The sequence below is a fragment of the Solanum stenotomum genome, chromosome 10 (assembly GCF_019186545.1).
Source record: "Solanum stenotomum isolate F172 chromosome 10, ASM1918654v1, whole genome shotgun sequence".
Taxonomy (NCBI): Eukaryota; Viridiplantae; Streptophyta; class Magnoliopsida; order Solanales; family Solanaceae; genus Solanum; species Solanum stenotomum.
The window spans coordinates 13104971-13177059 of NC_064291.1; the positions used below are offsets into that span (position 1 = coordinate 13104971).

The window sequence follows — 72089 nt, forward strand, 5'->3', positions numbered from 1 at the left end:
TCTGGAGTTGTTGAGTTCCAAGTATTGAGTTCTATGCATAGTTATTGTAAACTTTGAATTGAGTCGTTCACGTCCATTATTCGGCATGAACCCTATTTTAAGAAGTTTTTTTACAAACTGTTTTAAAACTTGTTTTAAAGACTTGAGCACTGAGTTGAGAAAGAGTAGAGTTGACTTCATTTTATTTAAAATGATATATGCGAACTAAGTATTCCCAAGAATAAATGTTTTTACATTTAAGATGCGAGGAAACTAAGATTTCCAAAAGAGTTTTGAGCAGTTTGAGTACTACCTCTTTTAAGAAAAAGATGAGTTTTGAGAAGAGTTTCAAAAACATGATTAGTATGACAATCGAGTATGTCATCAATGTTTAAGCATAATGGTATCTAGATATACATTAATCTTTATGCAGTATGACTTCCTGAGTCATCAATGATCATATTAAAATATTATTCGATATGTTTTTGAGAAAGAGTTTTCAAGAGCAGTTACCTCTTTTAAGAGGGTAGTTTGAGCAATTATCTCAAACCAGAGAAAGAGTTATGTTTTTAAAACATACGAGTTGAGTATATTTTGGGAGTAGTATTGAGTATCGATATGGGGACGCGAGTTCATAATAACTCAATTCTCCATAAACCATGTAGCCATTATGGGTAGAAAGGATCATACTTTTTAGATGACTTATTAGTGCTTTTTAGCATAGACTAGTGGATCCACTTAGTTAAGGCGTCCTATATGACGGCAAAGTATAGGGCAGTTCTGGCAGTGTGGGCTAGACGTTGTATCATCACTTAGGCTCATAGTGGTGGTTGTCGGTTAGAGAAACTCCCACAAAGTTATATTGTAGTTTAATATACACACTCAGTATTGTTGTATTTTTCAATACATTGAGTTACTTTCTATAGTTTTACAGCTTTCCATATATATTGCATCTTTTACTATTGCTTTATCCTTAAGTGTCTTAAGTTGAGTACCTTCGAGTTGAGTATCTTGAGATGATTTGTGCTTCATTGTGTCGAGTACCTTTGTTGAGGTTCACTGAGTTGAGAACCTTATTACTGAATTGAGTATCGTATCCTTGAATACTTCTGAGTTGAGTAAGTTTTAGTAGTTTTGAGTATTCTTGAATATTCCTTGAGTTGAGTAAGTTTGAAAAGAGGTAAGTATGTTTCATTTTTATCAAGTTCAAGCTTATGTTATGCTTCAGCATTCCCCTTACATGCTCGTACATTGCACGTACTGAGCCATTTGGCCTGCATCCTTTCATGATGCAGATCCAGGTATTCGGGATTATCAACAGAAGTTTCATTGATACCACAAGGAGTTCGAGTTAGCTATGGTTATGGTGAATCTCTTTGCTTCCGGAGGATTTCATTTACTTTTCAGTTTTGTTAGGATGTCGTGGGTCTTGTCCCGACTTACATCTTTGTTATTTAGAGGCTTTATAGATAGATAGTAGAGTTTGAGAAGTCTGTTTCATTTATCTTATTAATTTTATCAAAGACATGAGTTGCCTATTTTGGGGAGATATGAATATATTATATTATTCGGAGTTTTCTTTTGAATTAAAGCTTTGTATTTAAGTTTCATGAATTTTTATTCATTTTTTAAGCTTTTATGCTTGAGTTAGTCTTCCGCTTTTAGTCAGCCAGGATGAGGGTTCGCTTGGGGACCATCAATGGTTCTCGAGTGTCGGCCATGTCCATGGTGTAGGCTCGGGTCGTGACACCAGCAACCCTCATCACCGTATGACTGTGAACAACAACAAATTCCAACACTCAAACCCACCACCACTGCTGCCATAATATCAACCAAACTTTCCAATTGATCCCCACCAATTGTCGATTACGATGGAAACTCCAAACTACATTTGGCGCCATCCGGCATTTCAATACCTTACCAATCCTCTGACCCCCTTCTATCATAACTACATAACCCAGAACACATATCTCTTTTCAGCATTTCCTCAAGCAGTTCAAATCTCTTTTGCAACTATAGAGGGGATAACCAACTTGCCACCAAACCAATTTAATCCGACTCTTCTTCCACCACTAATACAGGAGAGGCTTACTGGAAGCATCATAAGACTAGCTGCAATCCAACTGGAACTCGCTCAAGAACTGACAACTTTGGAGTTCTATCACATTCTCCACCAACTAGCATGACTCTCCAACTTGAACATGCAGCTCCTCCAACTTATACACCAACTCAATTGCTTTGCGAACTACTCCTTACAACTAATTATGGACATGGAGGGAACAACTTACTACAACAACAAGACCACTCTCAACGAGGAAAAAGACAATATGGAGAACTAGGTTTTACCCCAAATGCGGAATCATTATCCCTTGTACATTTAGAATGAATCACTCAACGAAAGAAGAGGAACCAAACATCCCAGGGAAATACATTCAAGCATTGTATCTGAGGAATTCCCTGATAGTAGATTTGCAACAAAATATAGAAAGGAAATTCCTAATCAAAGTCCCTAAGGAAATCACAAAGACATCCTTGAACATATGCTACTACAACTCCCATGCACCACTAAAATTTGTGACACTGATTATTCCAACAAGGAAGGACAAACAACCTTTGAAGGAAATGGAAGCAGAATCGAGTAACTCCAGGGTGAACCTGGAGATGACATTGGCACCAGGAGGGATCCCAACAACATAAGAACAAATATCAATGAAGATACTTCTATGGAACTGTAGAGGCGCCCATAATATAGGTTTTATGTGCGAGCACTTCTAGATTGCAATAATCCTACTATACTAGCTCTTACTGAAACTACAATGGAGGACCAAGATACATTACTTCAGACACTGGAATTCACTGATGTTATTCAAGTCCTAGCAACAAGATATATTCAAGTGGAATTGCTCTCTTTTAGAGGAGCTCAGAGATCACAATTGAACCATACGTTCTAACCGAGCAAGAAATTCACTCAACTATTGAGGTAAACTCCAAGACTAAATTTTACTTTTCTATAATGTACGCAAAAAATAAACATAGTCATAGATATATACTGTGTGTTTTATTTAAAATAATACTTTAGACTGGTTGAAGAGTCGCCACTTAATTTTTAAAGTAAAATTAAGAAAATTGATTTTTTCAAAAGACTAGAACAGAAATCTAATGAAAACTTAAAAGGGGTTCTGGATTCATATTACCATTCCGGAAAGGGTTTGAAAGCACCCGAAATGCCCGCTAACACGCGGTTGTCCAGTAATTAATTACTTGGCAAAAATAATTTAACTTAACTTAAATTGCGAAATTGAACTATTTTAAAAGGGGAAATATTTAAATATTAACTAAGTGAGCTATCTTGCAAAATTATTCCTTTAAGTCTTGTTAAGAGGTGATTGATTTAGTTAATTTTTTAAAGCAAAATGGACGTCTCTCGGGGATTTGAATTGTTGATCTTAAGATTAGTGGCAAAATTTGACAAGCAGACAAACACGATAAAATAAAGAGGGAAGGAGACTCGGGCACAAGTTTGGTTTTTTCTGTTCGCCTGGACCAATAATTGGGCCCATTTTCATTTTGGGATTTTGGCCCATTTGAGTCACCTACACCTGTCCTAGACTAACATAAAAAAAGTTTCCTTTGGACTTTAGGCCCAATTTTTTCACCTGTCCTAAACTTCTAACACGACAATAAAAAATAACAAGGGCTTAGGCCCAAAAATAACAAAATACAACTTTTAGGACCAAATTTTCGATCTGCTGCACATTCTTTCAAGATCCGGGACCTGTTCGTCATTTTTTTTATAACTGGCCGACTCGGAAGATTGGAATTTAAGTCTTTATGGCTCTCTGAAATGCAAAGGGAAGGATGAGCACATAGTGAACTCGAATGAATTTCACATGCAACGAAAGGAAAGGACAAAGGATTAGTATACAGTCTAATATAAATATAGAATAAAAAGCATCCAACTATAAATTATATATGCCTTGACTCGAGGAGACCAACAAATAATCCACTAAAAGAGACCATAACGAGGTACGCTGGAAAACAACAAATTTTGAAGGAGTGACCAAAAGAGGCACTAGCACATCAATGTGACAACTTGGTAGTATACTTATTAATAAGGAAAAAGAGATAATCACACGCGAATGACTAAACAACCAAATAAGTAAAAGATAGTAAGCAGATGCTATTATTTTTTTAGAAAAAAAAAATGCTAACTAAGTCGACGACCTTTAATCAAAATACTGAAAATTTTCGTTAAATAATAACACTAGAGCAAGCTAGCAAGCTACTGCCATAAAAAAATCAATAAATAATAATTTTTTTTTATGTTGTCAAAATGCCATGAGAACAAGAATAAGACTAACATATGGTGGTAATATGGTAGTATCAGAATAGACAAATAGATATGGAGAGCAATTTATTTATTCAAGCTTGAAATACCACACGATATGGATCAACCCAGACTAATTAGGGTGAGACATAACCAATTCCGCATTCTGATCCGAGAATACTTAATTAGGCAATAAGGGAGTTAATATCTTAAAATGTCACTAAACTTGTGAGAAATTATCTAATAAAGTCATTGGACTTTGTTTCAAGATAATTTCTCAAAGTTTAATGATCTTTTAAGACATTAACTCGGCAATAAAGCTACCTACACATCAAATCTAGAGAAAACCGGGCAATGTGTATAATCAACTAAAGAGCAGGCAATAATTTACAACTTGAAATAGGCTAGGAAAATCGAGGAGGAAAACAAATGGCAAGAGGCTCAAGCTTTGCACTAACTACGCTACAACCAATAATTCATTTAAGAAAGGTTATCAAGCAAAAAGATGATAAAGATTTGTGTAGGAAATACAAAAATAAGAGCCATCAAACAACAAGGAGTGAAAGAAAGAGAAAACCAAGTATTTTAAATCGAAACTAACTTAGGGACAACTGTTAAAATTCCGTCTTAGCATGATTCACAAGTGAAGGTACTACAGCTATATGAACATAACCTTACCAGAACGGGAGGAGCTTTTTAACAATAAACGCTCAACCCAAACAAAATCAAGTTCAAGTAGCTTGAAATAGATAGCTTATCGACATCATTTTTCACTCACTTTACTTTAAACAAACTCATCAAAAGCTAACCCGACATGAAAGATAATAAAGGTACACGACTGATATTATCATAAGCAAACTATATTCAAAATTTTCTGATTGAAATATGACTCAAAACTAAGCACAAAGGACATCAGCGAGGCAAAGATCTTAACAGCGAGGAAATAACTCAACACCAGACGGGAACAGGAAAACTTCGGACAAACGAAACAACAACATTTTGAATCACAAGCGATTTACAACACTAATTGCAGCCGACACCAAGTCAAAATATTCTCAAAATCCTAACATTCGAATGACTCGCAACGATCAAGAAGTAAGCAGTCCTCAAATCAGTTAAACAGAAGTATTACAACATAAAACCATAAAACTATGCAACTATTAGCTCACTACGAAAGAAACCAAAATTGGAAAATGGAATATTACCTTTTGGGGGCAGCGAACGGGACTATGCAAGCTGGAACGAACGGCGACTTTCACCACCAAAAGAAAAGTCGAACACGAACAATCAAACCAAACTTCGGGCAGAATCTCAGACTCGAATGGATTTGAGAAAAACCGACTCAAAACGAAGTAGAAAACGTGATACTCCGGTCATAACTAAATTCTCCCCGGCCTGAACGTATTTTTATGTTTATATTTCAGCTATTTTTCTACTTAAGCTATGAATGTAGTGTCTGTTTTTGCTCCAAAAATCCAACTAAAAAATTCCCCCCCTCCGAGTGAACAACAAGCAAATATATAGGGGAAATAGGGTTCGGATTTTGGGGGGAATTTCGGTGAAATTAGGTCGGATTCGAAATTCAAAACTTGAAAAATTCTTTTTCCAATTTGGGGGAGACATCCTTTCTCTGCAATTTTGACTCGATCCGAAAGAGAAAAGGGAAATGGGCGATTGGGATCGATCTTCCGTCCTTGGGACTCGACGTGACATCATCTCGCAGCCCCAAGGACGAAAGCATGTTGCCCTTGCTGCTGCTGCCGTTGTACAACGCCTTTGGAATTGTTGTCGTTGGCGTAAAGAAGATGAACAGGGGTGGGGTCTGTTTTAGGTAAATTTTACGCGTCTGTTTTGGGTTTTCTTTAGAATTGGAAAGGTGGGTCGGGTTGAGGGAAAAAGGGATGGGCTGGGTCGATTCAGGGGGTTGGGTTGGCTGGAAATTGGTGGGCTGTGTTGCAAATTCAAATGGGATGTGGGAAAAATGGACAAAGAGGCTGCGCAATGGTATTGGGGTTGTGGGCTACTGAAGATTTGAATGAACGGCCCAACTAATTGCAATTATTGCCAACCAAAGACTAAGGGATAGCCAAATTGATTTAGTTAGTGAATTCGACTAAGATTAAATAAAATAAATTAATATTGATTAATTAACGAGTTTCTTAATCTTAACGAAATAAAATAATTAACTGAATTATATACTAATTAATTTAAAGATATAAACTATTGCTTAAACCAAACTAATTAACAAAATATTTAACTAAAACTAAAATCTTTTTGAGACAATTTCGAATATTCATGAAATATACTAATTATATACATAACTATTTAAGACATATATATTATTTAAAAATTATAAAAAGTGACGAAACCATTTAAAATGACTTGAAAAATATTTTGAATCTTATAAAGTTAATTATTTTAAATCTCTTAGAATTTAAGAAGCTTGATGATTAATATATATTGTGGAGGTTCAAAATTAGGTGTCACTGTCCCTCGTTTGACTTGGATTGATGAAAGAAATTCGAGGCAAATGAAATTGACACATCCAATTTTGACCGATCACATCTTCATCTGTCAGAAAAGAGCTTTTGGTGCAAACTTTATGAATTATGGCCGAACCTCGGAAATGGGTTTCCTACATATCTCAGGTTATATGAGAATTCAGGCCACTTGTAGTTCGATACGCTTGATTTGACGCACGATTTGAAAGAATTCAAAAGTCATCCCAATATCAGATTATGAAGAGATCGGAATGCTCGAGAATAAGATTTAAGAGCGAATGATGGAATACAACTGAGTTTCAACATCGACTTAATCAGTTGAAAAGGAAATCTATTATGCAAGATAACCTTTGGTTCGGGAGAAGCGACAAGGTAAGTCAAGTACAAAAAGGAGGTTTGCAATCTCTTAGTCATGAATGTAGCGCGCTTCACACCCATAATTAAGAACTTACACGGACATAATTTCCAAAGCTCTTGGCGCATTGTCACTTGGATTGGAAAGCTGCTTCCGGTGGAGACCAAAATTTTCGGATGCAAAACTGAAACTGATAAACTTAAAGAGAACCCACATGCCTTTAGATAGGGGTGTGGTTTGATTGTGGCGGAAGTCGCTCCTCAGCTCGTGTCCTAAGAGTTTGGCACCCTTCTTTGGACTATGTTCCAGTTCGCTACTAAGAAAAAGTTCAACGTTGTGCTGCATCCTTTTGATGTCGTCCGCACCTGTGGTTTGCTTTGAGAATTCATCCTCTTGGGATGCTCTCTGGGAGACAGTGTCTTTTATTGTGTTGACACTTAATTGTTTTCCTTGATCTTTTGACGTCAACTCCACCGGGTTTGACGTAAAGCAAATAAAGCTTGTGTCTCATATTTGCAATATAATCTTCAATGTACTCTTCCTTTGATGTCAAAGTAATAAAATAGGCTGATGTAATATGATGATAGTTCTCTTGATGACATTTTTGCAAAGAAAAATGATGCAGTTGATCTTCTCGTGATGGGTAAGTCTTTCTCTTGCGATGCATAACTTTTCTCTCGCGATGCATGACTCTTTTCTCTTGGAATGCATGACTCTTTTCTCTTGCAATGCATGACTCCTTCTATTTGCTATGCATGGTTTTCCTTCTCTCGCAATGCATGACTTCTTTCTCTTGCTATACATGACTTCTCTGCGATGCATGACTTTCTTCTCTTTGCTATGAATGACTCTTTCTCTTCGCAATGCATGATTTCCTTTTCCGCGATGCATGACTTATTTCTCTTGCTATGCATGACTTCTTTCTCTTGCAATGCATGTCTTCTTTCTCTTGCTATGCATGAATCTTTTGATGATGCCTTTCTGATACCGAACGAAGATGATGCTTCACCCAATAACATAGGTGATCTTCTGGGTATCTCTTGGACGGTGATATCGTCTCAATCGACAATATAAATAAAAATGACCCTCGGAGTAGTGGTATCATCTCATTTAACAATACGATATAAATGACTCTCAGGGTAGTGGTATCGTCTCATTCGACAATAAGATATAAATAACTTTCAGGGTAAGAAGATTATCATATTTGATAATATAATGCAGATAAATGTCTTCCAGGTATCTTTAGTTGCTGGAAAACAAATAAAATTTCTTTCTTCAAGGTTTTCATTTGTTCAATTTCCGAACATTATTGCATATTCATTATGGACCTCGCCTTGTTGAGAATTTTGAATGAAATAATGCTATTCATATCCCCCAATTCTTTGGTATGAGAAGCCTAAAATATTTCCTGCATCCACAGAAAAACTATCAATTTTGAGGAGCTCTTCGCCCTTTGACTTCTCGATATTCATTGAATGGAGGAATATGTTGATTTTGAGGTAAACCTATAAACCTGCATCCACAGAAAAATTGTTAGTGTTTTTTTTTAAAATGAACTGATATGTGTCGATCTCTTCGGTTGTCCGTTCCTTGTCTTGCTATCGCTGGTTGATTTCTTCTATCTCCCACCTCTTGAGAGATAAGACAAAATATTTTTATGCAAAATAATTAGAACATAAAGAAAAAGATTTTAAGAAAAATAGATTTTCAAAAGTAATGTTTGGAAAAGGTCATTGCCAAGTGTCATGTCACGTCAAGCTTAATGAACGTCGTTTGGAGGTGTTGTCTCGAGATCTATTTGATTACTTGCTGGAAAGTATTCAAAGTTGCTCTAAATCTGCCGATAAACCTTATTGAAATTTTTGAGGTCATCCTTAAAATTTTTTGTCCCAGTTAACGGCCTTGGTGTATCTTTAACTGTTGATGAACAAACTATGGAATTTTTGAGATCTTCTCAAAAATTCTGTCCCAGTTGCAATTCTCAACGTAATTTCAGTCTCGACTTTGTTGGAGAGAGCTTCTTCTTGAGAACTTTTGAGTCCCTCTCAAAAAAATTGTCCCAGTTTCTATCGTAAAGGAAAAAAAATAGAAATCTTACGGAAGATATGACCGAGCCGTTGTGGCGCCTACGTATCCCGTTGAGCAGTAATCAAGTCAAATGTAGTTACCCCTCTTGAGGATTAACAAAAATAAGAAATTTACAAAGAAACCAACCGAGGCCGACATAGGCCGCCTACGTATCTCATTCTTGAGAATTCAGGTCGACATAGTTCAAATACAAGGGAAAAATATTAAATACTTAGATGATATCATTAGCCCCCAACAATGCAGCTTCATCCATGATAGACGAGCTTTAGACAACACAATAATTGTTCAAGAAGCTATCTATTCCTTCCAAAAATCCAAAGGAAAATTTGGTAAAATGCTTCTCAAAATCGACCTAGAGAAAGCTTTCGACAGATTAGAATTGTATTTCATAAGGCAATCCCTCATTATTCTAAATTTTCCTAATAATATTATCAAATTAATCATGTCTTGCATCTCTACCTCCTCAATATCCATACGTGAATGGCATCCCGACAAAATTCTTCCTTCCATCGAGAGGATTAAGGCAAGGAGACCCGTTATCACCCTATTTATTTATTTTATGTATGGAATCTCTCTCCAGACTCATTCACTTCGCCATTCAAGAAAGCCTATGGCATCCCATTAGAATTGGTAGAATGGAAGTTCCTATATCTCACCTTCTCTTTGCGGACGATATTATCCTCGTTGCTAAAGCCGACACTTTAAATGCATCCTCAATAATCCACATCTTCAACACCTTATCGAAACAATCATGCCAAAAAATAAACTTCAGTAAATCCTCAATTATGTTTTCAACAAATGTTAGCCTTCAAGATAGAAATGACCTTTCCACAATGATGAATATTCGGCAATATGAGAAAATGGAGAAATACCTAGGACTACCTATAACAAATCATCATTCGAAAAGTCTTGATTATCAATACATTATAGACCATATGAATAAGAAGCTTAGTGCATGCATGTAAAACTCGCTTCCTTTCTCTAGCGGGAAGAACCATTCTTATCAAATTCATCCTTTCTACTATTCCCACATATGCAATGCAATGCAACTTACTGCCCCAAACTACTATAAACCATATTGATCGTATCCAACGGAACTTTCTTTGGGGATTAACACCGAAAAAGAGAAAACTTCATTTAATAAATTGGAATGCTTGTACCACCCCTATAGATCAGGGGGGCTTAGGACTCAAAAACACTAATGGGTAAAATATATCCTTACTAGCTAGCTTACATTGGAGATTTCTAAATAACAAACGATCGTCTTTTGGTAAAAGTTATGTCCAAAAAATATATAAATAGAAATAATAGAACTTTCTCAAACAAATACCATACCTACGACTCCTATATTTGGATAAGTATCGTTAAGGCATACCCCTATTTCATAAAGGGATCTCATGGAACGTGGGTGACGTCACAAAAATCCATCTATAGAATGAAAGATGGATCAAAGGGTCATACACTCTTCGTGAAGTTATCCACAACCCGTTAAATAAGACAAATACTAAGCTTGTAGTGTCGGATATAATGAATAACAATATTTGGAACTTAACTTATGTCTCCTTTGAAATACCCCGCGAAATTATTAACTCTATTCAAAATACCTATATCCAAGTCTCTACACCAAAAACTGATGTTTATTACTAGAACCAAAATAGCAATGGGAAATTTAGCACTAACAACGCCTATAAACTCTTCTTAAAAGCAAATAACGACATTCTTACAAGTCTTCCAAATACTAATACTTGGATTTGGAAACTCAGGACTTTAAACAAAATAAAATTCTTTATTTGGCTTCTTCTTCTCAATAAACTCCCTACCTCCTCCTCACTTTTTTTTTTTATAGAAATATCACCAATCACAGAAATTGTATTAGTTGCCCGAATTGAGATGAAACTACTATTCGCATCTTTGCAAACTGCCATGTTGCTACTACAATCTGGAATAAGTTCAACATAAATATAGACAGTAATGACTTTGACAACAATATATATCGCCTATGCCACTCCAAGACCATGTCCAGAACTAGAAACAATCTTAGAATGCCTACAACTGTTCTAACACCAATTATTTTTTGGAATATTCGGAAAACAAGAAATAGTAACGTGTTTAAACCTCACCCTCCAAATAACATTACCAAAATAATTCAAAACATATCTTTTTCAAGCACTTTAATTCCTTCATATTTCTAATCCTTCGAAAACAAATCATCCAAAACAATCGATCCCTATCACATGGTCTAAACCCCCTGATGAATACTTCAAGTTGAACATTGACAGATCTTTTGAGCCTAAAACAATTAATGGAGGTACCGAAGGAGTAATAAGGAACCAAGCAGGAGAGTAGATAACATGGTTTGCTTGTAAAACCAAAGTGGAAAGTGCGTACCATGCAGAACTGTTAGCCTTATTACATGGATTGACTCTTGCTAAAGAAAAAATATAAAGCATTTATTGGTGGAAACAGGTACTACTAAACTTTCTAAATAATGATAATGTTATATACTCACATATCTGTGCTGACTGCAAGTCATTGCTCCAACAACTGGACGAACCATCATTGAATCATATACCGAGGGAGGCTAATGGAGTAACTGACGAACTAGCGGAATACGGAAGGAAGTCAAATGATCCAACTATGACTCTAAATTATGTTTATATTTTTTATGCATCTCCTTCCCTCGTTACGACTTGTCTTGATAGAGATGCTAATGAAAATTTCTCATAAAGAACCGTTCCCTTTTGTATGGATGAACCTTAGTATTAAATAAAATCCCTTCCGTTCCTAAGGAAAAAAAAAGAGTTACTTATTTTGCCACATTAACATTTTATTTTTAGTAGATACATCTTTTGAATTATGCGGGTAGATGACTTCTATCGCATAACATTTTTCAATCATGCCATACAGCAACAAGATTTTAGGGTTTTACATAAACCCTATCAAAATTGGCATCAACACTCTGTTTGGCATTGCCTAAATCCATCAATGGAGGCACTAAACGAATGTACTGCGAATTGGGTTGTGTATTTACATCCATCGAAGGCCAAAAAGGTTGAGGCCGCTGTTTATCGCGAACTCAGCTCTCTTCTTTTCAAAGTAAATCCTTCTCATCGTATTCACTACTCTTTCAAACGCTTGATTGTTGTTTTCAATTTGAAGTTGCAGATTATGAGTTTTGTGCTTCTCTCATTGAATCTATAAGCAAATTTAACAACAATAAAAAAAAGTGATTTTTTTTTTTTGTATGAGAAATTTGGTGAATGCTGCATTCTTACTGTGAAGTTAATTAGTTGATGATGCCTGTTTTAATGAAGTGTTTATCAATCCACTTTTAGGTAATACCCATTTTTCTTGTCAGAACAAGGTTTGTCTAGACCTCCCATGGTGGTGGAGCCAGAATTTTTACCTTTTCAAAATTGAGAGAGGTAAACACACAAACTATCAACATCTACATATAGACATAAAAAATAATTTCAACCATGTATAAATAGTTCCGGGACGAAGCTACGGTATCCCTTCGTCGAAAAATTACACTATATTTGACTTTATATTGGTATATATAATATTTTGGACACCCTTAAATACCAAAGAAACACGTAGTGCAGTTGGCTAGAGCCCTCACATAAGCACACGCTGCCCCGTTTCGACTCCTTGCATGCGAGTTTCCTCTGTTTTCTTTAATTATTGTGGCCTTCTTGAATTTAATAATTTTCTTTAATTATTGTGGCCTTCTTGAATTTAATAATAAAATAAACATGCGGCTTGGTTTCTAATAATAAAATAAACATGCGGCTTGGTGATAAACGGTGTCAAAATTGTGTCGAACGTCCCAAGTTCGAATCTCATTTTTCACCTTTTTGTGGTTTCCTTATTTTTACTCTCATCGTTTTTATTTACCAAAATTTGGACACCCTTGAAATTCCTAGCTATGCCACTGATTAGTTCGAACCCCAGCCATAAGCTGGCTCCTCCCCCGCTTCCCCATATGTGAGCTTTGTGTAGCCGGCTGCGAGCAAGCATTAAAAGAGGAGAGTTGTGGTAGGTTGACTGCTGGGATAAATATAGTCATAATATGATGAATCCTGGTTCTTGTTTAGAAAATAAAGAGATGGCATGCTGGATAATTGCAATTAATGAACTAGAGAATTATATCACTTTCAAGAATGGCATACTAATCTTGAAATTTCTTAAGAAAGGATGTATGGATATTTTCTTGTATACATACTTTGATCTCTTGATAATTTTCTCAGATCAAGATCACCACTAAAATTAATGAACATCAGCTACATCCACAGTAGCATTTGAAAGTTGTTTGTAAATGAAAATGTCTCAACGAAACAGTTAATCATATATATGATTGGAGAACAAATATTTTAATGAATTGTATGAGAAAGGATGAATTACTTACTCTGTCTGCAAAAAGATTCTGCCTATGGCTACAGCTGAAAAGAGGTTGGAGAAACTCTTCCTGCATTGAAGATTAGAAAACATCCACAATTTCACACCCAAATAGCTTGAAATCATTAACTGCTATCTAGAATGAAATAGAGTTGCTTCATAGAACTATCTGAATCTTCAGAAACATATCCAAGGTAAAACATGCTGTTTCTTTTGACATTCAATCTTAGTAAAACAGTATAAAAGATTGTACATTTTGAAGCATGTCAAGATCATAAGGTGCTGGGCTCTAAAACATTAGAGTATACGTGTGGAATTACTATACCGTTGGCCTTTTTAGAAGGACAAAAAGTAGGAAGGGAAACATGCAAAGAACTTGAGAAAAAAATAACTATTTGCTTATCCAAAATTTACTATTGTGAAAATAACTATTTGCTTATCCAAGTCCATTGATGCATTGTTTCGACTGCCAAGTAATTCAATTTTCTTTGTTTCACTGCTTCTTTGTGTTAAAGCTCATGCATACAAACAACTATTTCTTAAATGAGTTCGATACAATGTTTTGCAGTCATATTTGATGGTTTATTACGACGTGTTCAACTATATTAGTGCCCTCAACTGTCAACATCTCTTTCTACACACAAGTTCTTAACTAAGTCTTAACTTTCCGATGAAAATATCTTGTGAATAAGACCATCATCAATTATGGAGCTGCTTAGTTTCTTGTATAGGATATATAAGGCCTCCGCATCATTTACAATAACTGCAACAAAACATCAAAGAACCTAAGATGCTAAATTCCACCTTAAAACAAGTACTTATGGATAGTAACATATAGTAGTAGCTATCAACATCATACAAGTTCCATTTTACTTGTTATTTGCTGGAAGATCACAAAATCAAGAAGACTTCTCACATCAGTTAGGGAATTGCTTGAAGTAGCTAGAATAAATAAAATAATTCACAGTTACTTGAAGGAAGGATAAGATACAAAGTGAGCTCAGGTTACAAGGTCATGAACAGGGCTCCTCTAACCCTCAATTGGCCTTGGAGACAAATCTGGAAAACCAAAATTCCACTCAAGGTGGCATGCTTCACTTGGTTGCTAGCAAAGGAGGCAGTACTAACATATGAGAATCTGAGGAAACGAAACAACATTCTGGTGACACATTGTTGTTTATGTGGGGAGGCAGCTGAGACAGTTAGGCAATTGTTCTTACATTGCAAAATCACTGATCAACTGTGGAAGATTTTCATCAATCTCAGAGGCATTCAATGGACAATGCCTAGCAAGATTGTTGACACTCTCTCAAGTTGGGAGGAAGCAGGAATTGAGGCAAAGAACAGAAGTTATTGGAGGACAATTCCAGCATGCATCTGGTGGACCATTTGGAGAGAAAGGAATGCTAGAAGCTTTGAGGATAGAAGCAGATCCCTACAAATGATCAAAACAGATTGTATTCTGTTATTATGTTTTTGGTGTACAAAGAGTTCCCCTGTAGATGCAGAAGCAATCCTAGAAGTATTAGATTCATGCTAGGCTTGCTGTTTTTGTTCCTAGATTTTCATACGTTTTTGTAAAGGGGCTTTCAGTACTTATGTTTATAATACAACTTGTTAACTTCTCAAAAAAAAAAAAGGTTTCTGAATGCATTTCAAATACAACATAAATGCTTTAAATAACAGCGCGTCACTGTCCAATATAGAATTTAAAGTTGGTTTTCTTTTTGCTTGCATAGTTCCCATGTTGGAAAGGATGTTGTTGAGGTCTTGAGGATATATCCTGCTCTTTTTTTTTTTTGTGAATGTCCGCTATTGAATGAAACATTTTCAGTTGTATGTTCAAACTATCCAATTGGTGAAGTATCTAGATCATTGCACACCTCTCCCCAGAACAAGTGAAGGGGGAAAGAACAGGGGAAAATATCATAAGGACATCAAAACAACAAATTTATTTAACACTAATTTAGATTAATAGAGGCCCAAGTGGCATTCTTAACTCACAACAAGTCTCAGAAGCAAGAGTATCATAGGCCTTAAGCAGATATCTAGTTTTCTTCAAACAAAAGCAGTTCTCTAGAGTATGCATAATCCAGCAGAGGACTTAAAAGGCCACAGGTTGAGATCTTCACCTGTTACAATCCAACAGAAAAGTTAAATACCGATGCCTTCAAAATACTAATGCTTTCCAGAACCCCCTTTTTTTTGGTATAACCACCTGGTATCTGAAGCCCACTGGCCCAACTAATTCGGATTCGTGCTACGTATGGCCCATTAAGGAGGGAAATGCTCCATACTAGGGGTTTCTCTATTCCCGAGCTCAAATCCGAGACCTCTGGTTAATGGGTTGAGGGATCACAACCATCCCACCACATCTGTTGGTGGTGCTATTCATAATCTAAGTATATTAAAACTCAGAAGAAATGATCACAACCTCAGTCTTAGAGAAGGGCCATTCTGATCATTTGTAACACATAACTTAGTGCCTCATGTGTACTAAGGTTCAATTAACCAGTTCTAGTTCCAGGGAAATGCTACTTTAGGTACCTCAGCAGTCAGCGCATCAGAGGTTGGCTTCTAATCCAAAATAAGCAGAAGATATTCTCCATGCAATTCAGGCTAATTGTACATGTGTTCAAGAATTTTAACTGTTACAATAGCATTTAACAGGAAGCTAAGAGACCATGTAACCTGGAATAGTGCAATTTGCTACTTTTTATTTTAGTTTTTTATAACCTCTAAGAAGTATTCGGAACCTACTAGCGATTATTTCAAATTCATGCCGTGTGGACCCATTAATGGGACATGCTCACCTACCTGGATGTACTTCTAAAAGGGTAAGAGGTTGCATTACATCTCTGCAAGTAGTTAGGGATTGAGGTCTGACTGATTATTACATTTTTTGATCAGTTGATGTGTTGTTGAATGATTGATTGTAAATGGATTGTGCAAGCAATTTACTTATTCAGCTTGTTCAATCAATTGGATAGATTATTGAGTATATTTAGGGAGGTATCCGATAGCCGCTGCTGTACTGCCTGTTTTATTTTGGCTTGACTATCCTGCTATTTAAAGCTCCTACTTTTCATGGGTTAATATTTTCCTTCTCTCTTTCTTCTCTTCCCTCCCCCATTATCACTTAGGAATTTGGTGTTTGAGTGTATTTGAACTTCTGCTCCACTTGTTTCTTAGGTACTTTTGTTCATAAGGTTCTTTTCTTTTTACAGGTTTAATGAAGCTTTAGATGGTGTGGTGTTGACTTATGAACCGAAGTTCAGTAGCAATTTGGCTAAAATTCTTCCAGGAATTCACCCTTATTCTGGTGTGAGATTTGAAGCAAAGTTTCTAAATGCTATTAGGTAGTGCTACAACTTAGTTCTTATTTGCGTAATATCATGTGGATTCAAACACATTATGTTTTTTTGGGTTATAGAATTGTACTCTAGGTCAGTTATTTTCCAGGATTTTCCTTTTTGGAGTGAGGTTGGAGTAATGCTAAAGTAATGGCAGTTTTCTTAATTTCACCACTCTCATTGTTCTCCCTTTTTCAGAAACTCAAAGCTCAACTCCCCACCCTGGATATATTAATATATAAATGTTTAAGAGTGTAAGTCAAAGGTATAATATTGTAAATTCTTTTGGGTTGACGTTGTTTCTTTAATCCGTCTTTTGATATTGATCTTTTCAGAAGGTGAGGTCGTTAAAGTTGGCCAACAGTCTATTCACATAATTGTTCTTGGTTTATCTTCTGCCGTCATCGCAGATGAGGACATTCAAGAAGATTTCAAGTATAAAATTGTAAGCACTTTGAATTAATGACCTTCAGTTGAGATATAGATTTTGATACTGATTTGTCTTTGAATATGTTTTTCTTTTCATAGAAACACGGGAAAGAAGTTTTTGTCAGCAGATCTCACAAGAATCACAGGATCAAAGTGGGAACTACTCTACGGTTCGTAGTCAAGAAGTAAGATTATCATTCATATTTCTTTTTTGAGCTGTGGAAATTCTTTTCCTGCATGTACACACTTGGAATTAACTTTCAGCCTTGATTATTTGCGTTCCTCTAAAATAGGGATCGATACATAGAAAATATAATATAAAACAAAAAGGAACAGAAGCATATATGCAGTTGTTTTGGTCCAGTGACAAGTTATATAGGTATATCAGTTTGCTTTCAAGGCAGCACCTTGAATTTGAAAGAAGGTACTTGTCTTTGCGTGGCAGAGTAGTCTTGGTTAATAGTGTTGCTTTTGCCCACTTATGTGATGTCGCTGTTTCCCTTGCCTTGTAAGGTAAGGGACAAAATTGATGCTTTAAGAAGAAAGTTCATCTGGCAAGGTAACCAAGACAAACAGGTTATGCATTTGGTTGATGGGAAGTCTCTGATCACCACTAAATCAAAAGGGGGACTTGAAATTAGGGACTTAAAAGCTCAAAATATTAGTCTACTGCTGAAATGTATATGGAGGTACAGTTTGGAAGAAAATAGCTTATGGAAAAGGGTAATTTGTGGCAAATACGGCCTAGAAGGGATGTTGTGTACTAATTCTGTCAACAGCCCAGACCATATGGTGTAGGGGTATGGAAGTCCACCAGACTTTACGGGGACACCTTCTTATCTAACTCTAAAAACTTCAGGATGGCAATGGAAGAAAGACTTTCTTCTTGACAGACAACTGGAACATGGATGCTTAAAAGAGCTTTTACCTGATTTATACAGCATTACAACTTCCCCAAATGCTAGTTTGAGCACAGTTAAGGGACAAGAGGGGATTGATCAGATGGTAAGCACCCTCCACCTCCAACTCTGAGGTTGTGAGTTCCAGTTACCAGGGGAGCGAAAAAGGTGGAAGCTTGTAGGGACGGGTAATAAAATAAATTTAAAAAGGGAATTTTAGTAGCTCAGTTGGTTGTCTGGATACCTGAACTTTCACCTTGTTTGTGAGGGTTCAATTTCCCACCTTGTAATCCCCCTTCCCCATTTCCCCTTACCCTCAATTTAACCAAAAAAAAAAAAAAGAAAAAACCACAGTTAAGGGGCTGCACGGATGGAATATCAACTTCAGGAGGGTCCTCAATGATTGGGAAATAGAAGGTGCACTGGAGTTATTTTAAGGCTTTGAAGGATTTCCATTGGATATCAGAAGCAGTGGATAAACTTCATTGGAGGTGAAACAAGGATGTGATTTTCAGTCAAATTTGCATGTCTAACAGTCAGCCATTCTGACCAACAGATTGATGATTGACCATGGAAGTAAGAAAACTAATGCTCCTACAAAGGTTCTATGTTTTTCTTGGCTGGTGGCAAGATAGGCTTGTTTGACTCAAGAAAGGTTAAAAAGAATGGGCTTCCAGTTGTGTCCTAGGTGTCTTCTTTGTGGTTCAAACACAGAAACTAATAGTCATTTTGTTTCTTCATTGCTCTTTTACTTATCAGCTGTGGCAACTCTTTCTTAACATTGTGGGATAAAATGGTGTATACCTGCAAACACTGTTGATCTCCTTAAGAGCTGGAATAGTATGGGAGGTATAGTTAGACAGGATAAATGTTGTTGATTCCTGCTTGTATATGGTGGTCAATTTGGAGGAAGAGAGATTCCAGAGTTTTTGAAGATAGGAGCAGTCATTTGCAGATGATTAAGATGGTGTCTATTGTTGTTTCACTTTTGGTGTAAAGAATGTTCAATAGAGGAGGATTCTTCAATAGACTTGGTAGGGCAACTGTAATTAGGTACGCTTTTTGCTGGTTTTGGGGATCTGTCCTCTGTAAATATAGCTTCACTAGTGCTCTTAATATTAATACTAATGTTACCATTATAAAAAAAAGGTTTTTTTCCGCCTTCATTAGCTTCAACCCTTTGGTTCATGAAATTAAAGGTTCTAGCTAATGTAGTACATATAGCAATAGAGGAATATCAGAAGTATATCCTTCACACTACCAGGTTAAAATAACCTGCCCACTCTGAAAATATATAAAAAAACATACATGTAAGAATGTAATACATAAAGCTCTAGTTGGAAAAGGAGATTAGTGAAGGTGCAGGGTAAAAATATCATAATTCTGTTGGGACACATGCAAACCATTGTGTGATATTTTCCAACAACCATATGTTCCAACATAAAAAAATACAATAATAACCATAACCATTAATATATTAGCAGTCCCTAAGATTGTCATATTAGATAATACATTAATATATAAGCAGTCAGTCCATAAGATTTTCATATTAGATAATACATTAATCTATTCAATCGTAACCATAACATTTTCATATGAAGCTATGAAGTTTGATTTTTTAGGTCTACGCAGTCGTGGGTCTTCATTGTTACTAACATAGCCACTCTGAGCCTTTGAAACCCCATAATTCCATAGCACTGAAGCATATCTCATGTGAAGGGATTGAGCAACAATCCTAGAAGGTGGTACTTGTACTCCATCACTTAGAAACTCAGCAACAAAAAGTCCACCATCCCTGCATCATGTATTAAAAAATAATATCACATTTGTAAATGGTAAAAAATAAATAAATGGTAAAAAAAAAGTGATACGTACCGACTATCACTTGCTTGCTAGGCAATGTCAACATAGTAGTTGACTTCAAATGGGTGAGAACTGTTCTTGCCCTTGTAAGATTCAAGCGCTGACCAGTCAGGTCGGTCTTTTTGCTAAAAAAAGTCACTATATTGAAGGTACTTTGGCAACATTGTAGCCTACTTTTGATTCTCACTTGACAATTTTCTACTTCGGTTTCTCCACGACGAGGACATTGAATCATACACATTTATACATCGTCCTTCAATACAACGACCACTAGGACCCAATGAAACTTCCCATCATAATTACCTGGACATAAACCTCATTTGTCAGGTGCCAAGGCAGCCCAATGGCTATACTAAACCTTTTGATAATGTTAACAACATTCTCCTTATAATTAGAAACAACATTGGCCTTGTCGATGTATGTTCTGAAAAAACAATTAACGATGATATATCGATATTGTTGTGATTACTTAACAACTTCAACTTCTTCCATAGATAGATAAAAATTGGGAGAAGGGTCTAAAATACCCTTATAGTATTAGAATTGGTACAAAAATACCCCTCGTTTACCTTTTGGCCTCAAAATACCCTTGGGGTTAACCTTTAGGGACCTATTTTGCCCTTTTGACTAACAGACTACTTAGTAAATATATTTAATTATTTCATTTATTACTGGCATGTTGTAATTGGTTGGAAATTTAATTAATTAAAGCCAAATTTGTTTGACCCAAACCACCCTATCCACCCGGATCCACCCGACCCATCTTCAAAATACCCAACCCATCCAAATAAAACACCCATTACCCATTTCTTTAAACAAAACCCTAAACATTTCCCCCAAACTTCATCCGTCAGTTCTTGAAGCTCTTTTGGAAATCATCTTCTTCATTAGATTTGTTAAATTTTGTGTTGTTTCAATGTTGACATCTTCTTTTGTTTCTTCTCCTCAACAAGTTGAGTCTCATACATGTAAGTGTGGATTGATAGCAAAATATTTTACTGCTATGACCCGTGAGAATGGTGGACGTCGATTCTTCAAATGTTGTCGTCCTGGCTCATTCTCTTGTGGTTATTGGATTGGATCGATAGTAAACTTCCAAGTCATGCGTCATTGATGACTCACAATCAAAAGATTGAATTAGATTCAATTCGGAAGGAAAGAAACCGATTGAAGAAGATCCTAAAGGAAATAGGTGGCATTGAAATTCATAAACCAAACATTGGTTCTAACTTGAATGATATGACTTTTTTTGAAAATTCAAATTTGGAGGATAAAGTTTCAAACTTGGAGTTGGAACATCATATTGAATGTTCTAATTTGAAGAACTTGGATGATAATAAACTGAAGTGGAAATTGAAAGGGTTTCAATTGATAAGCTTGCTTCTGATCTTTTGGGATATTATTGTTGGTTTTGTAGCTGCCAAGTTGATGTAGTGTATTGTAGTTATGTTTGAACTTCTTTTCTTGGATCGTTTGTAATGTGTAGTCGTGAGTAGTTTGGTGTAGCTCTGTTCTAGTAGTGTGTAGTCATTAGTAGTTTGGTGTAGCTTTGTTCTAGTAGTGTGTAGTCGTTAGTAGTTTGGTGTAGCTCTGTTCTAGTAGTGTGTAGTCGTTAGCAGTTTGGTGTAGCTCTGTTCTAGTAATGTGGTGTAGTCGTTAGTATTTTGATGTAATGTTAGCAATCTACCGGTTACAACTGATGTAATGCCATCGTGTTTTGCTTGTTGAAAGTTGTTAGCAATCTTGTTGATCTCTTGATTGTAATGGAAAAGTTAGCAATCTTGTTAATGTTAGCAATCTGCATTTTTACCATTTACAAAATCTGCATTTTTACAGCGATCTGCAAATTTTTACAGCAATCTGCAATCTGTAAATTTTTACAGCAATCTGCAATCTGCAATCTGCAAATTTTTACAGCAATCTACAATCTGCAAATTTTTACAGCATTTTTACAGCAATCTGCAAATTTTTACAGCATCTAAATTATGGATTGCTTTTCAATTTTACACAAATGCAGGTTAACAGTATAATATGCTTTCAGCCATTTTGTCGTCTGTACAACTTAGTAGACAGCTAAAATTAAAGAAACACTCCCAACACTAGAAATTATCAACTCACTCTAGTTCAAAAAAGAAATATCACTGGGGATTCACAACTCACAAGATCTGTTAAGCCTACCATCAAGACATCTTCCCAGATAAAGCGACATACATAATGTAACTGGAAAACAAAAAACAACAACTACATAGATAAGTAGTAATGGCATTGTCATATATTTTGAACCCACAAAAACTTACAGACACTTGTTCAAGACAGATTAATATCAAAAAAGTCAAAATATTAAGTTTCATCATGCCATTACATAACACTGGAAAACAAAAAACCAACTTCATAATGCAACTACTTCTTCCCACCCCTCTTTGCCTTCAATTTGCCAATTCTTTTCTCCTTTTCAACTGTCAACTGATCTGAAGTCGTAGATTCTTTTCCTTTCTTTGCCGTCAATTTGCCAATTCTGGTCTCCTTTTCAACTGTCAACTGATTTGAAGTCATAGTTTCTTTTCCTTTCCATGCCAATTTTCTTGGTGAGTATGGCAGATTAGTTGGAATGCTCACACCATTGTCATCTCCTTTGAAGCCAATCCTCCTGGTACCAGTTGGTTGAATCTGTATCTTTTTAGCTTGAAGCCTAGTCCTGCTTCAGAAATTGCCTTCGGCCTTAGAATTGTCAGCTCGTCTTCACTTTCATGCTCACCTCTATCCTCATCAGCAACTGCACTTGAAGGTGCAACATGTTGCTCATCCTCAGATTCATCAGAAACTATTTTTCTCTTTGACTTTGAAGGTCCAGTAGGTTTCTTTTCAATTTTCTTTGAATTTGAAGGACCAGCAGGTTGGCTACTCTGTTGACTTGAAGAAGCAATAAAGCCATGAGTAGGCATGAAGACACTACCAGATTCTTCTTGACTGGCTTGGGGTGCTGACACTGGCACATCTTGGGCTGGTTGTTTTGATCTTTGAAGCTATAACAATGACAAAATTAGTTAGATGTTGAATTAACTAGTGTAAATATTGACCAAGTAAAGAAAATTACATACCATAGGACATCTTCTTTGGTTGTGACCTGTTGCACTACAATGTCCACATGTCATTTTTAGTCCTTTTCTTGAAGCTGACCACACCCCTTCCCTTTTCCTTGCCTCATCATTTTCTGTCTTTCTCTTAAGTTTTGGCCTGCTTACCAATTTATGTATTTCTGGTGGCTCCATAGCATGAGAAGGATCAACTTTCCAGAACTTCTCACCTCTAACAGGTTGTATTTTATGCATGTATACCAACATGTAAGCTTCTCTGGAATACCACCAACTCAACTGATCCAGTGGTTCTTGTTTGTCATGAAGATATGCTTTAATGGCATGAGGACATGGTATACCAGTCAAGTCCCATGTCCTACATGTACACTTCTTCCTATTAAGATTCACCACATGCCTATCTTCACCCTCAACTACCTCATATCCTTGGTCTCTATTAGATTGAACTTGACAACATTGTGCAATGATATTGAAATCATTATACAACTCCATGGCATATGGACTAAAATCTCCTTTCCAATTTTTACCCTCTTCTTCAAGTTTTTGCAACCTATTCATAATCTATATAACAATACAACAGTAAGATCAACATAACCTATCAATATAACAGTCACATCAAACTATATTCTGCTATTTCTATTAAAACACTAGATCTATCAATGAAAATAAATTTACAGAGAGCACTGCTCTTTAAGGCCTTAATCTCAAATGTAAAATTCAGTTCCTGATAAATTCGTTTTGTAAATACCCAAGAGATTCAAATAAAGAAAAACAAGGCCATAGTTCACAACAAAAAGCAGCAGAATTTGAAAAGAATAAGAAAAATTACAACTTTGTGAGCCGAAAACTCAAAATCACCAAACTGTAAACAACCCAAACTCTAATTTTCAGTATTATCCCACATTAATCTAACCTACATAGAACCTAATAGTTAGATTAAGATAATATAAAAGATGATAATATAAACAGTAACAACTCACCTTGATTCTAATATTTTCTAACATCTTGATTATAGGTTTTGCCCTTCCTTCTAGAATCCATTTGTTGAATGACTCGGTAAAATTATTCTCACATGAGTGATTTTTGCAGATTGTGTCAAAATAAGCCCTGCACCAGTTTTGTGCAGGGTACCATACCAAATCCTTTGCAGCTTGTTTAGACACAGCACCCATGACTTTCAATTGATCATGAAATTCTTCTTCATAGGTGCTCCAGGCAGACCACCACAGTAACTTTCTCATCTGTACACCTTTCCAAGCCTTGCTCCAATTAGCTTCTATGTGCCTTGCACACCATCTATGATGTGCTTTAGGAAACACCTGACTAACAGCATCCAGTAGCCCCTGTAACAATAAAAATCATAACAAGTTAAAGTATTATTTGTATAAGAATTTAACTGAAAATCAGAAACTTATTAAAATCAGAAACAACTACCTTATGCATATCAGACATGAATGTTACTCCTTCACCATCTGCCAGGTCTAGAGAATTTCTCAGCAACTCAATAAACCATTTCCATGTTCTAGATGTCTCTCTGTCCACCACTGCCTAAGCAAGTGGATAGAAGTGTTTCACTGAATCTTGTCCCATTGCAACCAACAAGATTCCCTTGCATTTTCCTTTTAAAAAAGTCCCATCTAGCCATATAAAAGGCCTCAAACCTCCTTTCCAGCCATTTTTAAAAGCTTGAATGCACACATACATTCTTAAGAATCTTCTTTTACCTTGTTCCAAAGCATCTCTAGATATATTTATGATAACATCAGTACCAAGGTTGTTGTCCCTCAATTCTTGAGCATAGCCCTCCAACTTATTGAATTCATCAATGTAGCTACCCTCCAATTTCTCTAACACAAGCCTTTTAACCCTCTTGATCTTGGAATAACTAACGTTCAAATTAAAATTATCATCCAAATCTTGTCTCATATCATTTACACTGTACTTTGGATTATTCTGAAGTTTTTTCTTGAAGTAGTGTGCTAAAACTTCTTGAGTGGCTCTTCTATTCTTAAAAGCATTTTCACCACATGAGTGTTTGGTGTTCAAGGTTTTAATTTTGAATCCCTGATTTTTCCTATCCTTCAGATATCAAACACTCAAATGGACAACCAATATCACACAAGTATCTCAATCTTGTAGAGTCACTTTTTTCAACTTTAAGTGCAACCTTTCTAACAATAGAGTAAAAACTCACAATTCTTTTAGCTTCTTTAAGATCTTTAAAGCACATACCCTTTTCCAACTCTAAGAATCTATCTAGCTTGTCCCTGATCTCTCTGGTTTTTTCCTTTCTAAAGACTTCAAATTCATCACTATTGTAATCACTAGGAATAGGTTCATTCTGATCCTCATCCTCCTCATTTGATTCACAATCAGTTGCTACCTCTACTGGCACAACAGGGTAAGGCTTGTTCAAGTCACAAATATTAGGAATAACAACAGTAGCTTCACCCTCATCTACAACAAATAATTGAAGGACACTAAACTGACACTAAACTGACTAGACAGAGCATATTGTAGAGTCCTAATGCTTGAATCATCCTCAAGCAAATAATATCTACCAGTTGGCCCTGTTACTAACAGTTGTTTCACAACCCTAAACCCATATTTCTCAATGAACTCTGAGCAAATGTCAATATATGACAGCAAATCCACATCATAACCATGCCAGGTTTCATCCAATTTTTTAATGTATACAACTTGAGGAGAAAGGACCCACTTGCCCCCAGTTAAATACTAAATCCACTTTTTCGGTCATTCTTCAAATATTTTACATGGCAGACAAAAAAAGTGAAAAGGAATTGTCAGCCATAAACAAAACAAGTTATAGGAAAACTAACATTATTTAATTTGAAGATAAAGGTAGTAAAGTTATAGGGACCACTAACATTATTTATTTCAACTTCACATAGAATTGTACACTAAAACAAACAAAAAAGTGCACAAATTGGGAACAATAAAGTCATACACATACCAGTCACACACATACCTCACTCGAGAAAACAATCTATAAAGCACGTAAAAGCAATAAAAGGCCCTAACATAAGAAAACAATGTATAATGTCAACACTACACAAACTTCACCACACTATAGTACAATAGACCAAATGCAATCAAAAATCAAATAGAGCTAAACCCTAACTATTTACGAATACATTTAATCGAACAATCATTACACAATATTTATGAAAATTATTAAGAGTAAGTCTTCAGTTCTTACTTTATCGGAGTAGCAAATCGATTTCTTCACTTTTTACTTGAACATCGCGGAAGATCCAACAACTGATGAAGGTGGGGGGAAGTGTTTAGGGTTTTGCTTAAAGAAATGGGTAATGGGTGTTTTATTTGGATGGGTTGGGTATTTTGAAGATGGGTCGGATGGATCCGGGTGGATAGGGTGGTTTGGGTCAAACAAATTAGGCTTTAATTAGTTAAATTTCCAACCAATTACAACATGCCATGTAATAAATGAAATAATTAAATATATTTACTAAGTAGTCTGTTAGTCAAAAGGGCAAAAATAGGTCCCTAAAGGTTAACCCCAAGGGTATTTTGAGGCCAAAAGGTAAACGAGGGGTATTTTTGTACCAAATCTGATACTATAAGGGTATTTTAGACCCTTCTCCCTTAAAAATTACATCCACATGCATAACTTATGTATCAGTTATTTGTATGTATCAGCAGGTGTTAATCAAAAGATAAGTGGACATAGTTATACCTCATCATTCCAACACTTGTTGGGTTGGGACCGAGAGCCAGAAGTATTAAAGGAATGGGCGCATCATGACATCGTAAGATGTCTCGCCCGAATGAATTAGTTGGTACTAGAAATGTTAGAAAAAGTGAACGAAAGGAGTAATAAGAAGTGAAAAGGACAGAGACACTTCCCAACCATTAGGTAGAACCAGTCCTTCGTCTTCAGAGATGCAACTACAAAATCTAGTTGTTCGAATCCAAGACACGAGCATTTAGCTATGTAATGCCCATCCTTGCCTTTTCTGTAATTGTGTAAAGATAATTAATTAATGGACATCAAGAACATTAATAATAGTTGACTGACTTACTTTTATGCATGTTGCTTGTCAAGACCCTCACGTATCCATTCCGAGAACAATGAGATTAGTTGAGTTGGACCCTCGTCGGAAATGTTATAACCTTGAAATGGATATTGTTGCCGCACATCAGAATTCAGAAGTGACTTTCTCCTTTCCTTTTGAGGTTGAGCTAGATAGTGGAGCAGCAGGACTTGATATTTTTCTCTTTTTGATATTAGATGGTGATCTGGAAATAGATTTTTTCAACTTCCTAAACTTCAAATGTTGTGCTATCTTCTTTGATAGAAGGATATTAGATGTCAATTCCTTAATAGTATTTGTCAATTCCTTAACACGAATAAGAGAATAATCATGTTTATATTGGCATCCTTCGCATCGACAGCAAACACATTTGTTGTTAGAGAGGAAGCAGCAAAGATTGAGCATTTGTTGTGCTCATGGTGGACTCTATGGAAAGAAATGAATTCTAGATGTTTTGAGGACAAGAGCAACAACATCGAGAAGATAAGGATGAATGGCCTTAGTCTTTTGTACTTTTGGTGTAAACAGGATATGAGGAGGGATATAAAACTTTTTATTGATTTCATAGGCAATTTGTAATCTCCCTAAGGGTAGGTTTTGTTTTGCTCTGATGAGACTTTTGTGAATACACAGTTACCCTAATCTCAAAAAAAAAATTTGTTTGCTACAGATCCTATTTATTGGTTAAGATTGGTAATCTGTTGCTACAAATGACTCAACTATTCCAACATATATGTAAGTCTCCGTGAAAGATTACCTTACAAACTCATATTTTTTATTATAGGTTGTGCATCCATGGCTTGTCCCAACAGAAAAAGAGTTGCAAATATCATTCCTTGTTACTCAAGCATTTGTTGAGACGCTATTTGATCCTATGGTGGATATAGTTAAAAGGGAATTGGTTGGAGCAACAACCATCAAAAGAGAAAGAGTTGATGCTGGTCAACTTGTTGTTTTTGATGAGGATATGATTAATGCAGCTGTAAGGGCTGGTGTTGGTGCTGAAAAAAGTGGTGGGAAGAAAAATTGTTGGTGTTGGTGGTTCTGAAAGAATGTTGACACCTTTTTCTGGGGCTGAAAAAAGTGTTGGGGCTACCTCTTGTAATAAATGTTTTGGCTTTCAATGTGGTAAGTGGTAAGTGCTAGAGAAAAGATGATGATGTTGTCAAGTGTCTTCAAACATTGACCGAGGCTGTGAAAGAATTGACATCCAAGAGGAGTGTCATTCCATCATGGAAGCTTCAGGATCCATATACTCCACATGCTAAGAGGAGAAAAAAATTGTTTGTCAAGGCAATATCAAATATGGAAAAAAAAGTTATTGGAGAATTGTCAATGACCATAAGAGAGAAGTCGGTGCTTAAGAAGGTGAATATTTACAAGTTCGTGCCTTCAGCTATAAAAGGCTACTTTGTTGGCACTGATGGAAACAAATGATCGCGAATTCTACTCCATGCATTATCTTGATGAAAATGATTTTAAGAACATGACTAGTATGAATTTTTGGTGGGAGGACTTGTTTTCTCCAATAACCTTCAATTTATAATGTTTGTTTTATCTTTTCAACTATTACTAACTAAAATTAATTGTTATTTCAGTAAGTTCTTAGCCTCATGCAGGAGAGGCATATCAGATTCAATGAGCACTATGATTTCACGGATAGAATCATGGATCTCAACTTCTATGGTTACTTCATAGACAAGTTCAAGATAATGAGCGAGGAAACAACAACAGCTGGTGGCAGAACCTTAAAGCAGTTACTTGCTGAGTTTTTATGGCAAGATGATGCCGTTGACTATTTAGAGGGAAGAGACCATATCCTGGTGGCATGGATTGGATAGGGGCAAAGAGGATTCTTGCAGTCATGAACTCAGGGAAAAAACATTTTGACTCTTGAGATCCTCTTGAACGAGGGAGTCAGTAATGTTTATGACTGCAACATTAACAACAACAACAACAACATACCCAGTGAAATCCCACTAGGTGGGGTCTGGGNCTTAATAACTTTAAACTGGTGTAATAATATAGTTAAAAGAGGTGATGTTTTAGTTATATAATTTAGCAGAAAAATAGAAAAAATATGTATTCTATCATTGAGAGTGCTACACTGCCTCTGTTATGACCAGAATTATATAGATAGATATAGATTTTCAATGGTCTGTAGAATCCCCAATTTGTTGGGTTGTCTGCATAAATGATTTTCTGAATTTGCATGTGCCTTAATTATTGCTGTGGTTACATAGTAATTCTTACAGTGTTTCTATTACTGAATTTCAATGCTCTTTTGCTTCTCCTTTCAGTATGCATTTTACATTTTTGGTTTAACTTTAAAGGATGAATTAGACCTGACATCGTGCTTTTTATTTGTAGTTTTGATGAAGAGATACTACACATATGTGGGTCTTTCATTCCAGCTAACACAGGAAATGCTCAATAGTTGGAAACGAAGGCAGAAGAGTCTCAAGCTTACAGGTTTGTGAACTGTGAAATTTCTATTCACTTATTTCAGTCCATCACTTTGCCTCATGCATTTTTCTGATACTGCAGCATTACAGAAAAGAGATTAGGCAGCAATAGGGCTGCTGAATTGCTTGAGCCTGATAACTTAGTACCTTACTGGGAAAAGCTGAAATCTGAAAATCATATTAAGAAATCGAGAAGATCTAAAAGCAAAGACAGCTGAATGTGCTAATTGTATGCATTGCATCACGACATATTTTTGTAAGGTATTCATTTCCTTTTTTTTTTGTTTCCATTTCTTAGTTACTCTGCTCACAGTGAGAAATATATTATTGAAATTGTGTATTTACATTGTTACATTGAGACCTATTTATAAACACTACATTAGACTCCTTTTCCAACTAGGATTACTATTCGTATTCTATTATAATTCCTATTCTAAGTAGGATTGCATGTATTTATTCATATTCTAACACTCCCCCTCAAGCTGGTGCATACAAATCATATGCACCTAGCTTGTTACAGATGTAATTATACGAGCACCAATGAGGGGCTTGGTAAAGATATTCGCAAGTTGATCATTTGACTTCACAAATTTTGTAACAATATTTCCCAAGAGTATCTTTTCTTTGACAAAGTAACAGTCAATCTCAATGTGCTTAGTCCTTTCATGAAACACTGAATTTGATGCGATATGAAGGGCCGCTTGATTATCACACACAAGTTCCATCGGACTGATTTAGTCGAATTTTAGCTCTCCCAGCAACTGTTTGATCCAAACTAGCTCACAAGATGTTGCAGCCATTGCTCGAAATTCTAGTTCTACACTAGATCGAGCAACCACACTCTGTTTCTTACTCTTCCACGACACCACATCTTGGTGGCTCCCGGGTGAATGGAATACCGAGAACTATGGACTTCTGACAAGATCTGTGCTCTCAAGTCATCAACATTAGGAACACACAAACGACCTTGATATCTAAGTACACCATCGAGAAAGCCTCTACGGACTTTCTAAGCACCGCTTCTTTCAATTCCACTAAGGTCGGATCAAGACATTGTTTAGCTTTCACATCCGTCACAAAAGACGATTCTGAACCATTGTGGACCATAACACCACCCTTGGTAGAGTCTACTAACTGAACACCCAATCGGGCCAATCTATGTACATCTCGTACCAATTCTTTCTTATCTTTTTCTATATGGGCAACACTACCCATTGATAATCGGCTAAGAGCATCCTCTACTACATTCGCCTTACCGGGGTGATAGAGAACACTCATATCATAATCCTTAAGCAACTCAAGCCACCTTCTTTGGCAAAGATTCAAATCTTTTTGATTAAACACATATTTCAAACTCTTGTGGTCGGGAAACACATATATGTGAACACAATACAAATAGTGCCTCCAAATCTTTAAGGCAAAAACCACCGCCGCTAATTCAAGATCGTGGGTAGGATAATTCTTCTCATGAACCTTAAGTTACCTTGAAGCATAGGCAATAACTTTTCCATTTTGCATAAGCACACATCCTAACCCAATTCTTGAGGCATCACAATAAACAACAAAACCATTCATCCCTTCCGGTAAAGTCAACACCGGAGCGGAAGTAAGTCTATCTTCCAATTCCTAAAAACTCTTCTCACATAATTCGGACCATATGTACTTGGCCTTCTTTTGAGTCAAAGTTGTCAATGGAGAGACAATCGTAGAAAACCCCTCAACAAATCATCTGTAATAATCAACCGAACCCAGGAACTTCTAATATCCGAAGAGGATAAAGGTCTAAGCCAACTCTTGACCACATCCGTCTTCTTAGGATCTACCTCAATACCTTTACTTGAAACAATGTGACCACCTGGCCCTTGAGAATTTGCAACACAATCCTCAAATGATTGGTGTGATCATCCTCACTTCTCGAATAAATCACTATATCATCAATGAACACAATTACGAACATATCAAGGTATTGTCTAAACACCCTATTCATCAAATCCATAAAAGCCGCCGGAGCATTAGTCAAACCAAACGACATCACCAAAAACTCATAATGACCATACCGGGTTCTAAAAGCCGTTTTCAGAATATCTTCATTTTTCACCCTCAATTGGTGATAACCCGACCTAAGGTCAATCTTAGATAAGTAACTCGCTCCTTGGAATTGGTCAAACAAATCATCTATTCTTGGAAGAGGATACTTATTCTTAATGGTCACCTTATTCAATTGCCGATAGTCAATACACATGCAGAGTGAACCATATTTCTTTTTAACAAACAAAACTAGAGCACTTCATAGAGAGATATTCGATCGGAACCCTTATCCAACAAATCTTTCAATTGTTCCTTTAATTCCTCAAGTTCTATCAGAGTCATTCTATAAGGAGGAATAGAAATAGGTTGTGTATCTGGGAGAAAGTCAATACCAAAATCTATTTCTCTTTTGGGAAGAATATCGGGTAAATCATCTGGGAACACTTTTGGATATTCATTAACAGCGGGGACCGACTCAAGAATAGGGGTTTTGGATATATCACCCTAACTAGATGATACGTGCAACCCTTAGAAATCATCTTTCTAGCTTTAAGACAAGATATAAATCGACCTTTCGGCATAGAATATCCCCCCTTCCACTCTAGGATAGGCTTATTCGGAAACTAAAATCTGACTACACGGGTTCTACAATCAATAGAAGCATAACAAGAGTGCAGCCAATCCATACCAAGGATAACATCAAAATCTAGCACATCAAGCTCTACCAAATCGATAAGAGTAACTCTATGGGACAAGGAAACGGGACACTTTCTATAGACCTTCTTAGAGTCTTTCTTAGCCACAATAGAATCACCAACAGGAGTAGAGAGAGAAAAAGATCTAACAACACATCAAGAAGCACATCAAATATCATAGCCACATATGGCATCACAAAAGACAAGGTAGCATCGGGATCAAGTAAAGCATAAACATCAAGTTGAAAAACTTCCAACATATCGGTAACCACATCGGGAGGACCTTCTTGTTCACCACGAGTCTGAAGAGCACAAAACCTATTTTGCTTGGGAGTATTAGTACCCGAACTACTTGGACCGGATGAAGGATAGGGTTGAGCCCTACGACGACTATCTCCCTCATTCTTAGCAACTGAAGGACAATCCCTTATCTTGTGGTCCATATTACCACAACCAAAACAAGCATTGGAACTCGCTAGACATTTGTCCTCGTGCCTTCTACCACACTTAGCACAATTTGGCAATGAAGACCCACTACCACCTCCTTGAGGTTTAGGGTTAGACAACCTCTCTTTGTTGAACTTAGGAGCATTAGAGGAACCTTGCTCGGAAAACCTTTGTCGATACCTAGGACAACCATGTCCATCGGACCATGCATAAGAGAAATTACCATCACCGGTTCTAGACCTCTCCTTAAGTTTCTCCTCTTCAATTTGTTGGGCATGAACCATGAGACGAGAAATATCCATGGCATGGACAAGCATAGTCGTACGACACTCTTTCACTACTAATTCAAACACACCTGAAACAAACTTGCTCATCCTTGCCCTAGAGTCAGCAACTATAGAAGGAGCATATTTCGACAATTGAGTGAACCTCAAAGCATATTCTTTCACACTCATGTTCCCTTGTCGGAGATTAATGAACTCAAGCACTTTTTCATCCCTCGTCTCAAGAGGAAAGAACCTATCAAGAAAAGCGGACTTAAACCTTTTACATTCTAGGTGACCCGCATCTACCGGTATTGCTTCCTTCCATTGGTTGAGCCAAATTTGAGCAACACCCTTAAAGTTGATAAGCAGCCAATTCCGCCTTTTCCACCGGAGTCACTCCCATAATAGTCAAGACCTTGTAAACCTCATCAATGAACTCTTGAGGATCTTCCTCAACCTTAGAACCATAGAATTTCGGAGGATTCATCCTAGTGAAGTCCCACACTCTAGATGCTACCCTACCCACATTTGGGTTCACGGGGTTCACAACTTTCCTATTGGCTTGGGCTGTCATAGCTTGAACCAACACTTGAAAAACAGTCCTAAACTCCGCATTAGTCACTTGCTCTGCCAAAGGGTCAACCGGAGCTTGAGGAGGAACTCCTTGACCAATCTCTTCTCCCTCATTCCTTCTAGCAAAAGTTCTTCAAGTAGTCATATCCTGTAGACCATCGGGTAAGGATTAGAAGAGAGATCTTATAGAGTTAAAACTCTATCGCATGACTTAGAGTAATGAAGAAGTGAAGTTTCCTAAACATCTTGTAGCCTCTCATTCATAAATGTGGCGCGCTTCACACTCATGAACAAGACTCTACTAGACGTGGTTTTGAGACATCCTAGGACCTCTCTAAACTTTGTGCTCTGATTACCAAGTTTGTCACGACCCAGGGGTACCCCCTCGATGTAACATGGCATACAAGACCCCGAGAGGCTCATATAAGCCACTTAGCATTCATAGTCAAGATAATAGAAAATTGGTAAAATTTAAAACATTTTCAACACAATCAAAGTTTTACAAAACGAAGTGGAAGTCTAATACACTTGTCTCAAAATCCATCTAAAACAATAGAATCATTGGGACACAGCCCATACAACAATGTTCTAACTTAAAATGAAAAGAGCACAAGGAAATGGTGGCCAAATCCTCGAATGCTATGAGGACTCACCAATCTTCAACCTTGCCTCTACTATGGATCCTAGCCACGGGGATGAGAGTCGGGAACGCCAGACCCTAGATTTGGATAAGAAATGTAGGCAAGAGTATGCGTTAGGACAACAAGGTACTAAATATGATAGCTTGCATAAACATCAACATAAACATTAGAGTTAGACAACATAAGACGTAAGGCATAATCAATGAACATAATAGATCATTTCAACATAAAAGGAATACTTCTTGAAGTAACCTCAATTCATCCTTACTCATTATGGAAGGCAAACTCAAGCAACAATCCAAGCTCATCACCTATCATACTTATCTTAGCTTATCTTTTATAGAAATGGGAAATCGCCTCTTGCTTTCCTATAAAGACGCATGGGTATTCGCCTCTTGCCTTTCATATATGGATCATGGGTAGTAGCCTCTTGTCCAACTTATGGGATCATGGGTACTCGCCTCCAAGCCCAGCATCATGTGACACGGGTACTCGCCTCCATGTCTTTCTATAATCGCCTCCATGTCCAATCATCATTATAGGAACATGGGGAGTTGCCTCTTATTCGATTCTAAGGAATATGGGTAATCGCCTCTTATTCAACTCTAAGGAATATGGGAATCACCTCATATCCTTCTCATTTAGAGGTCATGGATAATTGCCTCTAGCCTCATCAATTTCTTAGTCTTTTAGCTTAGATTCATTTTAGGTAAGCAATCCTTTCAACCTAGAATCATTCAATGTTAGAAAGCCTTTCACATTCATACATAAGCAATTCATGTGGGTAAATCTCTTCCACCACAATCACATCAAAATCATCAATTCATAACATAAGTTTCACTCTCAAAGCAATACTCATCATATGTGCTTCAATCTCAAAGCAATTCATAATGTACCTTATTTATCCTATAAGAATACACCTAAATTCACAAATTCTCCTTTCATGGATCAAAACCCATTTACATCAATTTCAACTTAGAAATATGGGTTAAGTGTGGGTACATGTAAATTCATCCTAAAAACATGTAATCCTATCAATTTATGAATAAACAATCATAACCCAATCAATTGGATTAACATTCATCAGACCCACAACTTTAGAAGAAAACCCTAACTCAAATTGGGGAATTTCTACTTTCAATTGGGGAATCTTAGGGGCTCCATGGATGAAAAGCCATTATACCATACTATCAAAGCCCACAATTTCTTCAGGAATGGAGACTTGACCTTGACCCTAGCTTCAACTCTTTCTTCTTCTTCAAGTTCTAGAGAGAGAAATATTTTGAGAGGAAGAACTTTGGTTTTTCTTTTGGGTTTTGAGAGAATGACTTGAATGGGTGAGTTTTGGGGGTTAAAATCACTTTTATAGGGGTCCTAGGCTTGGGTAAAACGACATAGCTTTGATTCAATTAATTTTGGAAAAGATCCATATACCCCTGAACTTAAAAGTTGTCGAACCACTTCACGAGGGGCACCATGGCCCGTCAAGGACCACACGGCCCGTTGTGGTGGCTGTGGTCCTTGACCAGTAGCCTGGCTTGCCACCCCTTAACTCTCTCTCCCTTCACGACCCTCTCCACGGTCCGTAGTGGCCTTCATGAGCCGCCAAGTGGCTTGTGGGAGGGTCTCTCTTTTAGGCAGCCTTTTGCTAGCTACTGCCTAGCCCTTCATGGGCACCACCACGAGCCGTGGTGCCCTTCACGGGGCGTGATGATGCTCGTGGGAGGTGAGCACCACTTGGTTAGCTACTGTGAGCCACCACGGGCAGCACCACGCCTCGTGGTGCCATTCACGGCCCGTATGGGTCCTCGTGAAGGTTGCCCAGGCCAATTTCTTTGGCTCATGACCTCGTGAGGTGTTACAATTCATTTCCTTAGGCCCTTAAGATAAGAATATATTTTTGATGATTTGCTGGATAAATATGAAAGCTTGAGGTGTAGTTAATAGAAAACAAACATAAGTTGATGCTGCTTCATGCTGTTTGTTTTCTGATGGTAGTTGTGAAAGATTTGATAGTTTAGGTGATGGTGGAGGAGAAAGGTCTTAACTTTGGTGACGATGCTTGTGGCGAGTCCTGGTGGTTGTTGCATGGTGCTAGACTGCTGGTCTCGGAGGATGAAAACAAAACAAAAGAAGAGATGGTGAAAAAGTAAAGAAGACAGTAAGAAAATAATCTAATAAAAGATGTTAAAAAAAGTTTTTGATATATTTTTTGGCTACTCTCTTTGAGAGTGTAATGTAGTCTCTTCGCCACATAAGCATTGGGGGATAGGATTTCGCTTCAAGATAGCCCAAGGGAGTAACAGGAGATTCACAAAGTATAGGACTGTGCAACTGAGAATCCAGGGATAGTTCCTTTTTTTTTATCAGATAATTTAGGGGTATTTTATGCCTTTTCCAATCTCAAATCAACTTCCACCCATTAATTTCCAATTTCTTTTGATGTTTTGATATGACATATTCCCCCTCACCCCCTCCCTTTCTTTTATTATACATGTACTAAACCCCATTACATTATGGAAATTTCTGTAGTACCTCAACTCTCATGCAACCAAATTTCCTTGAAATTCTAAGGCTACTTACATGCATTGAATGTATTATGTGGTTTGTGCAGAACGGACCGGTAGAGATGGCCAATGTACACTGTTTTTTGTTGTTGTTACTGCTCATGATGGGCAAAGATAATACAGGAGGAAGATGAAACTTTAATTTGCATAATCTATATCAATGTAATCTTCTGATTAAATTTGTGTTGTTAATAGCTTTTACGTACATTTTTTTATCCTAAATTTTGTTCAACTAAATGCTGATGTGAAGATTGGTTGATTGTTTATTTCTGCAGATTTTTATGCCACTCTTAATTTGAATTTGGCGCAGTGGGCTGCCTTTTCTACTCTTATCAAGTTTTTTTTTTTGGGTTCCTTGAGTGACAAAATGTTAATTTTCTTTTTTGGTTTGCGGGGCAGGTGTAGGTTTTTGGTTCTTGTTGGAAGAATCCGTTTAGTATTGTTATATCTTTGAGCAGTAGTTTGTTCAGATGAAAACCTGTTCTAATTTATCTTTAGAAGAATCAAAAGTGTCTTTCCAGTGTACGTCTGAATGTCACTAATTGAAATACGATGAAAGTGGATTTTCAAGTAATATTTTGCAACCATTTTGAAATAGGAGGAATTGAAGAGTCCTGATATATCTTGTTCAGTTTCACAGGAAAACAAAGGAAATAATAGATACTTTTATTTAACTTTCTTGATCCGAAGAGTGTTACAATGGTTTTTTGCTTGAGGACAATTCTGTGGAAAGAAAATAGTGATAGACAATGCAATTTCAAAATGTTGAGCAATGTAACTATTATGTGAAGAAGTAATGAAGTAGTGTGGCTTTCTGTTGCAAGTTGAACCAAGGGAGTTCAAAAATGGCATATTTTTGTAGTTGCATCCTTTACATTTTAGTCCCAATTTTCTATTTCTATTTCTTTAAGACCCTAAGTTAGTTTATTAGGGTAGTATTGTCTTTTCTATTTGTCTAGGGTTTAGTTTTGCATTGTATAAATACCTTGTATGTACTCATTTGGGGATATGAATGAAATTATCCTTAGATTAATTTAGCCTAGTTCTTACCTTTGCTTAGTTTGTAGTTGTTCCCTTCTCAAAATCCATTCTTGCATCATTTGGTATCAGAGCATCGATCTTGCTCGGTGGGTAATCTCTAAAAATGGCATCAGAAATGAAGGAGATAAAGGCGATGATGGAGAAATTGATATTCGACATGTCCAAACTCAGTAATAGTTATGACAGAATGTACCGTAAAACAATAGAGTTTGTTCAGGAAATGAAGTTCTCTATTCGGGAGGATGAAAAATTCTCGTCTCAGTGTATAGAAACTGAGAAACCACTACAAACACCTTCTCCAATACCATTCCCAAACTCTCCATACACCTTTAATTTCACTCCTTCGCACGTCACTGATTTCCAGTCTTCCACTCTTTTGTATCATCCATCGGGATTCTCCAATGGTTGGAATGTCGGGGAAATTCCATACAGAGGCACTACTATGGGTTCTCAATCGGGCAACATGGGATTCCTTTCTAGCGCGAGAACGGCGCCAACAGACCTTAGACCAGAGGATTCCTCTGTGCCTTCGCTGTTTCAGCAACAACACACTTGCTCCATCATTGATGTTAATGATTTAATTCCAAAAAAATTGTCAGAGGGAAATAGTTCAAAATATGTTGAGCCATTAAAAGTGGAAATAAATATTATCTCTTTGTCACGGCGGCCAGAACCGGAGGAGAAACCCCCTGTTGATAATGACCTGAGTTGCAAGGTAAGTCTGAAAATTCACGTTGTAATTGCACTCGGCAGTTTGGTATTGATAAGGATGGGGAAGGAAATTGTTTGGGGAGGATATTAACTATGGGAGGACTCGAGAGAAATGAAGTTGGCAAGAAAGAGAATGAATCATCTGTGTGTGTCCCACGTCTTGCCAAAATAGACATTTGGGGAGGAGGTGAGCACAAGGTGTTTGATGAAAGCTCTCTGAGAACTTGTGAAACCAACGTTGATGTGCCTTCTCAAGCAATTGATGTTTCACAAAGTTGTATTGAACTAGAAACTACTACCAAGAGCATAAAGAGGCTAGTAGTAGTTTCTGATCAAACATCATATGACACCACTGCTACTCTTGATGGCTATCCACTTACTTATTGTGAGCTTCAAGTGATGAATATGGAATCCAAGTGCTCTTTGATTGATTCTATTGTTCCTTATCAGGTTCGTGCTTTTGAAACTCTTGTTTTCAGCATTGTCATGACTGAATACTAATAGGAGGACAATCCTATCAAGTTAGTGTTGGTCGATAGTGTTTGTCCAACAAAGGAAGGAAAAACTCGTGTGTTAAATGTTGTTGAAGAAGAAAATCACTTTCTTGTTATTAACAGGCCTACTATTGAAGAAAAAAGGGTAACAACAATGAAGTGTTTGCCTGGCACAAGTTCCACTATTAAGGAGTGCAGAAGGTTAAATTTGAGTCAACTTAGGATAGAAGAAGAGGGGAGGAGACAAAAGAATCAATCGGAAGAAATGTTAAGTTATGAGTTGGAGGGGCTTTTTAATACGATGACTCTTGTTTTTGAATGCTTCAACAATGTCAGTGCCTTCTATTGTTGCTACTCATTTTTTATTATGGCTAAGGAGATGGAAAGGTACTACTCGGGGAAAACTGCCCAAGTTGTTCTTCACACCACAGATGCAACAGATAGGATAGTGGCTAAAATGGGAGGAACACCTCTAATTGATGGCAAGTGCCAGAGTTTGGTGGCATGTCACGAAGTTGGACTTGACATCTATGGAATTTTCATTTCAGGGCATGATCTTGTGAAAGTAATCACAGTTATTACCGTGGGACATGTGAGTGGGCTAAAGTTGTTCACTCATGTAGAGAAACTACATTTATCCAAGGTGCAACTCTTTGCTAGAATTATCAGTGGACTTGGGCAAAAGGTTGAGGAGGGAATGAGGTTCAGTGAACTTGAGGTGACCACGGGTGATGCTGGTTTAGAAAAACAAATGGTTAAAATTTTAGCGATGTTCGAAAATAGCCCAGGGTTACTCATGGATCCTTCCGCTCAAAATGGGAATATAATTATGAGGATGATGGCCAAGTATTCAATGTCCAAAATGCTAGTTGAAGATTTTGTTGATGTTGTGTTGAGGATTTCAGACAGTGTGTAAGATTGCAATAAGCTACAATGATGTTCTTGCGAATTGCAATAGTGGTCCTATCAAGTTAGTTTTGGTGGCTATACGTCGAGGCACAAGAAATTATAAATATGACATTCCTCTATGGCTTATAAAAGCGAAAGAAATGGTTAAATGTCAAGGTGTTGCTGGTCCTTGTCCTGCCAAAAGTGGAAGAACAATGTATTTTATGGTTCCTAGTAACTGTGAGTGCATTTCATTGGCCTTCACCTCTGTGACAGATATTAAAAAGAGACTAGATGATATTATCTATGAGAATTTGAGACATCCTAATCAGCAGACACATGGAGTGAGAAGCTTCATGAATGCTTACCTTGTAGTTGGGGAAGGTAAAGATTTCCATGCCATTGTTTCTACTTTGGCTGCTAGACAAAAATCTGCACCTGCACCTTCTTTTGGTATTATGCACCAAATAAATTGGGTTAATGATCAGATTATTCCATGGAACTTTCCTCTTTTGCAACCTACTTTTGGAAGGTTGGGAAAAGGTGGATGGAATATTGGCAACAATCGGTTATGGCTGTTGACAAAAGGTCATAATGATATTGTTGCTTCACTCAAACAGAAGGAAGTATAGTTGCCTGGTTGACTGGAGAAGTAGATTGGGGCAGTTAAAGCATAATCTAAAATGGATAAATAAGTTGTGCAATACTATTAATGTGAATAGGGATCAAACTCAATTGGTAAGCATATTACTTGGAGGTAATATTGCATTAGATTTCTTACTTCAAATTATGTATGGTCTTGCAATGAAGATGATACTGGAGTTTAAAGATGGACAACTACAAGTTGACAACATTTTGACTATTGCATTTTCAGTTTTCAATGTTGTCTCTTTTACATGGTTCATTCTGCATGTCCTTAGAGGTGAGGTGCAACAAAAGTTACTAATGATGAAGAAGATGTATGATCTGCCAACTGGATTAACTTTTACAATTCTTGGTGAAAATGATGTTGCAGATACTATATACAAGTCATCCATTATCTTGGTAGTTGGTAGGGCATCAGAAAAACAGGATAGAGATGTGAGGAAAAGACTCAATGTAGTTACTTTGTTGGTCCTTAAAGCTGGTGATCGAAAGCTTATTGATATTGGATTGAAAAATATTTCCCATGAGCTTGTCTTCTCCTTGCAGTATGACTTTGTTAAGCATGAGTTTTGGAAGCATAAATTCAAGGATTCTCAAGTGAATATTGGAAGACATTCACTACACCCTTCATGTTTTAACCTTGAGGACAAGGTTTATTTTAAGGGGGAAGGAATGTTGCAAGTTGAACCAAGGGAGTTCAAAAATGGCATATTTTTGTAGTTGCATCCTTTACATTTTAGTCCCAATTTTCTATTTCTATTTCTTTAAGACCCTAAGTTAGTTTATTAGGGTAGTATTGTCTTTTCTATTTGTCTAGGGTTTAGTTTTGCATTGTATAAATACCTTGTATGTACTCATTTGGGGATATGAATGAAATTATCCTTAGATTAATTTAGCCTAGTTCTTACCTTTGCTTAGTTTGTAGTTGTTCCCTTCTCAAAATCCATTCTTGCATCATTTGGTATCAGAGCACTTTGCCAAGAGCATCATTGGCAACTGGCAAGTGACTGGTTGGTTCACTTCAGGTTGGGTGTTAGTTCAAACAAGTAATGATTAGTGCCAATTGGCTGTCTCTTTCTCAGAATTGGCAAAGTGGGAATCAAAACCAGGTCTGCTTTCTGTGTTGTGCACGTGTTACATACCAACCAATCTAAATGTAGTTAAAAAAAAGGAGTCCAGATGCTTGGTATCCAGAAGAGGGCCAGGCCACATTAGGTCTATAGGATGCAACCTCTTGGCCACACAACAACAACTCTTACTATTGCACTTAACCTCCCCTTCAAATGTAGAGTATAGATCAAATTTCTCAACGGTAAGCACACATGTATCAGTCCGTCTGAGGACTACAAAGAGCTGCCTCCGTGTCTACTGAAGGAAATGCAAGATACATAGATTAGTATCATAAGATTGATTCGCTGGACAAAATTGCAAGCACAAGATATCACCATATCAGATCTTACCTACATGTTCCTTTACTCAGATATTTACATCAACAGTATGGAGTTTTATCTCCTAAAGTTGCATCAGAATTAACCCTTCTGCCTCAAATGACGTGTGATACAATCATATGCCATTTAGACACACAAATGTTGGTAAAACTTAGCCAGATAAAACATAGTAAAATTTATGAAAAGGATAGTTTACCATTTCACACAACAGTGTAAGCAAATAAGTAAATAAACTTGGCACAAATGTAGCAAAACGTACATTTCAGTGCTCAATAAAACCATAAAAGGTACATGACACAGCATATGATATCAATAACTATAATATTTACAGAAAGAGGACTATCAAATGTGTATCGCTATAAAGTCGAAGGCACTTAGCTAACTGTTGAATGAAACGGAAGCACTTTGTGCATTCTTAGAAGTATATGCCCCAAACTAAAACATAAGCAGATGCCCATCAACATGCATGACACGGGCTGATTTAAAGCGCATAGTTAGCCAGCCAGCAACTGGCATTTCATCTCTAGAAGCAAGACTGGCTTGATCAAACAACTCAGGGTGAGCTAGCTCAACAGAATTCTCTTTTCCGCTCCTTTTCAGTATGAGTTAATCCACCTTTCTTAGTTTTCCCTGAAAATGATGATAATATTGTGTATAACATAGATGCTTATATACTGACAACTCTGGATATACGCTTCATATTAGTTCTGATGCAAAACACGTAAAGAAAGCGGAGGAAGCCAAAAGAAGCAGCTGCTTTATACCTTTCTCGGCCAAAAGGTTAAGATAAAGCGAAGAAGTAGCTGTTTTATGTAAACGAAAAACCAGCCAATCAAAACTTAGCAAACACTAGCACATTTGTTGGTTGAAAATGGTATTGACACAAACTTTGTTCCACCTTAAGGTAATGAATAATCTTGCAACCAATGTACAATATCAAATAAAAACCATCATGAACTAGAACAACATAGAATAATGATTATAGGCACTCCCAGTTATTCTTTTAGTAATGAATCAATACACAAGTCTTTTAACAAGAAAAAATAGATAAATTTGACATGCTAGCTCCTCAGCATATTTACGTGATCTCAAGAGGAATTTAAAGACTGGTGTGATTATGTATACAAATGCAACCCAATAAAAAGAAAGCATGATACGAACAAGCTTAAAATGCAAGTTCAGCTCCCTAAGTTCCGCACCTAGAAATTAGGAAATGTGCTGACACCGGTGCCTTCTCGTTTAAGGATCTAAAAATAAAGGAAGTGAAGACAAGGGGGCACATTTTGATGAAAATGACCAGCTTACTGATAAATAACCGACATTAACAATGTCTTCAGAATTGACCAAGAAAAACTCATCTCAGATCTTTTAAAAATTCCTGAGGTTAACGATGCATAGTTTGAAACTCTGTGATTATCACGGGTCTGCTCCTCTTCATCCAACTCATCTCAGATTCATACCAGTATATTTTCAAAATAAATCAAGAAACTCCCTAGGAATTGCATGTCAATCAGACTTTCAATTCCTAGATTCTACGAAAAAAAGAAGGGAAATGCACAAGTACCCCCAACCTATGCCCGAAATCTCAGAGACACACTTATACTATACTAAGGTCCTATTAGTATCAGAACTTATTTTATAAATAATTTTCTATCCCTTTTCGACCTACGTGGCACTATATTTTTGGGTCCAACGCGTGTTGACTTTTAAAGCGATCTGGTTGATAGTGTCACGTAGGCCGAAAAGGAATAGAAAATTATTTATAAAATAAGTTCGGGGTAATAGGACCTTAGTATAGTATAAGTGTGTCTCTGAGATTTCAGGCATAGGTGGGGAGTACTTGTGCATTTTCCCAAAAAAAAATATGCAATAGAATTCTGCAACACACTTAGATCAGTTGATTAAATTAAACACTAGATGAAAACAACAAAAACCACAGAACCAAACAGTATCTATCAAGGTATATGTGTGTGTGCAGAGAGATCAAATAAACTCGATAACCTATATCTCTGAAAGGACAATAAACGGGACAGAAGATCAAGAGCTCATAGTCATAATGACACATAAAATTGTAATCGGGACAAACTTCTTCAATCTTCTAGCATTATTCCTACAAATTTGACCCAAAACCATTATATATATATATATATATATAGGACAAGAAATTACCTCTTGTCATCAATTCAAGGAACTCCCTTGACCACTTTAATTCTATTCAGAACGAGTTCATCTCCAAACAATAAGTCCTCCTCTTAACTAACATCCTTGCAGCCGTCCCATAGGGCTCCTCAAATGCTGCTGCCACCCAATTCCCATCTGGCCCAACCACCTCTTTCTTAGGTTGCTCACTAGGCCTAATTGCTACCAATGTCGCCCCTTTAAGCACTGTCCCATCAGGTAACTCTAAATGTGGGGCGTACCACAGCCTCATGTTCAGTGCTGGCACCATTGTCCTTTTCGAGGCCGATGAAGCTGAAAGAGGCTTCATTCTCAACTCCTCCAGCTGCTCCCTGTTCATACACAATACTCCTTGCCCATCAACATCCGTCAAAACCAAACTCTCAAGCTTCTTATGCTCTGCTATAATTGGCTGCAGCAGATAATGCCTTGCAGAAGCTGCTATCAAAGAACTAATCGTCCACACAACACGCAACTTCAAACCCCCATTAGTGTAAAACGACTCAGGTATGCTCCCATTATCTGTTTCTCCATTACCATCACCCAAACTATTACTGTTACTTCCAATTCCACACTGTTCCTCGACTAAATCACCAATACTTACCGGTTGAATCACCGAAGACGCCCCAAGAATAACACAATTATCAAGAGTAGAACCAAAATCAGCTCTCCACTTGAGCAAAGCACCTTCATCAATACCCAATTCCCCACTAGGCAACTCAATCCTAAGCAACTTAATTTCATCAAAATTCTTCAAAACCTGTGTAGGGGAGTGATGGGTAACGGAATTTTGCTCAAAATCATCATCAACAAGAGAGGATGAAGCAGTACATCGCCTTGAAGAAATGGAGATCAACTGAGTAAGGGATTGAAAGGGTTTAACAAGACCAAGGAATACAAGTCGAAAAAGGGAAGAAATGGGGTGACGTGACTTATCAGAAGAGGCAGCAGAAGATGAAGAAGAAGAAGAAGATGACGACGATGCATCATCATCATCAGAGATAACACAATCAACACGAACAACAACGTTATCAACTTGAGGAACAAGTGAATGAAACCTGCTACAAACTCCACAACATCTTCCTAGAGTTTTAACATCACCGATCTTGTTGAAAATCAAGAGAAGAACTGGATCAGGTAGCTGGTCGAAGTGGTCAACAGGTTCTGGGTAGATCGTTGACCTCAGATCTGACTTGGATGAACCCATACTCAAGAACTTTCTGATAAACCAAAGACTCTTTGTGAGAAGAAGAAGGGAAGAAGGAAGAAGAAGAAACAGAGTTGTTTGTGTGTTACAGAGAGAAAGAGAGTGAAATGAGAGATGGGTAGAGAAGAAACAAGGATACCATGGTAGTTTGGGGATAAAGTCTCTATATTGCTTTTTTCCTTCCTTCAACATATATAACTTAATACTTTTTTTAATACAAGATAATAATACTCCCTCTGTTTCAAAAAAATGTTCTAGAATGACTTGAAACAGAGTTTAAGAATTTTTTTTTGTGATTTTAAATTAAAATTATATCAAATGTATCAAAATGTCTTTTAATCTTGTGGCATTAAATATGTCATGTGAAAAGTTGAAATTGAAGTGTTGCCAAAAAAAGAAATGGGTCATTCTTTTTTAAACATGCTAAAAAGAAAATGAGATCATTCTTTTTTTAAATGAAGGAAGTACATAAATTAGATAATAATAAAATTATTTACAACTTTTTTATCGGACATTATGATCTTAACATGTCAAGTAGAGAAATAATATAATATAGTATTAAAAATTTTATGCAAATACCAATTGTTTTGTTTTTGAAAATACTATTCTCTCTACTCCATATGTCCCTAGTTATTTGTCCACTTTTGAATTGACACACCTATTAAGAAAATACTCATTGATAGAGTGAGTTTACCATTTTACCCCTATTAATTATTAAGTGGATTAATTAAAACTTAATTTTTAAAAAAAATTCTACATTTTTCAATGTAATTAATTGAAGTATAATATGTACTTGTCAAAATGAAAAAGTAATTAGGAATAACTAAAAAAGAAAAAATGGACAAGTAATTAGGGACAGAAAGTATTTTATAAGGAGTGAATTTGTGAGTTGTACGCATAATTTATATCATAAATACATGTCCACGGTTGAGTTTGCACATTTCTTAAAAAATTATAAATAAAAGGATAATTTTATTATATCACCCTTTGAATATAATAAATAAATTTCTTAAAAAATGCAATAAAGAAATCACTATAATTAATGATAAAAGTAAATTAGGAACTAAGAGTAAAATTATCCATCAATTTCATAAAGTGGACAAATATTATCGGACATTCCAAAGCAGTGTAGTGGACAACTATTGTTACAAAGAGGGAATATTTTTCATTATTGTTTTTTGTGAAATCATAAAGGCAAACTATCTCCAAGAAAATATAAAACTTCATTATAGGAAAGTCCAAATATATATAAAAAATTTATTATCAAACGTTCATCTTGAACTTTGAACAATTTAAATTTTAAACAATGAAAAAACTCCAAAAATTCAATAAATATGAAATAGAGAGAGTATTATATTATCATCATACCGAATTAATTTGGTACGTTTTGATATTTATAAGTTTGATTTTGATATTTCACATATGATAAATCAATAATCATAATTTGATTGAGCTCGTACATTATATTAGACTAACACCTTATGCATTTAAAAATATTCAAAAAAATATATATAATATAATTTTCTTTGATTAACCAATTACACAAAAATGACATTTCAATATGATAGAATAATTGACATTTCAAATTCTAAAATTATAGTTTGACATATGTAGCTTCACTGGAAGTCAAACACACCTTTGTGGATCAAGTGATACTTCGAAAGAAATTAAATCCTCATTTCTTGATTTTAAAAGAAAAAATAATATTATGTTTAACCAGTTAGGTGGAAAGAATTTAGAACATACTCAATTCTTGATTTCAATATTATTTTATAAATATCAAATATTGAAATTAATTAGCAATACGTATCATATACCGCAGATTAAAATTACGATATAAATTTTTTTAATTCTAATATGATATTTCGATATATGTCGTATTATGTCTATTCCTAATGTGAAATAACAAAATTAGAGAACAAATTTATTTTTTAAAAAGATGCTACAAAAAGAAAAAATAAAACAAATAAATTGAAATAATGGAGTAATATACTTTTTTTTTTGTCCATGCTTTATATATTTAATTAAAGATACGATATATAAGGTATAATATGAGACGTGTGTTTGGTTTTATTTATATAACATATAAATTTGAATATATTTTTATTTTCAATTTTAATACTGATCTTCAAAAAGACTTTGGAAGAAGAATTTTGGGAAGGATACCTTTTGATATTTGGTCGTTTTAGGTAGAGATTAACTGTTCTAAATTTGTTATTCCATATCTAATGTGCTACAAAAATAAGTATAACTTATATAAATTCCATAGTGTAAAGAGTAAATTACATTCTTACACTTTTTCTAATTATAATAATCTCTTAAATATGTACCTTTTGGGTACATAATTCACCGTCTGAATACATTAATTCTAATGCAAGAAGAATCCTTTTTGTTGTGCTAAAAAGGGAATAAAATCTAAAAATCTAATTAAATCCAATAAATTACGCTTACGTTTCTTCTTACTTTCAATCATACAGAGACAAATTCAGAACGAAGAAATTCAAAATTTCAAATTGCTCCTCCCTATTTAGCGCGAAGAAACCTTTCAGATTTGATTCAAATTTTTTTGTCAAAATTTTGGGTTAGAGAGGTGAGTTATGAAGGATACAAAAGTGATGAAATTGTTGTTGGACAAACGATTTCCTTTTGAATCTTCAAGTTCATCGAAAATCGTTTCAATTTTGATTCAAGTTATTTGAATTTGCTATGTATACCCTCTGTTTTTTAATTTTTTTATTCAAGTTTGACTAATAAGAAATTTTTCGAACAATCTGAAGGTCAAGTGCCTATTTCGGGTATATGTGTATATTGAGCTTGGAATTTTTTTTCTTTGATTATAACTGATATGCCTCAATGTTGAATAATTTGGGATAATGTATTTTAGTTTTTTTCCATCTATGAGATTTAGAAGAATGGATAGAGATATTATAGCTACTGGAGGAAGGGAAAATGGTCTAAATTTGAGATAAGAGTACGAATTATTGGGTGTTGTTGGACAAACGATTTCTTTTTGAATCTTCAAGTCATGGAAGATCCTTTCAATTTTGATTCAAGTTGTTTGAATTTGCTATGTATACCCTTTGTTTTTTAATTTTTGAATTTGTATATTGATATATAAGTCGTGATACATTACTAGTTTGATGTATATGTAATGTGTTTTTAGATCCCAAAATTATTCTTTCTATTCTCTACTAGATACATTAAATAAGAAATTGTTGCTCATAAGATGCTAGGTTTGAGATCGATACAGTACTGTTTGATAATTATTATATATCAGATACATTTAGTATAAATTCGAATTTATGTATCATGCCTAAAAAAAATTAGTGCATGATACATTATTATTTATGTAACTTATTTTGTTTGAGAGCATAATCCATATATATCAGGAATTTGTAGATGAAAAGGCTGATACATGATAAATGATACATTTGGTAGAATTTTTGTATCAATTATCAAAACTAATTAAGGTTATGTATCAAAACTAACATTTGAACACAATACATTGTGCATGATAGAATTGTAATGTATCATAATGTTGAAATGAAACCAGTATACATTAGTTTAAGAAACAAAATCAACTAGATACATTAAAAATATGAACGTATATGTATCAGAAAAGATGAACAACCAAAAAATAAAAAAAAAAGGCCAACAATCTAATCAACGGAAAGCAACAAAGATGTATCATTTTTGGACTAATTGGGTAAGCCCAATAGATCGAACCAATGGAATGAAGTGTATCAAAACCGCCACTAGAAATTCCTAGAACAATTTCAAATGCACTCCAAGATGAACCTATGCATTAGCAATATTTTCCACCCCTCTTCCAGTAAAGAGACCAGGAGTAACAAATTCAATAATTTTTTAAGATGAAAAAACAAAAAAAAAACAAAATGAAAATTAAAGTGATGGAAAGAAATCTACCTCTTGAATAACTTGAAATCATTAATTGGAAAGAGAAAAGATTTGAAATTCAAAAAATGGATTAATGTAAGTAACTATAGAGAGATTTATGGCTTGAAAAAAAAGGAAAGAAAATCATGGGTATGAGATTTCAAATTAATGTATCCGAAAAAGGGAATGATGGGAGCAAAAGAGGGAATTTTGATATTTTTTGAAATGATAGGGAAAATAAGAAAATATGATAATAAATGGTGTATAGTTAGATAATTTTTCCTAAAAATAATATAAAAACTATCACATAACTAATTAATCTCTAAATTACTTATATCAAACATAAAACTTTAACCCATCACAAAATAAATAATTTTCTATTTTTATCTCAATATTGTTAACTTGAATAATTTATTTTTGAGCTGAGCATGTAACATAAACAATTTTTCTATCATCATAAATGATAAATCTATTTACATAATTTTTCTAAAATTCACTTATGAGATCATACCGAATATGTTATTATAATAATACATTCTTAAACCAGACAAACCCTTAAAAGTTGATTAATTTCATACAGAGGCGTATCTAGAGGGGTTCCGTGGGTTCACATGAACCCATGCTCCCTTCTCTTGATTATATATAGTAGTGTTATATTTTTTTAAAAATATTTAAATATAGAGGTGTGAACCCACGTTAAAAGTAACATATAATAATACGATGAAGATTGGGTGCACCTCTTTAAGCAAATATAGAAATTTAAATCTTATATCTATCTTATTTTTGTTATTAACACCCATCCAAGTGGTTATCGGTAGCACTTTTGGTGTTTCAATCAATTTTTCTTTTATTTTTTTGCTTTTATCTTTCAAAATTTTCAAATGTGTAACATTGAAAATTCCTAAATAAAATTAGCTTGGTATAATTTTTATATTATTAAATCAAATGTGTATATTAAAATTTAAAACTAGTAGTATTATATATGTTGGACCTATAATTTTTAAAGTTTAACGGTTAGTGTTAAGAACGTAAAGGTTAAACCGATCAAATTTATATCTTAGATGCATCTTTTTGTAATAATGCACCCATCCTTACAAAATCCTAAATACGCCTCTGATTTCATATAGAAACAAATTCCTTTTAAACATGGATAATATATACTTTTATATCAATTAATCGTTTATTAAATAATATAATTTCTCTATTTTAGTATTTGTGATGTTTAAAATTAAATTATTTAGTTTGTTGTGTCAACGTTAAGTTGAGGTAATTAAGTATTTTCGATAAATGACTTGTAGTAAAAAACCACTAATGACATGCAAAATCTTTATATATATATGTAATTTGGAAGGAAAAAATGGGGGTTCATGTGGGGACAATGGTTAGTGATAGGTATATTTTCATTGTCTGTCGTATGCCTGCTTTCCGCCACAACCCCTCTAAAAAGAAGAAATGTGTGTTTCCTTTTACAACTACTAGCTTCTAATTTTTTTTGCCTTCTATAATATTTTCTCAATAAATTGGTAGCATATGATAAAGAGTATGAAAATTTTAAATATATATAGTTTAAAAATAAAAGAAAATCCTATTATTTATAGGCAACAAAAGGTAAGTATGAACATATGTTTATTCATGTGTCTTGTAAAAAAACACATAATCTTCTAGAAAATTCGCAAACCTTTGAAAAAGTTACAATCCTTCAGAAAAGTCATAATTTATCAGAAAAGTCGCAATGCTTCGAAAGAGTCAAAACTCATCGGAAAGTTCACAACTTATCAGAAAAATTACAACCCTTCAATGTGAAAAGGTGTCTACTTTTAATATAAATAAATAAATAAATAAATAAAAATATAAAATATAGAAGATATACTAAACTCAGTGTTGTTAGGGGGGTATTATAGCAATTTAATATTCAAGTTAGGAGTATTTTTAATTGGAGGTAGTATAGTAATATAACATTTAGGTTAGAGAATTCATGATTTTAATATAGTACAGATATATAACAAAAGTTCTTATAATTATTTGATTGACTCATGAGCGTTTTACAAAATAATTGTTACACTAGCCGTGTTGTATGGAGCAAAGTGTTGAGCAATCAATAAAAATCACATTTAAAAGATGAAATTTTGCATGAATGAGAATGCTTACATGAATGTGTCTAAGAGAGACAAGATTAATAATGAGGATATACGGGCAAGGTGAGATTGATCTCCTTCGTGGACAAGATGCGATAAGTGAAATTAAGATGGTCCAAACATGTAAAGAGAAGAAGAGCAGGTGCCCCAGTGAGGATGTGTGAGAGGTTGACAGTGATAGATCAAACGATAGGTAAAGATAGACCGAGGAAGAATGGAAGAGAGGCGATTAGACAAGGACATGTCATACCATCAATTCACTAAGGACATGATCCTAAATAGAAAAACATAGAGATTGAGATTAGGGAAAATATCAATAGATAGTTGAACAATTTTTGTCCCTTATGTGGGAGAGTATAATTCTAGATTAGAGAATCTTATCTAATTTTAGTTCTATTATTGTTTCTTTTACTATTTTTGTTGTCAATATATTTCTTTTTCTTCGATATTTCATCCTAGCTTCTCAATTGATTTTCTATTTTCGAGTCTGTTTTGAAAATGTTTGTCTCGAGTGGAAGGTCTATCAAAAAAAATAAAAATTATACCCCCATAAAGATAGGTAAAATTTACATATATCCCTCCTCACCCTACTTGTGAAATCACATTAAATATATTATTATTGTATTTGATGAAAACTCAATTTTTTATATGTTAACTTGAGGTTGTTACAAGAATACATTAACTTTAATCCCGGATCTGATTTTGCTTCATAAGGCTATAAAACTATTAAATCAAGATCTAAGGGGAGGGTGATGAGATTAATTCCACTTCTTTTCTTGTGAATACATATTTTATATTTCTAAAATACAAATAATAACTTATGATTTGTGATTTAGAAAATGACATTAAGAAGGGAAAATAAGGTTTACAAGTTTTATAAGCTTCCAAACATGAAAATATTTTGTTGAAGCACACAATGTAACTACCAAGTAGTGAAGTCAGTTAAGTATGTTAGTGAAGTGTGTTGAGCTGACATTAGGTTGTTATAGCCGGTTAGATGCTAAGCACTGTATAAATAGTCATTAATGCGTATGTAATGTGTAAAAAAATAATCTCTCAATTCAATTCAATACACGACTCTCCATTTTCTCTCAATGATCTGAATTGTTAAGATGGTATCAGAGCGGGTGCTTTGCGCCAGGGATCTCTAAACTTCCACAAAATAGCTAGATCACACAAATCACGAGTTAATCATGGTTGAAGAAACTGCAAGCACAGAATCACCAATGGCAGGAATTGATCACAATCATGTTCTGTACCTGCAGGCATCTGATACTTTACGCACAATTTTAGTTCCAACTAAAAACTATGGATTGAGGAGCAAGCTATGAGATTTTTTATGCTCGGAAAAGGAAAACTAGGTTTCGTCAATGGAGTCTGAAAAAGAGAAGCACAAAGGAACGAATTAAGGGATCTATGGGACAAATGTGATGCTATTGTGCACTCATGGATTATGAATTATGTTTCAAAGCATTTGTTGAATGAAGTAGTGTATGGATCAAATGCACATGTAGTGTGGAAAGATCTAAAAGAGAGATTCAATAAAGGGAATTGTATGAGAATTTTTAGTTACACAAGAAAATTGAAACAATATCTCAAGGTACAAACTTTGTTCCAGATATCATTTAAGGTTGAAGGAACTATGGAACAAATACGATAGGATTATACCAGTGCCAAGTTGTTGATGTGATGAATCGAAGGATTATGTAGAGCACCTTAAGGAGTAGATGTTATTGCAGTTTTTAGCTGGTTTGAATGACTCATATGACCACACCAGGAGACAAATCTTATTAAAAGTTGTTTCTTTTTCAGTAAATCAGGCATATGAAATGATAATTGAAGTGGAAAGCAACAAATTTATTGGTGCGAACTCTGCAGATCAACCTGATCCTTTGACGATGAATTTTGGTAGTGGTAGAGGCCATAATATCAAGGAACTATCGATAGGGGACAACCCTATCAAGGTGTTATTTGGAGAGGACAACCTTATAATGGAAAAAAGTCTTTCCTAGTGTGTGATTGGTGCGTAAAGAAGGGACATACAAAGAAGCATCATTGGAAGATAATTGAATATCGAAATGACGGACATGACAAAAGGAAAGGTAATACTACATGAACAATGTAGCTAGCGAGAACTCTTATAAAAAATCATGATATGTGGAAGAAATGTCAACTAATGAGCATGGAGGAAGAAGAGCTTTGTTTGATGAAGAATATTACAAACAAATCCTTGGACTGTAAGCATGGATGTCACCACCAGCTCGACTCAACAACCTCAACAGTGCTATGATCACAAAGGTAATATGACATGTATGACTATATGTTTTATGTCAAATGTAGTTGTATGTGAGTGAATTGTGGACTCAAGAGAAACACATCATGTCACAACAGACATAAAAAGACTAGAAGATACTATCAAAATTATAGCTAAAACAAGAGATAAAGTACAACTTCCTACCGGACAAAAGGCAAATATTACACATATTGTAGCTTAAAAATATTTGGTAATGATGTTTTGGAGGATGTATTGCATGTTCCAGACTTCAAATTCAATCGGTTGTCAGTAGCTAAGCTATCTAAGGAATTTCATTGTGTTGTTACTTTCTCCTTGATCTATGTGTATTTCAGGATCTTTCCAGTTGCAGGGTCAAGGGAACTGGTAGAATAAGACATGGATTATACATTCTCAGTGATGCTGTGAAAAATTGGAGTCCCACTCATAAAGGCATACATGTTGCTGCAACAGCAAAGAAGAAGGATAAAGTTGATCTATGGCATATGAGGTTAGGGAACACTCCATCAACTATCATGAAGAATATAGGCTTTCTTTCTGATGCATATACTATTTTTCTGCAAAATAAGTGTTGTGTGTGCCTCTTAGCTAAACAATCTAGACCAAAATTTCCACATAGTGTTTCAAGGTCAGATATTTCATTTTCTCTTGTCCACATTGATCTATGGGGTCCTTATAAAACATCAACTTTTGATAGCAAGCAATATTTTCTAACTATTGTGGATGACTATAGTATTATACATGGATATACTTGTTGCAGCTCAAATTTGAAGTAATTGTAGTCTTGAGAACCTTCTTAGCTATGGTTAAAGATCAATTTGGCAGTATGATCAAAGTGATTAAGAATGACAATGGTATAAAGTTCTTTAAATCTCAATGTAACAATCTGTTCCAGGGTCTTGACATTATTTATCAAAGTAGTTGTATGTATACACCACAACAAAATAGTGTAGTTAAAAGAAAGCATAGACACATTTTATAGAACCAGAGTCTTGAGATTTCAGGCATACCTACCTATTAAATACTAGGGATTCTATATTAAAGTAATTGTATATATCATTAATTAATAGATTGCCTTCAAGTGCTCTAGGGGAAAAAATTCTTTGTGAAATACTTCATGGTAGGCAAATGTCTATTCAACATCTAAGAGTTATAAGCTGCATGAAGGCAAATGTCTATTCAACATCTAAGAGTTATAAGTTGTGTATGCTTTGCTACAACTATTACTAGGGGGCAAATTTGGTGAAAGGGTAAGAGTTGTTGTATTGATGGGGGTTTTTAAAACTCAATAGGGATATATATTGTTTGACATTGCTCATAATTTTTTTTTTTTGTGAGTAGAGATTTCTCTTTTAAAGAGGATGTTTTCCCTTCCATGGATGTCCACAACTGTTTACCTGCCGCTCAGGGAGGAGTATATCAGTTTAAAGATCTTCAGTTGGCAAATTACTCTTTGCAGCATACTGATAGGGAGATTCATGTTGATGAGCCTCCTTTGGTAGAGGCAGTTGATCCTTCCTTGGTTGATGCAAATGATGTAAGTATTAATGAATCTGTTATTCCTGAAGATACACCTGCAGGTGGGGATGATATTAAAGGTGCACATGCAGCTGATCTAGCTGACATTGAAGGTACACATACAATTGATCTAGTTGATAGTATTCTTCCATCTGCAGACTTTACCTAGAGTTCTACAAGAACTGTGAAATAGCCTATCTGGATGCATAATTAAGTGTCAACCAAATCAAAGGCCTATGCAACTTACCCCTTATCAAACTATTTGTCCTATGATGTTGTTTCTGAATCTTATAAAAGTTTTCTTGCCAAATTTTCACCTTGGTGGAGCCTGATACCCCTCCGTGATGGCAAGCACGTCGTGGGGTCAAAATGGATTTACAAAATTAGATATTTAGCTGATGGAAGTGTTGAAAGGTTTAAAGTCAGGCTTGCAGCTAAAGGTTACATCCAAAGAGAGGGTCCGGACTATCATGATACTTTCTCTCCAATTGCAAAAATGGTTACAATAAGATTCATAATTGTTATGTCTGCTTCCAAGGGATGGCACATGTTCCAAATGGAGGGGGATCTTAATGAAGAAATGTAAATGCAGTTTCCACAAGGATTTGATAGGCAGGGGAGAATAGAAATGAGGTTTGCAAACTCAAAAAAATTTCTTTATGGGCTCAAACAAGCCTCAAGGCAATGAAATCATCACTAAAGCTTTCATATCATCTGGTTTCTTCCAAAGTAACCATGGCTATTCCTTATTCACTATGAGGCAGGGGTCAGACATAGTACTAATATTGGTATATGTAGATGACTTGCTGATTATTGGGAGTAGTATGACTCTAATTGATCAAGCTAAAACCATCATGCATTAGAAATTTAATGTGAAGGACTTAGGTTCCTTAAAGTATTTTATGGGAATTGCAGTACTTACATCCACAAAAGGTGTTCTACTAAATCAGAGAAAGTATATACTAGAGCTCATATCAGAAACAGGGCTAAGAGGTGCCAGACCAACTATCACTCCTATTGAAGTAAACCAAAAATTAACAACTTATAAGTTTTACATCATAGCGACAATTACAAAATGATGAATTGTTTGCAAATGTGACTGCATACCAAAGGCTTATTGGTAGACTGTTGTATGTAATAATTACTAGACCAGATATTAGCTTTGTTGTGCAAACTCTAAGTCAACTTATGCAACAACCCAAAATATCACACTGGAATGCTTCTATAAGGGTGGTGAGATATCTAAAACTGACTCCTGGTCAAGGAATTCTCCTGAAGTCAAGTTCAACTCGAACTCTTACATGTTGGTGTGATAAAAACTGGAAAGCTTGTCCTAATACCGGATCGTGACTGGCTTTGTAATTATGTTTGGTGATTCATTGGTTTCATGGAAGTCTAAGAAGCATGATATAATTTCTAGAAGCTTAGCTGAAATTGAATACAAGATGACAACAACAGTGGTAGAAATCACTTGGTTTCTAGGATTGTTTAAAGAGTTAGGGGCTGAAGTTAAACAACTAGTATGCATTTTTAGTGACAGAAAATCTGCTACCCAGATTACCCAGAATTATATTTCATGAACGCACAAATCAAATCAAAATAGATTGTCATTTTATTCGTGATAGGATCAAAGAAAGACTAGTGGAAGTTGTTTATGTTGGCACAAAATAGCAGCAAGTTGATCTTCTTACAAAGGGTCTTAGTCGACTACAACATATTCATTTGTTAGGCAAGCTAAGGAGTATTTGATCCTTTGCATCCTCCTGCTTGAGGGGAGTGTTGAAGCATGCAATGTAACTACCAAATAGTGAAGTTAGTTAGGTATGTTAGTGACGTGTGTTGAGTTGGCATCATGTTGTTAGAGTCGGTTAGCTACTAAGCACTGTATAAATAAGGTCATTAGTGCATATGTAATATGTAACAAAATATTCTCTCAATGCAATCCAATACACGTTTCTTCCTTTCCTCTCAATGATATGAATTGTTAACTAACTTAAACTGTGATTACAAAATTACACGAAGAGGTGCTACTTGATAATAACTTTGAGCACGTTTTTAATGAAAAAGAACAATCTAATGTTTTACTTTATCCCTTTTGGATTAAGTTAGAAAAAGAATTTATGGGTTTTCACCATATTCGAAATAGGGTATTATTGAGTTTGGTCCAACCACAAGAGGCGCTAATTCGCCTATAAGCTTCTTAGTCCATCCATCTCCTAAATTTTGTGTATAATGTGTAAATACAGTATTATAGGTGTTGAAAAAAATACAAATTTAGTTCTCCTCCATAATATGACGATTATAGTTTACAAAGAAAATGCATTGTATTTTTTTAGAGGATATCTAAGTCGTGAACAAAGAAAAATTCATGCACTTTGTGAGAGTTTTTGACGATTATAGTTTACAAAGAAAATGCGTATTTTTTTTAGAGGATATCTAGGCCGTGAACAAAAAAAATTCATGAGAATTTTTGACGATTGATAAAACATCATAATTATTGCAAACCCACTCCCTTAAATCTACTAACTAGTATTTACAAGATTAAATATTACACACTAAAAACTCTAGTATCTTCTAAAATAAAACCCTTCTAATTCTTTTGGCCTAGTTGTTTAGTTCAATGAAGCCAAAGGGTCTAATTAGTGAAGATAGTGGATATGAAGAATTGGTAGAAGAGGATAGACAAACTAAGAGGGGATTCCAAAGAATGGTAGTTTCCTACTTATATAAGTTAGTAATAATTAAAGGTATTATATTTGGACACTTTGGTAAGTTAAGCCAAGCCTTAGAGAAAAAGATTCTTAAATTTGTAGTGAGTTGAAAACTTGAAATATACTTTGATTTGGTTATACTTTGTTGTTTGCTCCACCCTGCACCCCCATGCATTAGTAGCTAAATTAAATGACTTTATATTCCGTACACCAATGATGTATAAATTTTTTTTAAAAAATATTAGTATCATATTAAGTTAGCCCAATAATAGACAACTCTTGAAAACAAACTTAGATAGAATAATTTCACGTTATGATCATTAATTGCACTAATATATAAGTATTCTTTGCACTACCAAGGCATATAATACATAAATCCAAAATTAATTGCTATAATTATTTTTTAATTGGAAAAGGTCCAAAAATACCCTTGAATTATTTGAAAAGGTTCAAATATATCTCTCATCCACCTATTGGGTTAAAAAATGCCCCTCAGTTTATTTTTTTGGTCCATTTTTACCCTTAAAACTAACACCCTTTTATTTTTTAATTATTTTAATTATTATTTATTACGTGGCATCTTCTAATTGGATAAAACTAAATTCTAACCCATTAAATTTTCCTTCATCCGCCCCGACCCATATCTATAGCCCCATGACCCAAACTCAATTGAAAAAAAACATCTCTCTTTCTCACTAAAGCTATTTCAGAACCATCCATCAACTACAAGAAGAAGCATTTTCAGCTACTTCAACTGCTGTGTGAAAGCTTGAAGTTGAATAGGATTGATTTTTGCGTATTTTTCTAACTTTTCTGTAATGATAATGTTTCAAGGTGACTTTATGATAACTCTTCTAAGAAATAACAGCTTATTTTGTCGTTTGAAGATTGTGAAAAAAAGAAGAAGCTATTTCAAGATCAAGTTAAGGAATCAAGCAACTTAATTTGATGTATATGTTTCTTTCTTAAAAACCACGTATCAGCAATCCACGTCTCTGTCAATTTTTAAAAAAATGTTGTGGTGTTCTTGGTTGTCCGTGGTGCAGGGAGAAAGTAAACTATCATAATATTATGCCCAAATACAGTTGTTAGCTAATCTTTTTTTATCAATTGATTAATTATGTAGCAGGGCATGTGGGTGATCATTGATATTAAGTGTAGTATATTGTTTTTCATGTAAATTTTTTTGGTACACAATTTTCATTCCTGCAAGATGCTTTTAGGATTAATGGAGAAAGAGAGGTTAATATATCCTTTATTTTTAATGGGTTTTAAATTGGGTTTTGGGTTATGGGCTATGGATATGGGTAAGTGGGTAGAGGAAAATCTAATGGGTTGGAATTTAGTTTTATCCAATAGGAAGATGCTACATAATAAACATTAATAAAAATAATTAAAAAAATAAAAGGGTGTTAGTTTTAAGGGTAAAAATGGATCAAAAAGGTGAACTGAGGGGTATTTTTAACCCAATAGATAGATGAGAGGTATATTTGAACCTTTTCAAATAGTTCAAGGGTATTTTTGGCCCTTTTTCGTTTTTTAATTAAATGGACTAATCTAGATTTAGAGTTGAATTTGTTAGAAGATGCTCCCTATCAAGTTAAGGACTGCAAGTTGATGTTTGGTGACAAGTGGGTTTGTTGGATATCAGCCCATACTCCACTGTTAATGGCAGGTAGGGGTGTTTACGGTTTGGTTTGGATCGGTTATTGGTTAAAACTGAAACCAAACCAACTTAATCGGTTTTTAAATTATCAAAATCAAACCAAACCAAATATAATATACATTTATCGGTTTGGTTTGGTTCGATTTTTAACCATACACAAAAATAAAAGAAACAATTCATTCAAAATGTGAAAAAAATTATAACAATCCATTCAAAATGAAAATTAGTTAGAATGACTTAAATTACTGAATTTTCGATCACTAAATTTACTATCAATAAAGCTTTAAAATTCACTATATTGGCCTAGAAGGAAGAGACAATAACATTTTTAGTCCCACAAAGAATTGTCATAAACTCTCATATACATGAAATCAATAAGATATATGTTTCATCTTGGACATTTTTGTTTGCAATAAGTAAATTATAAAGAAATTTTAATGAAAATATGTATAAGATCTTTAAAATTGTTTATAAAAACAATATATTAAGTATGTATATTAATAAAATATATGTATATAATTCATCGGTTTGGTTCGGTTATTTCTTCGTTTTTTTAAATAAAACCATAACCAAATCAAATACTATCAGTTTTAAAAAATCTAAAACCAAACCAAACCCAAATAAAATCGGTTTGGATAAGTTTTTATCCAAACCGTGAACACCCCTAATGGCAGGTAACAAAAAAAGTATGTTTTAGCCACACGTAAAACCGTGGCTAAATGGTACTCAAACCGTGGCTAAAACAAACTTAGCCACGGTTGGCTAGTTTTGTTTTTTTTAAAAAATCTGCAATTGTTTCCCTACTACATATCTCAATTCTAATATATTAATTGATAGGCATTCACTAATAAATTGAAAATTATACAAAAAATATTGCTATTATAATAATGATCAAAGTTCCAACTTTGTTCTACAAAGTCACAAAACATAAAGCTTCAAACCTTGAATATTCATAAAAAATACACAAATACTAGAGTAATGGAAATGTTAAAAGTTAAAGAAACACCATTTATGTAGTTTGTTTCAAAATATACTAAAAGGCTAAGAAGATTAGTTGAAAGTAGACAACTCACTACCAAATTTAGCTTGTAAAAATCTATGACAAGTGATTTTCATTTTGCACGAGTCGATTCTTGGTCTCCTCAAGTTGTTCTTTGGTCTCTTCATATCCGGTCAGCTTTTCTTCCAAGGTTTCTACATGTTTCTTTAGGTCTTCAACATGTTGATGAGGCATATTACTAGAGCTACCAAGATTTGCATGACTAATTGTATGTCTAGGCATTCCAAAAATATTCGAAGGGCAAACACTACCACCTAAACCACGCACACGGCCAGAATGTTCAGCTCCTACAAGCAAAATAGAGAAATGAGATATTCTCGTGTTTGTAGTAGAGTTGAGTATTAATTAAAGCAATTGTCCTTGTAAATATAGTTAGTTTTCAGAGAAGGAAAAACATAACAATCTGATTTTATTTTGTTATTGAACAAGTAGGAACATTAGTTTGATAAACCAACAAAGAAAAAATTTATGAAAGCAAAACTACTAACTTCATTATAAAACATAGAGTTTACAAGTAAACCAACTCCTAAGGATAAGATTAAAAAACTAACTAAGGATAAGATATAAACTAATTAACTGCTAAACAGTAAATAACTACCTTAGCTACCTACAATACAGAGAACTTGGACTGTTGTAGTTCTTATGCATATTTCTAACACTCCTTGCTTTAAGAGCTGCAAACTCCAAGTTTTTTCCTGAGAAGTTGAAATTTATTGCCTGATAAAGGTTTGGTGAAGATATCAACCAACTGCTCTTCAGTTTTGCAATATAGCAGAATCACGTCACCATTATTTTGCACTTCTCTCAAGAAGAAAAGCTTGATGTTGAAGTGTTTTGTTTTCCCATGAAATACAGGATTATGAGAAATTGCTATCGCAGATTGGTTGTCCACAAATACTTCAGTTCCCTTTGTCTGATTCATGTGCAGATCACCAAAAATTTTCCTCAACCACAATGCTTGATTCACTGCTACTGTTGCAGCCACAAATTCTGCCTCTGCAGTGGATTAAGCCACAATGTCCTGCTTCTTTGAGCACCACGAAAACATTCCTGAGCCAAGACTGAAACAATATCCAAATGTGCTCTTCATGTCATCGACGGATCCAGCCCAATCACTATCAGAATACCCAAGTAGATTCAGATCTAATTTTTTCTGAAACTTGACACCATAATTGATGGTACCTTTGATGTATTTGACAACTCGTTTTGCTGCTTTTAGATGCACCTCACTAGTACAATGCATGAACCTCGATAGAATTCTTATAACATACAAAATATTGGGTCATGTAGCTGTGAGATACATCAGACAATCGACTAAGCCTCTGAAGTATGTTTCCTCCACTTTCTCTGCGCTCCATCATTCTTGCTTAGTTTCTCTTTTTGGTTCATATGAGTACTCATCTCCTTGCAATCTTCCATGTTGAACTTCTTGAGAATTTCCTTAGCATATTTCTTCTGGCAAATGAAAACTTCATCCTGTCCCTGCTTGATTTCCATACCAAGAAAATAAGACATTAGACCAAGATCAGTCATCTCGAAGGCTTGCATCATTTCTTGCTTGAAATCCTTGATATGCCTTGTATTGCTTCCTATAACTAGTACATCATCCACATATATAGGCACAACAAGAATATCATTGCCATGATGTTTAACATAAAGAGTAGATTTTGATAGACTCTTTTCAAAGCCTAAGCCAAGTAAATGACCATCTATTCGACCATACCAGGCCCTTGGTGCCTGTTTAAGTCCATAAAGTTCCTTTCTTAGCCTATAAACTTTGTCCTCCTTTCCTTTCTCCACAAAGCCTTCAGGTTGCTCAACATAAATTTCTTCCTGAAGAAATCCATTAAGGAATGCTGATTTGACATCCATCTGATACACTTTCCAACCCAATTGTGCAACAAGAGCAAGAAGTAACCTGATAGTGTCAAGCCTAGCTACTGGTGCAAATGTATCAAAATAATCCACACCAAAAATTTGAGCATACCCCTTAACTACAAGTCTTGCTTTATGCTTGTTCACTGAACCATGTGCATTTAGCTTGGTTCTAAAGACCCATTTCAACCCAATTATCTTTCTGTCTTCAAGTTGATCAACAAGCTCCCAAGTCATGTTCTTCTCAATCATAAACAACTCTTCTTTCATTGCAGCCACCCATTTTTCATCATTCTTGGCTTCATTGTACCCAGAAGGTTCACATACTGCTACATTGCATCTCTGATATATATCAACGAGTTGTCGAGTACCTTTGACTGGTAAGTGATCCACCATTTCATCCTGCCATGCGAGTGATATTTTCTTTTCAAAAAATTTGGTAGGAGACTTTTCTACTTTGTCAAAAGTGTTAAGGACAGATTTCTTCGAGTCTTCCCAACAACACTCTTCATTCTCTATAAAATACACATCTCTACTAAAGATTATATTTTCAGTTTGTGGTTGGAAGACCTTATATGCCTTTGAAACTAAACTATATCCAATAAAAATGCCTGGGACAAATTTTTTTATCTAGTTTATCTCGTTTAACCCAAGGAATGTAGGAAAAACAGAGACAACCAAACACTTTAAGAAAATTTAATGATGGTTTAAATCCATACCAAGCTTCAAATGGAGTTCGGTCTTTCACTGCCTTTGTGGGAAGCCTATTTTGAAGAAAAACTGATGTATTTGCTGCCTTTGCCCAAAATTTATTTGGCAAGTTCTTCTCGTGCAACATGCTTCTGGTCATCTCCATAATGTATCTGTTCCTTCTCTCGCTTACTCCATTTTGTTGTGGAGTATAGGGAGTAGTAAGCTGATGATGAATCCCACCTTCCTCACATAACATGCCGAACTGGTAAGAAGTGTATTCCCTTCCATTATCTGTTCTTACAGACTGAATTTTACAGTTAGCTTCATTTTCTACTTTTGCTTTGAACTTCCGAAAGACATTAGCAGCCTCTGACTTATGCTTGAGAAAATAAATCCAGCACATGCGGGTTAGATCATCTATAAAAATGATATAGTAAAGACTAACTTTTAGTGAAGGAGTCCTTTGAGGTGCTGCTATATCAGTATGAATTAGTTGCAATTTGTTTGAGGCTCTCCAAGTTGTCTTTGGAAATGGAAGTTTGCTTTGTTTTCCATATTGACACGCAAGACAATTTGAAGGATGTACTTCTAAACCAGGGAAGTCCTTAACTATTTTCATTTTTTGCATTTTAACCAACCCTTCATAGTGATAGTGTCCGAGGCTCTTGTGCCATCCTTCTGCAATACTTTCTTTTGCTGAAAAAAAAACATGCTCCTCCTCAAATGGATCTAATGAGAAATTTTTGCCTCTCATTCTTACTTTAAACATTTCTTGATCTGAAGCATCCTTGATCAAGTAGTGATTATCTTCAAAATTTAATTTGTAGCCTTTTTCCATCAATTGACCAACACTAAGCAAGTTTTGATCTATGTCAGGTACATAAAGCACATCAAAAATTTTTTTAGTACCTGAATGACTTGGAATAGAAATGGTTCCTTTCCTTCTTATAGGAAGATGGTCGCCATTACCTATTCTGACTTTAGTAATGGTCGTGGACTTCAATTCCTTGAAGAGAGACATGTCATTTGTCATATGATTAGTGCATCCACTATCAATCAGCCAACACTTGCTCGATGAGCTACTTGAAAAACATGTAGCAACAAAGAGTTGATCTTCCTCCTCACCATCAATAATTTGAGCCTCTGCTTCTTGTTGCTGACCATTGTTCTTGCAAATGACAGCTTCATGCCCAAGTTGATTGCATTTACTACATCTAGCATCAGGCCTTCTCTAACATTTATATGGTGGACGACCTTTTTTGTTACAATGCTTACAAGGAGGATAACGTTTCTTTGAGTGTCCACTTTTTTCTTTGGTAGTACTTGCTGAAATGCCTTCTCCATTCTTCTTGTTCTTCTTCTTTTTGTTTTTGCCTCCATTTTGAGGCTTGACAAACAATGCTCCCTTGGTATTTCCTTCTTCTCTCATGACTCTTTGTTGTTCTTGAGCCTGCAAAGCATTCAATAACTCTGCGAAGGTGATCTTGGAAAATCCTTAGTGTTTTCCAAAGTAGTTATGGTTGCTTCAAATCTTTTTGGCACAGTTACCAGAATCTTTTCAACAATACGTGAATCATTAAACATGGAACCAAGCAATCTTACCCTATTTGCTATGTTCAAAAGCCATCTTTGATGGTTTCATTTTCTTTCATCTTCTGCATCTCGAAATCTCTTATAAGATTTAGCACTTGCATACCTCTGATCCTTTCATCCCCTTCGTATTTTGCCTTGAGATAATGCCAGATGGCTTTTGCTGACTTTAGAGACATAATTCGAGTGAAGATTGAAGAAGATATTGCTGAAAATAAACAGGCCTTTGCCTTTGATTTTCTGGTTTTCCTGTCTTTATGGTTTTTGATCTAGGACATAGTAGGATTGTTAGGCAATGGAGGAACTTCATAATCCTCTTCGACTGCCTCCCACATATCCATGGCATCTAGATAAGTTTCCATCCTTACCGCCCAAATCTGATAGTTATCACCATTAAAAACAAGTGGTGCCATTACGAAAAAAATTTGATTCTGCTTTCATGATTGATAAACTTGTCTTTTTGATTACAATCGTAACTTTGATGAAACACCCACAGATCCCTCAAGAAATAAATGCTCTGATACCAATTGCTAGTTTTCAGAGAAGGAAAAATATAACAATCTGATTTTATTTTGTTATTGAACAAGTAGGAGCATTAGTTTGATAAACCAACAAAGAAAAAATTTATGAAAGCAAAACTACTAACTTCGTTATAAAACAGATATTTATAGAATTTACAAATAAACCAACTCCTAAGGATAAGATTAAAAAACTAACTAAGGATAAGATAGAAACTAATTAACTGCTAAACAATAAATAACTACCCTAACTACCCTACAATACAGAGAACTTGGACTGTTGCAGTTCTTATGCATATTTCTAGCAAATATAAATGCTAAATAGGCAAGAATAATATTAAAACATACTGTTCATGATCTGTTGCCTTGAATTATTAGCACACTAGCTAGCTCTAAATGAAAGAAGCTCTGATTAATTCACATGTTGACTATAAAATTTATGAAATTCACAACCTTATAGCAAGTAGGCAAAAACAAGTTAAGACTTGACAGTAAAAGAGTATTTTGACAATACTACTAACAGAAGCTACACCACCCAACATCTAGACACAAAAATAAAGTCAATAGGGAGAAAATACACCCCAAACATGCTTTCATTTCTTGATTCAAACAACTAAATGGTTATTAAGGAAAATAAATGTGAATCATCAAGGAACATAAAACAATATAAGGGTACTACTGTTACAAAAACTCTCTACTTTAAGAAGCACTACTAGTTTCTGTCTTTTTGATTATTAAAGAACACAATGGACGAATTGACTAGTTTTTTCCATTTTTAATCAGAAATTTTAAATTCAAACCATAGAAAATCAATACTAGAACTAATATTTGAAAATGGACAGACATATGAATTTTACAGCTAAAAATTTCTCTTTTTCGTTCACATATTATTGCCATTGTTGACAAACTAACCTCACTCCGACACACCAGCCTTCCCAATTTTTGCTCTTATCATTAATCAAGTATAGATAAATAAAAAATAAGTAACATGAAACACATTTCATTTGATACATTTAGAATTCAAGGATAAGAAACTTACCATTTGACTACATCTCCTTGCATTGCTTTTGTTACCACTGGCATGTTAGACTTTATGTTTCTCTATTTTTTGCATTTTGTGCACTTTGTTTCTCTAATTCTCAAAAAATCAATTGAATTACAAGTAGTAGAAGGGAACAAGTTCTGAAAGATACATATACCGCTTTAACACAACCAACACCAAAGGCGGATCTATGATTTAGAGTCTTTGGGTGCCAAGTAAATTCATCAATCAGATCAATTTAGGTGTTGAATCAAATTATTTGTCTTGCCAATCTATATGACAAACCAAACAACAAAATATGAATAGTAATAAGATGACATTTATGTATTATACATATATACTACAAATTCGCACTCCACATTTGACTGAGAGCATGACGTGAACAAAATTAAAATTTTCAATGAGTTATAAAAGTATCGAGTTGATAACTCAAATATAGACGAAAAAATAGTTGAATCAGAGCAATTGGGTGAGAGGTTAATATTTGGAGAAGAAGATGGACATCGTTTTCAATAAATTTTTCTTTTTAACTTATATCTTTAAATAAATATTAGTAACTAATAAAAAAGAAAAGAAAAGTCAAAGGTGATTAAATTAATTAGTAAACAATAATTATTTATTAAAACTTAATAATAAATCAATAACAGTTATAAACAAAAAAAAGATTTGTTAGTGACTATTGTTTTGTGCAATTTTTTTTATAAAAAAGGCAATCAATGGGATTCGATCCCCTAACCTTCACCAAGAAATGATGACCTCATTTGACATTTCCTGCACACCTCATCCAAATTTAGGTGTTCAACAATCATAAATCAATATAAAACCCAACTAAATGAGTTATCATCAAATCCCACAGGGAGCGGTATGTGTTTCAGATTCAATTAGGAAGTATGAATGTGGTCTAATCAGCCATAAGAATATAAATTATCGATTAAAAACATAATCAATTAAAGGGGTGACACGAATGTCAGATAGGGGTTTTTTGGTTTTAGTTATCAACTACAACAGTCACAAACACTAGGAATTAACAATAATGAGACGGGTTCTTGGGATGTGATCGACTATAGGCAAATATAGACATATGGTTTAACACCCCGAAAATTCTATGACTTAAGTTAGAGCCTCACCTTATGAATAATGACTTAAAAATAGTCAAAATGATGTTTTTAAACCTAAACTAATGTAATTGACTTGGTTTGGAAGAGTAAAAGTCTAAACGTCAAGAAATGACCACGACGTCCGGAAACTAGAGTAGAATGTGTTCTAGTGTGTCCTTAGGTTTTGGGCAGGTTTAGGAGTGTCGTACGATGGTATAATCTGTTGAAAAGGTTTAAAATAGGTAAATATAGGTTCCTAGGGTCAAAACGTTTGAATACGACACCCCGGGGCCACCCTAAGGGGCCCCGAGGAGGACCCCAACCTTAGCCAAGCAAGTTGCCAAGGCAGCTTGCAAATTGCACTTGGAGGGAATAGCTGGGTGTCGCGCACTTGCTCCCCCAAGGAGAAAAAATCTAGTTCGCGATGCGGTCGTGTCGCGGACTCTACTGTCTCGAAATTTAATTCCAAATATCTTCAGGGAACAACTCCGCCCACGACGAAAATACAGAAATTCAGAGATCTAATTTACTTCATTAAAGAATCCATTTAAGTGAGGGGTATTTAGGGTACTTTAGGGGACGTGTATATAATGATTTTTAAGTCAATTTACCTCACTTTTATCACTCAAACACAAAACCCCAAAGATCTAAACCTAAAGTTCCTCCTTCTCTCTACTCTCTCTCTTCTCAAGAACTCCATTGAAGAAGATTGGAGTTTCAAGAAGAAGACCAACTCTCCAAGGTTTCAACTCGGATTTTTGTGGTTAATTCATCTATAAGGTATGGTTGCTTATCAATCTTGGGATTCCTTTCCCCAAGAGGCCCCTTCAAGATGAATTTCAAAATCTCTAATTTGTAGGTTTCAATCTAAAAACGTGGGTCTTCTTCCTAAAGTGAAATTGATGTTATAAACTGACTTTGATTGATTTTATATGAACAATTATGGATGAATTTATGTTGTATTGGTGGTTTCTTGAAGAATTCCCCATGAGACCCATGTTTCTCCTTTTTTTCCTAATTCTAACCATAGTTTGTGTTGGATATTGATTGAAGGCTATGAATTGAATGTGATGTTATGTAATTCATGTTTGTATGATGATTCTACCCTAGGTTATGTATAATTTCTATGAAATTAGGGTTGAGTCTTTGAATGAAGCCTTGAAGGCTACGAAGGGAATATGTCAATTGCTTATATTGTTGTTGATTATGCTATTACTTCATGAATTACCTTGTATTATGTATTGGTTATGAATTACTTGGTAATTGAAGTATGGATGTTCCACAAAGGGCAAGAAGGTATGAAGGTTGGTTTTTCTTTGAACTCAAGTATGAAAGGTGAATTACTTAGATTGTAATGATGCTATACCTAATGTGTTATTGTGGTGTTGATGACCTAGTTTCCTCATCCTTAACCCTCTACACTTGAATTAGCTATGAAGTATGTATGTTTATTATGGTATGATTGCTATATGATTGAAAGGTAGTTCTCATGATTGTAGTGTAAAGTAAAGTGAAAGGTTTACTCACTTGCTAAGTGTCTCTAAAGTGAAAGGATTGTTACTCACTTATGAACACATATGAGCTATTATGGTAAGATGTCTACATAAGGGTCTATTAAAGGCTAATGTGAACTTATGTGATGACTAAATATGATTACAAAACGAATCAGATTCTTAGCACCGAAAGGACATGTAAATGAGATTGGGGTCTCACGTTTAGTAAGTTTGGCTCCCCACATGGGTTTCCTCATGTTTAGCAAGTCCAGATTACCTACGGTATGTGTTGTCTCATGAGATGGACATCCCCATGTTTAGTAAGTTAGGGTTTATAGAAGCAATCTCCTTGACCCTTAACTATGTGCCCACATAGGACTCTAGCTTAGTGGATCCAACTAGATAGCTTTGTACGAATGGTTACACCTTAGGCAAGTGTTAACCCTCTCTTTTCGATGTGGGAGTAGAACACCGGATTCCATGTAGCTCTCATGGTCTATGTCGGTTATTGCAATATTTCCCTAATGTAAAAGTAAATGAAGGTATGAAAGGTGTGAACTCTTATTAGGGCTTTCTTAAGGGTTTCTACATAGTGTAAGGGAGGGTATGGGACTTCTCTTGCACATTGCACTTGTGGGATCCTAAGAGATGGTTGTTGTAGTGTTCTTTTATGATTTTGATGATTATGACTTATGTATGTTGAAGCTATGTTATGTATGATCATTATGAATATGGTAAGTTATGCTGAAATATGATCTTATGAATGTATGCATGAAGTAGGTTGCTTAATGTGATACTTGGCTTTGAATAGGGTTATGGGGTTCTATTCTTTGCATTGCACTAGTATTGCTTGGGCTGTTACATGGTGGGATGATATTATGTTGGTTTGGACTATGATACTTAATTATGTGCATATTGGATTTACTTGGCAAAAAACATGTTTTGAATAAAATGTCCTTTTATGCATGTTTCAATGGTTTTTATGCATAGTAGCCATACTTAGTACGTGTGTTGTACTAACCCATATTTTCTCCCTTTTTCCAAACATTTAGGTTCGGGCTGTTGATGATTCAAGCTTACTTCTCAAGACACTTGGAGTTGCTTCCCCAAGTTGGTGAGTCCTCAAGTCCGAGGACAAGACCCTATGATCTAGCTTCTATGCTTAGTTCTTTGCTTATGTTGAAAGACATTGTTGTACTTCCTATTTTCAAGACTTCTTATTGATGTAAGGGCTAAGTCCCATTTTCGATACTTCTATTTCTAGATGGTGGATTGTGACGAAGTTAAATTCTTTTTTTCATATATGAAGTGAAGTTGAACTTCCAAAGTAAAAGTTTTAAATTTTATGTGATTTTTATTCTATGATACATGTTATGACGAATGCTAAGGGCTTGTATAAGACCTCTTCGAGGTCGAATACGCCGGTAACGACTAGGGGTGCTCTTGGGTCATTACATATGGGTAATTGCAACTACTAGTAAATGCCTAGATATTAGTGAGTAGGCTAGACTATAAGGGAGGTAATTTTCTCTCGAACAATTACCCCAAATCAAGTGATTTCTCTCGAACATCAACAAACATGCAAATTAAGAGCAGCCCACACCTTAATCCATTAACTTTTTCGAGCTAAATGTGTGGGGTTGGGTTTAGGATTTACTCTCTCGAGATAAACCCAGATCAACCCAATACCCACAAACCATCAAACAAAAACCTTAGTTCTAAAACCTCTCTCTTGAGCAAGCCAAGAACGCAAAAGTAGAACTGCTTTTGCAACTACAATTTTTAAATTAAGCCACAATTAATGATTAAACTCACTTTTAAATAGCATTTAAACTAACAATTAGCAATACCCAGAAGCTAAATCAGCCCATAATCACATGATCACACACCCCAAAATTGGGGTTTTAGCTAGACATTATAAAAAGGTAAAAACAGTTACTAAATTGATTATCCATGTACTGGGTAAGAGTGATTTCATTTTTACAATGCTCCAATTTGATGAATCTCAAAGACCCACTTCCAATTCTCAAAAGTGAATTTCTTCAATCCTTCCTTCAAAGCTAAAGAAAGCTCTAGAGAAAATTGTCTAAAGATTCAGATTCCAGAATAATAGATAAAAGATCCTCAACTAAAGGTTCAAACACGTATTTATAGTCGCCAAAAATAAGCTACGAAAGCCCTTTCGGTGAAGTAAGTCGGGCTCGTTGAACCACTCGGCGAGCCGTCCTTTGGTCTCTTCCTTTGCCCTTTCGCCTTGGCATTCAGCATCCTCAAGCTTTGTAACTTTGTGCGATCTATCTTGGTTTCGCGGAATCACTCGACGATCCACTGACTGCTCCTTTTCGTCGGCGACTTGTTTCTTTCCTTCAGAGCTTGGAACACTGGAGCTTTAGGAGGTCTGATGAGCCACTCGGTGACACGCCAAGTGCTTTTGGCGATCCTCAGGCTCGCCCATCTTCATTTCTTCAGTCTGTTTTGTTCCTTTTTGCCTGTTAGTGTCCTTGCTTTGTTCCTCAATCCATATTCCTGAAAATCAAGGATTTAACATTAGTTATTGGCACAAACTAAGCATTTGAGGACACTAAATCTATATAAACAAAGCCCTAAATGAGTGCAAATCTCGGACTCATCAACACCCCAACTTAAACTTTTGTTTGTCCTCAAGTAAAACTCAAGCTCAACAGTTCAGAAAGGATGTCTCAAACAATGCTACAAAATACTCAATCATGAATGCACACAACAAGACTCAACTTATTCATGCAAGGATTAATTGTGCACTCAAAGATTCAAGTTATGGCTTACCATTATCAAAGATGCTCAAGTTCACAATACTTGCTTCAAATGCAA

General features: G+C 35.3%; 1 protein-coding gene and 2 pseudogenes across 1 annotated transcript; 1 reads left to right on the forward strand and 2 right to left on the reverse strand.

The window, feature by feature from the left end:
* Positions 1 to 12235: 12235 nt before the first annotated feature.
* On the forward strand, positions 12236 to 30131 carry LOC125842748 (uncharacterized; annotated as a pseudogene).
* On the reverse strand, positions 22464 to 23300 carry LOC125843342 (uncharacterized; annotated as a pseudogene).
* Positions 30132 to 44460: 14329 nt separating the features above from the next.
* LOC125843345 (F-box protein At5g46170-like) lies at positions 44461 to 45817 on the reverse strand. The gene has a single exon (XM_049522581.1). It carries the CDS (start codon positions 45652 to 45654, stop codon positions 44485 to 44487), a length of 1170 nt encoding a protein of 389 aa, XP_049378538.1. The 5' UTR covers positions 45655 to 45817; the 3' UTR covers positions 44461 to 44484.
* Positions 45818 to 72089: the final 26272 nt, after the last annotated feature.

What these genes read in the sequence shown, in the direction of transcription:
- LOC125843345 (XM_049522581.1), bottom strand. Translation starts at nt 45,654, where the DNA reads ATGGGTTCATCCAAGTCAGATCTGAGGTCAACGATCTACCCAGAACCT.